The sequence below is a fragment of the Oncorhynchus tshawytscha genome, linkage group LG01 (assembly GCF_018296145.1).
Source record: "Oncorhynchus tshawytscha isolate Ot180627B linkage group LG01, Otsh_v2.0, whole genome shotgun sequence".
NCBI classification, from domain to species: Eukaryota; Metazoa; Chordata; class Actinopteri; order Salmoniformes; family Salmonidae; genus Oncorhynchus; species Oncorhynchus tshawytscha.
The window spans coordinates 73,520,177-73,583,057 of record NC_056429.1 but is presented as its reverse complement, the minus strand read 5'-3'; the positions used below and the strand labels follow the sequence as shown (position 1 = coordinate 73,583,057).

Genomic DNA, 62,881 nt, shown 5'->3' with positions numbered 1-62,881 from the left:
GTCAGATATCTCCCAAAGGAGACGTGGGTGTGGAGTCAGGCGCAGGAGAATGCACGTTTTGAAAAGGGCATTTAATAAACATGTTCAAAGAACAGGAAAAAACAGGACTACAACAGTCAACAACAACCTCAAACCACACAGACACCGTCCGGGAAAAAAAACACCTGTTCAACAGAACCCCAAAAAACGCAACCCAAAACTAAATGACAGGAAACGAAACCCCCCTCATTACCCAAATAGAACACAGGTGAAACACAAGACAGACATAACCAAATGAAAAGGAAAAAGGATCGGTGGCAGCTAGTAGACCGGCGACGACGACCGCCGAGCGCCGCCTGAACAGGGAGAGGAGCCAACTTCGGTGGAACTCGTGACACAGAGCTGGTGTAACAGAGTGAGGTTTGTAGGTCTCCTTGCTTGCACATGCTTTTTCAGTTCTGCCCACACATTTTCCATAGGATTGAGGTCAGGGCTTTGTGATGGCCACTCCAACACCTTGACAGTTGTCTTTAAGCCATTTTGCCACAACTTTGGAAGTATGCTTGGTGTCATTGTCCATTTGGAAGACCCATTTGCGACCAAGCTTTAACTTCCTGACTGATGTCTTGAGATGTTGCTTCAATATAACTACATAATTTTCCTACCTCATGATGCCTACTAATTTCTGAAGTGCACCAGTCTCTCCTGCAGCAAAGCATCCCCACAATTGCAGTTGCAAACCGTAGTCTGGCTTTTTTATGGTGGTTTGGAGCAGTGGCTTCTTCCTTGCTGAGCAGCCTTTCAGGTTATGTCAATATAGGACTTGTTTTCCTGTGGATATAGATAGATTTTTTTTACCTGTGTCCTCCAGCATCTTCACAAGGTCATTTGCTGTTGTTCTGGGATTGATTTGCACTTTTCGCACCAAAGTACGTTAATCTCTAGGAGACAGAACGTGTCTCCTTCCTGAGCGGTATGACGGCTGCGTGGTCCCATGGTGTTAATACATGCATACATGCGTATACATGCATTTGGAAATTGCTCCCAAGGATAAACCAGACTTGTGTATGTTTTCTCAGGTCTTGGCTGATTTCGTTTGATTTTCCCATGATGTCAAGCAAAGAGGCACTGAGTATGTCAGTAGGCCTTGAAAAACATCCAGGTACACCTCCAATTGATTCAAATGATGTCAATTAGCTTATCAGATGCTTCTAAAGCCATGACATCATTTTCTGGAATTCTCCAAGCTGTTTAAAGGCACAGTCATCATAGTTTATGTAAACTTCTAACCCACTGGAATTGTGATACAGTGAATTATAAGTGAAATAATCTGTCTGTAAACAATTGTTGGAAAAATTACTTGTGTCATGCACATAGTAGGTGTCCTAACTGACTTCCCAAAGCTATAGTTTGTTAACAAGAAATTTGTGGAGCGGTTGAAAGACAATTTTTAATGACTCCAACATAACTGTATGTAAACTTCCCGACTTCAACTGTAGTTAACCTGGAGCCAGTGGGTTTGGCGACGAATATGAAGCGAGTGCCGGCCAACGAGAGCATACAGGTCGCAGTAGTGGGTAGTATATGGGGCTTTGGTGATAAAACTGTGATAGACTACATCTGATTTAATGAGCAGAGTGTTGGAGGCTATTTTGTAAATGACATCGACAAAGTCAAGGATCGGTAGGATTGTCAGTTTTACGAGAATATGTTTGGCAGCATGAGTGATGGATGCTTTGTTGCGAAATAGGAATTGGAGATGCTTATTGTAAGTCTGGAAAGAGAGTTTACAGTCTAACCAGGCACCTAGGTATTTGTAGTTGTCCACATATTCGAAGTCAGAACCGTCCAGAGTCGTGATGCTAGATGGGCAGGCGGGTGCAGGCAGCAATCGGTTGAAGAGCATGCATTTAGTTTTACTTGCATTTAAGAGCAGTTGGAGGCCACGAAAGGAGTGTTGTATGGCATTGACGCTCATCTGGAGGTTTGTTAACACAGTTCCAAAGAAGGGCCAGATGAATACAGACTGGTGTCGTCTGCGTAGAGGTGGATCAGAGAATCACCAGCAGCCAGAGTGACATCATTGATGTACACAGAGAAACGAGTCGGCCGGAGAATTGAACCCTGTGGCACCCCCATAGAGACTGCCAGAGGTCCGGACATCAGGCCCTCCGATTTGTCACACTGAACTCTATCGAAGAAGTTGTTGGTGAACCAGGCGAGGCAGTCATTTGAGAAACCAAGGCTGTTGAGTCTGCCGATAAGAATGATGTGATTGACAGAGTCGAAAGCCTTGGCCAGGTTGATGAAGATGGCTGCTCAGTATCAATGGTGGTTATGATATAATTTAGGACCTTGAGCGTGGCTGAGGTGCAACCATGACCAGCTCAGAAACCAGATTGCACAGCGGAGAAGGTACGGTGGGATTTGAAATGGTTGGTCATCTGTTTGTTAACTTGGCTTTCGAAGACTTTAGAAAGGCAGGGCAGGATGGATATAGGTCTGTAACAGTTTAGGTCTAGACTATCACCCCCTTTGAAGAGGGAGATGACTGTGGCAGCTTTCCAATCTTTAGGGATCTCAGACGTTATGAAAGAAACGTTGAACAGGCTAGTAATAGGGGTTGCAACAATTGCAGTGGATGATCTTATTAACATAGGGTCCAGATTGTCTAGCCCAGCTGATTTGCAGGTGTACAGATTTTGCTGCTCTTTCAGAACATCAGCTATCTGGATTTGGGTGAAGGAGAAATGGGGGAGGCTTAGACAAGTTACTGTGGGTGGTACAGAGCTGTTGACCGGGGTAAGGGTAGCCAGGTGGAAAGCATGGCCAGCCGTAGAAAAATGCTTTTTAAAATTCTTGATTATCGTAGATTTATTGGTGGTGACAGTGTTTCCTAGCCTCAGCTGGCAGCTGGGAGGAGGTTCTTGTTCTCCATTGACTTTACAGTGTCCCAGAACTGTACAGTGTCCCAGAACTTTTTGGAGTTTTGCTACAGCAAATTTCTGTTTGAAAAAGCTAGCCTATGCTTTCCTAACTGCCTGTGTATATTGGTTCCTAACTTCCCTGAAAAGTTGCATATCGCGGGGGCTATTTGCTTCTAATGCAGTACGCCACAGGATGTTTTTGTGCTGGTCAAAGGCAGTCAAGTCTGGAGTGAACCAAGGGCTATATGTGTGGTCATCCTGTCTGGGTTGGCGCCCCCCCCTTGGGTTGTGCCATGGCGGAGATCTTTGTGGGCTATACTCGGCCCTGTCTCAGGATGGTAAGTTGGTGGTTGAAGATATCAATCTAGTGGTGTGGGGGCTGTGCTTTGGCAAAGTGGGTGGGGTTATATCCTTCCTGTTTGGCCCTGTCCGGGGGTGTCCTCGGATGGGTCCACAGTGTCTCCTGACCCCTCCTGTCTCAGCCTCCAGTATTTATGCTGCAGTAGTTTATGTGTCGGGGGGCTAGGGTCAGTTTGTTATATCTGGAGTACTTCTCCTGTCCTATTCGGTGTCCTGTGTGAATCTAAGTGTGCGTTCTCTAATTCTCTCCTTCTCTCTCTCCCTAGGACCATGCCCCAGGATTACCTGACATGATGACTCCTTGCTGTCCCCAGTCCACCTGGCCGTGCTGCTGCTCCAGTTTCAACTGTTCTGCCTTCTTATTATTCGAACATGCTGATCATTTATGAACATTTGAACATCTTGGCCATGTTCTGTTATAATCTCCACCCGGCGCAGCCAGAAGAGGACTGGCCACCCCACATAGCCTGGTTCCTCTCTAGGTTTCTTCCTAGGTTTTGGCCTTTCTAGGGAGTTTTTCCTAGCCACCGTGCTTCTACACCTGCATTGCTTGCTGTTTGGGGTTTTAGGCTGGGTTTCTGTACAGCACTTTGAGATATCAGCTGATGTACGAAGGGCTATATAAATACATTTGATTTGATTTGATGATTTATATCTGTTCTTAGTTCTACATTTTTTGAATGGGGCATGCTTATTTAAGATGGTGAGGAAAGCACTTTTAAAGAATTACCAGGCATCCTCTACTGACGGAATGAGGTCAATATCCTTCCAGAATACCAGGGCCAGGTCGATTAGAAAGGCCTGCTCGCTGAAGTGTTTTAGGGAGCATTTGACAGTGATGAGGGGTGGTCGTTTGACAGTGGACCCATTATGGATGCAGGCAATGATGCAGTGATGGCTGAGAACCTGGTTGAAGACAGCAGAGGTGTATTTAGAGAGCAGGTTGGTCAGGATGATATCTATGAGGTTGCCCGTGTTTACGGATTTAGGGTTGTACCTGGTAGGTTCCTTGATATTTTGTGTGAGACTGCGGGCATCTAGCTTAGATTGTAAGACAGCATGGGCATTAAGCATATCCAAGTTTAGGTCACCTAACAGTACAAACTCTGAAGATAGATGGGTGGCAATTAATTCACATATGGTGTCCAGGGCACAGTTGGGGTCTGAGAGGGGTCTATAACAAGCGGCAATGTTGAGAGACATTTCAGGAAAGATGGATTTTTAAATGTAGAAGCTTGAACTGTTTGTGCATGTCATAGCTCTGCAGGCTGTCTCTGCAGTAGATTGAAACCCCTTTTGGCATTTCTATCTTGGTGGAAAATGTTGTATTTGGGGGATGGAAATTTCAGAAGTTTTGGTGCCTTCTTAAGCCAGGATTCAGACATGGCTAGGACATCAGGGTTGGTGGAGTGTGCTGAAGCAGTGAATAAAACAAACTTAGGGAGGAGGCTTCTGATGTTAACATGCATAAAACCAAGGCTTTTATGGTTACAGAAGTCAACAAATGATAGTGCCTAGGGAATAGGTGTGGAAGTGGGTGCTACAGGGCCTGGGTTAACATTTACATCACCAGAGGAACAGAGGAGGAGTTGGATAAGGGTACGGCTAAAGGCTATAAAAATGGTCATCTAGTGAGTTGGGGACAGAGAATCAAAGGAGTCGATTTCTGGGCGTGGTAGAATAGATTCAGGGCATAATGTACAGACAATGGTATTGTAGGATGTGAGTACAGTGGCTGTGTAACGGTTTTCTTGTGGTGAAGCAGAGGAGGACCAAAATGCAGCGTGGTTACTATTCATGGTTCTTTGATAAAGCAACTAACATGACCAAACTAACAAAACAATAAATGTGAGAAAACCTAAACAGCCTATCTGGTGAAAACAAACACAGAGACAGGAACAATCACCCACAAACACACAGTGAAACCCAGGCTACCTAAGTATGATTCTCAATCAGAACAACTAATGACACCTGCCTCTGATTGAGAACCATACTAGGCCGAAAGATAGAAATACCCAAATCATAGAAAAACAAACATAGACTGCCCACCCCAACTCACGCCCTGACCATACTAAATAATGACAAAACAAAGGAAATAAAGGTCAGAACGTGACAGGCGGTAAACCTAGGTATTGAGTAACGATGAGAGAGGTTTAGTCTCTGGAGGCACCATTTAAGCCAGGTGAGGTCTCCGCATGTGTGTGGGGTGGGACAAAAGAGCTAATGCATTTTGAGTGGGACTGAGAGCTCTACTGTGAAATAAAAGAATAAGATCTAGCCAAGACAGCAGTAGACAAGGCATATCAAATCAAATTTTATTGGTCACATACACATGGTTAGCAGATGTTAATGTGAGTGTAGCAGAATGCTTGTGCTTCTAGTTCCGACTATGCGGTAATATCTAACAAGTAATCTAGGAATTTCACAACAACTACCTTATACACATAAGTGTAAATGAATGAACAAGAATATGTACATATAGATATATGGATGAGCGATGGCCGAACGGCAGAGGCAAGATGCAGTAGATGGTATAGTGTACAGTGTATACATATGAGATGAATAATGTAGGGTATGTAAACATTATATAATGTGGCATTGTTTAAAGTGACTAGTGATACATGTATTACATTAAACGTTTAATTATTAAAGTGGCTAGAGATTTGAATCAGTATGTTGGCAGCAGCCACTCAATGTTAGGGACGGCTATTTAACAGTCTGATGGCCTTGAGAAGGAAGCTGTTTTTCACTCTCTCTGTCCCAGGTTTGATGCACCTGTACTGACCTTGCCTTCTGGATGATGGCGGGGTGAACAGGCAGTGGCTCGGGTGGTTGTTGTCCTTGATGATCTTTATGGCCTTCCTGTGACATCGGGTGGTGTAGGTGTCTTGGAGGGCAGGTAGTTTGCCCCCGGTGATGCGTTGTGCAGACCTCACAGCCCTCTGGAGAGCCTTGTGGTTGTGGGCGGAGCAGTTGCCGTACCAGGCAGTGATACAGCCCAACAGGATGCTCTCGATTGTGCATCTGTAAAAGTTTGTGAGTGTTTGTGGTGACAAGCCAAATTTCTTCAGCCTCCTGAAGTTGAAGAGGCGCTGTTGTGCCTTCTTCACCACGCTGTCTGTGTGGGTGGACCATTTCAGTTCGTCTGTGATGTGTACGCAGAGAAACTTAATCTTTCCACCTTCTCCACTACTGTCCCGTCGATGTGGATAGGGGGGTGCTCCCTCTGCTGTTTCCTGAAGTCCATGATCCTCTCCTTTGTTTTGTTGTTGTGTGAGAGATTGCTTTCCTGACACCACACTCAGAGGGCCCTCACATCCTCCCTGTAGGCCACCTCTTCGTTGTTGGTAATCAAGCCTACCATTGTAGTGTCGTCTGCAAACTTGATGATTGAGTTAGAGGCGTGCATGGCCATGCAGTCATGGGTGAACCGGGAGTACAGGAGAGGGCTGAGAATGCACCCTTATGGGGCCCCAGTGTTGAGGATCAGTGGGGTGGAGATGTTGTTTCCTACCCTCACCACAGAAAGTCAGGACCCAGATGCACAGGGCGGGGTCGAGGCCCAGTCTCGAGCTTAATGACGAGTTTGGAGGGTACTATGATGTTAAATGCTGAGCTGTAGTCAATGAACAGCATTCTTACAAAGGTATTCCTCTTGTCCAGATGGGTTAGGTTAGTGTGCAGTGTGATTGCGTTGTCTGTGGACCTATTGGGGCGGTAAGCAAATGGGAATGGGTCTAGGGTGTCAGGTAGGGTGGAGGTGATATGATCCTTGACTAGTCTCTCAAAGCACTTCATGATAACGGAAGGGAGTGCTACGGGGCAATAGTTATTTAGCTCAGTTACCTTAGCTTTCTTGGGAATAGGAACAATGCTGGACATCTTGAAGCATGTGGAAACAGCAGACTGGGATAGGGATTGATTGAAAATGAAAATGTAAACACACCAGCCAGCTGGTCTGCGCATGCTCTGAGGATGCGGCTAGGGATGCCGTCTGGGCCGGCAGCCTTGCGAGGGTTAACACGTTTGAATGTTTTACTCAGGTTTGCTGTGGTGAAGGAGAGTCCACAGGTTTTGGTAGCGGGCCGTGTCGGTGGCACTGTGTCCTCAAAGCAAGCGAAGAAGTTATTTAGTTTGTCTGGGAGCAAGACATCGGGGTCCGCGACTGGGCTGGTTTTCTTTTTGTAGTCCATGATTGACTGTAGACCCTGCCACATTCCTCTCGTGTCTGAGCCGTTGAATTGAGACTCTACTTTGTCTCTATACTGACGCTTAGCTTGGAATAGCTACACTGTTTGTATTTGGTCATGTTTCCGGTTGCGTTGCCCTGATTAAAAGCAGTGGTTCGCGCATTCAGTTTTGCGCGAATGCTGCCATCAATCCATGGTTTCTGGTTGGGGAAGGTTTTAATAGTCGCTGTTGGTACAGCATCACGATGCACTTGCTAATAAACTCGCTCACCGAATCAGCGTATACATCAATGTTGTTGTTCGACGCTATCCGGAACATATCCCAGTCCATGTGATCGAAGCAATCTTGAATCGTGGAATCAGATTGGTGAGACCTGCGTTGAATAGACCTGAGCATTTCCTGTTTTAGTTTCTTTCTATAGGCTGGGAGCAACAAAATAGAGTCGTGGTCAGATTTACTAAAAGGAGGGCGAGAGGTGGCTTTCTATGCGTCACGGAAGTTAGAGTAACAATGAGACAGAAAATTCCGAGCCCGGGTCGCGCATTCGATATGCTGATAAAATTTAGGGAGCCTTGTTTTCAGATTAGCCTTGTTAAAATCCCCAGCTACAATAAATGCAGCCTCAGGATATGTGGTTTCCACTTTACATGAGTCCAGAGTCCAGAGTCCAATGAAGTTTTTCAGGGCCGTTGAAGTGTCTTCTTGGGGGGGTGTACACGACTGTGATTATAATCGAAGAGAATTCTCTTGGTATATAATGCAGTCAGCATTTGATTGTAAGGAATTCTAGGTCAGGTGAACAAAAGAACTTGAGTTCCTGTACTCCTGTATGATTACATACACCCCCACCCTTCTTCTTTCAGGAGAGATGTTTTTTTCTGTCGGCGCGATGCGTGAAGAAACCAGGTGGCTGTACCGACTCTGATAACGTATTCCGAGTGAGCCATGTTTCCGTGAAACAGAGAATGTTACAATCTCTGATGTCTCTCTGAAAGACAACCCTTGCTCGGATTTTGTCTACCTTGTTGTCAAGAGACTGGATGTTTGCTAGTAGTATACTCGGGAGCAGTGGTCGATGTGCCCGTCTATGGAGCCTGACCAGAAGACCGCTCCGTCTGCCCCTTCTGTGGTGCCATTGTTTTGGGTCACCTGCTAGGATCCGATCCATTGTCCTGGGTGGTGGACCAAACAGAGGATTCGCTTCAGGAAAGTCGTATTCCTGGTCGTAATGTTGGTAAGTTGACGTTGCTCTTATATCCAATAGTTCCTCCTGTATGTAATGAGGCTTAAGATTTCCTGGGGTAACAGTGTAAGAAATAATACATAATATAACAAAACACTGCATAGTTTCCTTAAAACGCGAAGCGAGGCGGCCATCTCTGTAGGCACCGGAAGTATGTATGACATTACATACTTCCGGCACCGACAGAGATATTGACATTAGAGAGGGGTATAAAGCAATCACAGGTGTTGATCAGAAGAGCTAAGACATCAACGGGTAAATGGCGATGAATGGGCAGAGCAGGTCAGTTACATACATACAGGACCAGAGTTCGAGGCTGGGGCCGACGGGTAAACAAAATGAGGTGCTGTGTTATTGAAACAGTCCAGGGGGGCATCAGCTGTGTATCAGAGTGATCGTAGGGTCAAAAGAGCAGCAATAGTCAGGGTGAGTCAGGGTGCCGTTCGGTAGTCACTACTATGCTAGGCGAGCAGGGGATACAGTGTTCAGAAAAGCTAGCAGGCCGGGGATTGTAGATGGTTCTTCGACGACATTGTAACAGAATATCCTGTTGAGACCACATCGGGCGATCACTTTGGCAGTCCAGTCTTGATGGATCGGCGGGGCTCCGTGTCGACAATAAAGGGTCCAGGCCAATTGGCAAAGGAGGTATTGTAGCCCTAGAATTAGCTGGTATATGGGCCTAGCTCGAGGCTAGCTCCAGACAAGCTGGTGCTTGCTTTGGGACAGAGGCGTTAGCTAACAGTAGCCGCTCGTTTGTAATTTGCTAGCTGTGATGATCTGATGTAATGATCCAGAGTGGCAGGAATCCAGTGATATGGTATAGAGAAGCAGTCCGATATGCTCTGGGTTGATATCGCACTGCGCAGACTGAGTGTTGTCCGAGCTAAGGCTGGCTGGTGACTGAGAAAAAGGTGAAGACCGCTAGCCGTGGCTAACAAAGACTAGTAGCTAGTTAGCTGGCTAGCTAGCTAGCTCCTGATGGAAGTTCCAGTGATAAGGAATACAATTGCAGATCCGTACCACATTGGGTGAGGCGTGTTGCAGGAAAGTATATTTAGTTCGTAAATAGAAAGTGCAATTAAGATATATACGAAAAAGACCGGCTATTTACACTGGATAAGACAAAGACAAAATACACATGTGCTACTGCTACGCCATCTTGGAGGAACCATGATGCTTCCTCCACCGTACTTTACAGTTGGGTTGAGGTTTTGATGTTGGTGTGCTGTGCCTTTTTTTCTCCACACATAGTGTTGTGTGTTCCTTACTAACAACTCCACTGTAGGTTCATCTGTCCACAGAATATTTTTCCCGTAGCACTGTGGAACATCCAGGCAAACTTCAGATGTGCAGCAATGTTTTTTTTGGACAGCAGTGGCTTCTTCCGTTGTATCCTCCCATGAACACCATTCTTGTTTAGTGTTTTACATTTTGTAGACTCGTCAACAGAGATGTTAGCATGTTCCAGAGATTTCTGTAAGTCTTTAGCTGACACTAGGATTCTTCTTAACCTCATTGAGCATTCTGCACTGAGCTCTATAATCACCTTTGCAGGACGGCCACTATTGAGAGTAGCAACAGTGCTGAACTTTCTCCATTTATAGACAATTTGTGGACTGATGAACATCAACGCTTTTATAGATACTTTTGTAACCCTTTCCAGCTTTACGCAAGTCAACAATTCTTAATCTTAGGTCTTCTGAGATCTTTTTTGTCCGAGGCATGGATCACATCAGGCAGTGATTATTGTGAATAGCAAACTATTTTTTTATAGGGCAGGACAGCTCTAACCAACATCTCCAATCTTGTCTCATTGATTGGACTCCAGGTTAGCTGACTCCTGACTCCTAAGTGATTAGCCTAGGGGTTTCCATACTTTTTCCAACCTACACTGTGAATGTTTAAATGCGGAATTAAATATAAACAATAAAAATACAATCATTTGTGTGTTATTAGTTTAAGCACACTGTGCTTGTCTATTGCTGTGACTTAGAAGATCAGATACAATTTTATGACCAATTTATGCAGAAATACAGGTAATTCACACGTACTTTTTCTTGCCACGGTATATACAGTGGGGAGAACAAGTATTTGATACACTGCCGATTTTGCAGATTTCTCTACAAAGCATGTAGAGGTCTGTAATTTGTATCATAGGTACACTTCAACTGTGAGAGACAGAATCTAAAACAAAAATCCAGAAAATCACGTTGTATGATTTTTAAGTAATTAATTTGCATTTTATTGCATGACATAAGTATTTGATCACCTACCAACCAGTAAGAATTCCGGCTCTCACAGACCTGTTAGTTTTTTTTTAAGAAGACCTCCTATTCTCCACTCATTACATGTATTAACTGCACCTGTTTGAACTCGTTACGTGTATAAAATACTAATGAATTTATCCTCTGCAGCAGAGGTAACTCTGGGTCTTCCTTTCCTGTGGCGGTCCTCATGAGAGCCAGTTCCATCATAGCGCTTGATGGTTTTTGTGACTGCATTTGTAGAAACTTTCAAAGTTCTTGACATTTTCCAGATTGACAGACCTTCATATCTTAAAATAATGATGGACTGTCATTCCTCTTTACTTATTTGATCTGTTCTTGCCATAATATGGACTTGGTCTTTTACCAAATGGGGCTATCTTCTGTATACCAACCCTAGCTTGTCACAACACTGATTGGCTCAAATGCATGTTAAGAAGGAAAGAAATGACACAAATTCACTTTTAATAAGGCACACCTGTTAATTGAAATGCATTCCAGGTGACTACCTCATGAAGTTGGTTGAGAGAATGCCAAGAGTGTGCAAAGCTGTCATCAAGGCAAAGGGTGGCTACTTTAAAGAGTCTCAAGTATAAAATACATTTTCTTTGTTTAACACTTTTTTGGTTACTGCATGATTCCATATGTGTTATTTCATAGTTTTTGTCTTCTCTATTATTCTACAATGTAGAAAATAGTAAAAATAAAGAAAAACCCTGGAATGAGTAGGCGTGTCCAAACTTTTGACTGGTACTGTATTTATACACATATATATATATATATATATATACACACACACACACATAAATACTTACATACACACATATATATACATATATATACATGTATATATTAAAGCTTATTTGGGGGAAGTAGATAATGGGCTTTGTTGCCAAAATCCCAAACTATCCTTTTAATGTAAACAACATGTCAATTCAAACTTTCCAACACAGAAATATGAAATACTGGGGTAACATATTTCACATGAAAGACTAATCTGTCTCTGTCCTTAGAGCATCACATGATTCTCTTCTCTTTAAGCAGGCAAGTCAGTTAAGAACAAATTTTTATTTTCAATGACGGCCTAGGAACAGTGGGTTAACTGCCTGTTAAGGGGCAGAACGACAGATTTGTACCTTGTCAGCTCGGGGATTTGAACTTGCAACCTTCTGGTTACTAGTCCAACGCTCTAACCACTAGGCTACCCTGCCGCCCCTCTGCTAGTTGCCATTACACAACCTCGGTCAGATGTTTTACAGAATGAGTAATTGAGGAGGGCAGTGTTGTGTAAACGCTACCAAACAGATAGCTGTGTAGCGTGTGTATGTATGTGTGTGTGTTAAATGCTACCAACAGGACGTTGCTATATCAGGAATAGCTCCTAAATGTCAAGTTCCAAGTATTCTAAAGAAGTTACGTAAACCACAGGGTTGATATTTTCTTGTTGAGCCCAACCGTAAATCAGCGTTTTAAAATAGGCCCAGCCTCCTTGTCTCTCTCTCCCTTAGTGTAAGGGCGGAAGTCAGAGATGGGAGTGTTGGCGGGATGGTATAGCCCCAGTGAGGTATGTGTGATACAAGTGAGGTGGATTTGTGAGGTAACTTGCCCTCACTTCACTTTGGGACTACCTGAGTGAGTCCTTAATTAACTTCCTGATAAATCAGGAACCATCTGACCTCAGATACAGGGTTTTGATGGACTTGTTTATTTTATCGAATGTAGTAGTCCTATATCACTGTACCTAAAACTATTCATGTCTTTCCTAAAGGAGACATCTCCATGGGATTGTCTTTTAGTCAATCATCATTGTAGTGATGTGTTTTTATACGTTAGGGATTCTTCTATTCTTCCCCCATGAATTATATGTTTTCTACTACTAATTTGTAAATTCACTTTCTTCCTTATACTGCATACAGTATCTATGTATGGCTTATGTAATATACATTAAAGTCCATTCTGGGTTCAGTTCAGTGCTCAGTAGATTAGGGTCATGTTCATTAGGGCATGCAACAGAAAATGTTTTGAATCATTTTGCAATGGAAACTATAATGTTGTGCTTCTTATTGGACAAATCCAATAAGAAGACCGACAGTCCCTGGCTGTTTCAGTAAATTTCCTCAAGGTGTCCATGTTCATTTTTCTGCTTGTTGTTGGGAAGCTGTACATTTATTTGACCAACTCATTTGGGGTGGGGGGTGGGGTTAGGTAGCGACAGAATTAGCCACCTGGAATATTCCGCCCCCGGGTGCTTTGTTGATAAAGGATATTTCAGTATAAATGCAAACCTCAAGGTCTCTATTTTGAGAAGGACAGGGTATATTCATAGACTTAATATTCCCATGTTACGTGAGAGGTGTGGTGCAGGGGGACAGAACCATCCATGATTACCATAAATTCACAGATAAACTCAGATGCCATGGCTCTGTATATTTCTAACTTATTATGAAAACAGCTATGTTATCATACACGGTAAATCTATTTTTATGCAGTTTTGTTTGTGTATATGACCAAGATGAAAGCTGGCAGTGGTTAGTATATGCGTGGAGGATGGATGGATGGTGTGTGGGTCACAGATGAAAGCTCATATTGGTTAGTAAGTGTGGTTGAGGATAGATACAGTAGGGAGAATGTGTAACTACTACCCAGGGGGAGAAGGATTGATGTAGATTACTGTACTATTGGATGCATGTAAAAAAAATCAACTACATGCTCTAATTATAATAACATTTAAACTAAGGGGCAAGAACTGGATCATGCCGACTACGGTAGAGTGTGTGTGTGTGTGTGTGTGTGTGTGTGTCTGTGACTGTGTGAATCCAGAATCAGCAATCTAGTTGTTTGTGTGCTAGCCAGGCAGGCTGGGACAGGGTGTGTGTGACTGGGTGCTAGAATGGCAGTGTAGGCTCAGCCCTAATTTATGTGCGCTATGTCACCTCCAGCCACATGGAAAATGGATGGCAAATGGATCAAGGACAATGCCCAAAGAGCAGTCGCACTTCCCCTCTGAGTGGCCAAAATGTATCTTTCTCTTTCTACAGCAGGGCTACCCAACCCTCTTCCTGGAGATCTACTGTCCTGTAGGTTTTTAGTCCAACCCTAATTTAGCAGTTCTGATACAGCTAGTTAAGGTCTTGTTGAGCAGCTAATTAGTAGAATCTGGTGTGTTAAATTAGGGTTGGACTGAAAAACCACAGGACAGTAGATCTCCAGGAAGAGGGTTGGGCAGCCCTGCTCTGTAGTATGTTATAAATTAAATGGTCTGTTGTTCTCTCTCGCTGATCCTGTATCCTGTCCATTGGAGAACTGTTTCCTAGTAATTTCCTAGTAAGTCTAGCAAAAATAGAACATTTCATGTTCTGTAATGTACATTAACCTTTGAATCTAAATGCCTTGAACTATGCTTTGTTAATGGCAGTATTGCCTTGTAACATCAGATTCATGCCTTGTATGTGAGTCCACTCATTTTGCAAAGTTATTAAATAATACTTGCTTTGATATTCGCTTCTCATGACCATTCCTTGATCTTAGTCAGCTAAAGACAGAATACTTGATTGCACATGGTTTTACTATAGAATCACGTAAATTCAAATCACGCATATCAAATAAAATTTTATTTGTCACATGCGCCGAATACAACCGGATACAATCTTACAGTGAAATGCTTACTTACGAGCCCCTAACCGACAGTGCAGTTTTAAAAATCTGGATAAGAATAAGAGATAAAAGTAACAAGTAATGAAAGAGAAGAGTTAAAAAATAACAATATACAGGGGGGTGCCTGTACAGTCAATGTGCGTGGACACCGGGTAGTTGAGGTAGTATGTACATGTACATACTTATTTTCCACCATAATTTGCAAATAAATTCATTAAAAATCATACAATGTGATTTTCTGGATTTTTTTTCTCATTTTGTCTGTCATAGTTGAAGTGTACCTATGATAATTACAGGCCTCTCTCATCTTTTTAAGTGGGAGAACTTCCACAATTGGTGGCTGACTAAATACTTTATGCCCTACTGTAGGTAGGGTTAATTAAAGTGAATATGCATAGATAACAATAGAGAGTGGCAGTGGTGTGGAAAGAGGAGGGGGGGCAATGTGAAAAGTCTGGGTAGCCATTTGACTAGATGTTCAGGAGTCTTATGGCTTGGGGGTAGAAGCTGTTTAGAAGAATCCTGGACCTAGGCTTGGCGCTCCGGTACCACTTGCCGTGTGGTAGCAGAGAGAACAGTCTATGACTAGGGTGGCTGGAGTCTCTGACACCGCCTGGTACTCCCTGCCTGGCTGGTAAACTAACAGAGGAAGAACAGGCCCCTATTAGAGAGGTTTATCAGAGAAAAAGCTGCTTCCTGTGCTTTCAGTGTTCCTCAAGGTTCCGTTTTAGGACCAGTATTGTTTTCACTATATATTTTACCTCTGGTGACATCATTCGGAAACATAACATGTTTACTTTCACTGCTATGAGGACGATACACAGCTGTACATTTTGATAAAACATGGCCAAGCCCCAAAATTGCCCTCCCTGGAAGCCTGTGTTTCAGACATAAAGAAGTGGATGGCTGCAAATGTTTTACTTTTAAACTCGGAAAATACAGAGATGCAAGTTCTAGGTACCAACAAACAAAGAGATCTTCTGTTGAATCTGACAATTAATCTTAATGGTTGTACAGTCATCTTAAATAAAACTGTGAAGGACCTCGGTGTTACTCTGGACCCTGATCTATCTTTTGACGAACATATCAAGAATATTTCAAGGACTTTCTGTCCAAAAATGATGCAGAAAAATGTATCCATGCTTTTGTCACTTCTACATTAGACTATTGAATGCTCTACTTTCCGGCTACCCAGATAAAGAACTAAATAAACTTTTGTCAGTGCTAAACACGGCTTCTAGAATCTTGACTAGAACCAAAAAATCATATTACTCCAGTTAGCCTCTCTACACTGGCTTCCTGTTAAAGCTAGGGCTGATAAAGGTTTTACTGCGAACCTACAAAGCATTACATGGCCTTGCTCCTACCCCTCTCTCTGATTTGGTCCTGCCGTACATACCTACACGTATGTTTTATGGAATGGTCTGCCTACCTATGTGAGAGACGCAGACTCAGTTTCAACCTTTTAAGTCTTTATTGAAGACTCATCTCTTCAGTAGGTCCTATGATTGAGTGTAGTCTGGCCCAGGAGTGTGAAGGTGAACGGAAAGGCACTGGAGCGACGAACCACCCTTGCTGTCTCTGCCTGTCTGGTTCCCCTCTCTCCACTGGGATTCTCTGCCTCTAACCCCATTACGGGTGCTGAGTCACTTGGTTACTGGTGCTCTTCCATGCCGTCCCTAGGAGGGGTGCATCACTTGAGTGTGTTGAGTCACTGACCTGATCTTCCTGTCCGGGTTGCCCCCCTCAGGTTCGTGCCGTGTGGGAGGTCTTCTTGGGCTATACTCGGCTTTGTCTCAGGGTAGTAGGTTGGTGGTTGAAGATATCCCCCTAGGGGTGTGGGGGCTGTGCCTTGGCAAAGTGGTTGTGGTTATATATATATCTACCCATTTGGCCCCGTATGGGGGTATCATCAGACAGGGCCACAGTGTCTCCCACCCCCTCCTGTCTCAAGCCTTCAGTATCTATGCTGCAATAATTTGTGTCGGGGGTCTGTCAGTTGGTTATATCTGGAGTATTTCTCATTTCTTATCCGGTGTCCTGTGTGAATTTAAGTGTGTGTATTTTATCTCACTCTTTTCTCTCACTCTCTGAGCCCTAGGACCATGCCTCGTTGTCCCCAGTCCACCTGGTCATGCGGCTGCTCCAGTTTCAACTGTTTCTGCCTGTGGCTATTGACCCTGACCGGTTCACTGTAAGTGCTACCTCGTCCTGGTCCTGCTGTTTTGGACTCTCTCTACCGCACCTGCTGTCTAACTCTGAATGATTGGCTATGAAAAGCCAACTGACATTTACTCCTGAGGTGGTGACCTGTTGCACCCTCTAAAACCACTGTGATTATCTGACCCTGCTGGTCATCTTGGCCATGTTCTGTTATAATCTCCATCCGGCACAGCCAGAAGAGGACTGGGCACCCCTTAGAGCCTGGTTCCTTTTAAGGTTCTGGCCTTTAAGGAGTTTTTCCTAGCCACCGTGCTTCTCCATTGCTTGCTGTTTGGGGTGTTAGGCTGGGTTTCTGTACAGCACTTTGTGACAGCGGCTGATGTAAAAAGGGCTTTATAAATACATTTGATTGAGATCCTACATGATGGATGGACACAAGAGAGAGAAATGAGGTACAGGCAGGAATGCTGGTGTGTGAAGACAAAGAACTGACTGTTTGAGAATAGTGCGTGCATGCGTGTTCGCACATGCATGTATTTGCACCGAACATCTGACCTACCGATTTGCAAGGAAGCGGAGGACAGTGTGTGTGTGTAAGAATGAGAAAAAGAGACATACACACACTAACAGTATAGCTAGTTGCTGTGGCGGAGCACTCACTCTCTCCCCACTTCTCGAATGATGCAGCCTGGCCCTGCTCTGCCCTCAGCCACACTCTGCAAAGGCAAATTAAATAAAATGTGTCACATTTCATAAACAAAATGTGTAGACTAACAGTGAAATTCTTACTTACGGGTCCTTTTCAAACAATGCAGAGTTTAAGAGAAAAAAAAGAAATAGTGACAAGATCAATAAATACTTGGGTGGCTGGAGGCAGATTTTTTTGGGGGGCCTTACTCTGACGCCGCCTGGTATAGAGGTTCTGGATGGCAGGGAGCTCGACGTGGTGTCCTGGGCCCTACTCACCACCCTCTGTAGGGACTTGCAGTCGGGTGCCTTGCAGTTGCCATAAAAAGTGGTGATGCATCCAGTCAATGTGTTCTCAATGGTGCAGCTGTTGATCTGAGGGCCCATGCCAAATATTTTCAGCCTCCTGTTGCAGAGCATACATAGATGCTCTACACAGGCAGGGGATAAATACATACTGTCTATCCAAATGACACCACCTCCTAACCCACACCTCCTTCCCAGAGCGTTCGTAAGAGTTTTGTAACACACACTGTATGGAGGGTCAGACGGGTGCTTTAAACATCTAGGGTATACAGTTGAATTTTCCCACGCATCCAATAGTACAGTAGTCTACGTCTATCATTCTCCCCTTGGTTAGAGTGGTTCTCCCTACTTCATCGATCATCCTCCAAAACAAGATTTTATCTGTGACACACACCATCCATCGATCCTCCATGCAAATACTAACCACCGTCAGCTTCCATCTCGCTCACATACAAGTAAGTGAGAGACACACGTCAGCGTCATTGCGTGTGATGATCAAGCTCTGCAGTTACTGCTAGTGCTAGTTAAAGGAGCAAACTAAAATCTCAATATCTATTTGGAAAATAGCATTTACACTCCAGCTACAAATGCCACTCTTTCTATTTGGATTGAGTTTAGTTTTAATAGATGCCATTATGCCCCCTGGTGTTAAGCAAGCTAAACTACACACCACTCAAATGTAAAAAGGGCTTTATAAATACATCACCAGATGTCACAAAGTGCTATACAGAAACCCAGCCTAAAACCCCAAATAGTAAGCAATGTAGATGAAGCACGATGGCCAGGTAAAACTCCCTAGAAAGGCAGGAACCTAGAGGAACCAGGATCACTGTGCCCGTATACTTCTGACCCGCTATCAGTCATCTGTGTGTGTTTTACCATGAGCTGCAGATATCGTCGACAGCCTCCATCTCGATTGAGCTTCAGAAGCTGTTCCAATTGTTACTCTACATCACTGTACCTCTATACACACACACACACACACACACACACACACACACACATAGACCCCCCTCAAAGGTCTGCCTAACCATATTTGATAAAAATGGATAAATAACCACTAAAATGCAGAATATGTAATAGAATAGGAGAGTTGTTCCATGAAAACAGTGAATAGAATAGGGTGTGTGTGTGATGACACCACTGGTTTACATACGGCAGGACGAAAACAGAAAAATAAAGACAGAGGCTGAAATTATTCAAATAAATGTATGACTTACAAAGGACTCTTTGGCAGTGCAGAATAGTTTAACATAATATTTGGTAGATTTAGCATAAACAGAGATTACAGTGCCTGAGTTAAACAGTTTGGTGCGTATACCGATTTTGTGGGGTATATCATTAAAAAAAAAAGAGGCTCGAGAAATGGACTCCTTTACTAAAACCACACCAAATAAATATAAAAGTGGGCACCACACAGAAATAATTAATTGTTCATTTCTATCAAAATTATTAAACATGCATTGGCCAAAATGAGTGAATACTGTGTACTTGGTCATGAAACAAACAAAAAAAACACACTTCTGCGAGTCGTTTAAAAAGGTAATATTCTCGTGGTTTCTCATGTGACTTTTTCCCCAATATGAAGTTCTGTTTGCTTTGACCAATCTCTACGAGGCTGGAAACAAGGCAACCACAGAAAAGCAGAACCTCCCCTTCTGAATAATAATGTAAATAAAGCATCGGTTTAAAAAAAAAACTTGTTTTCACTTTGTCATTATGCTGTATTGTGTGTAGATTGATTGATTGAGGGAAAAGAAACAATTTTAGAATAAGGCTGTAACATCACAAAATATCAAAAAAGTCAAGGGGTCTGAATACCCTCCGAATACAGTGTAAATTCAGTGATTCTGTTCCTTCATTAGGACAGAGGGTGCATGTTCTAGAGAATAGATGGTAGATGGAAACCGCAAGAAAAATCTGTTTGGTTCATTCAAGAAACAAGAGGCTTATTTCCCAGATGTTTTAAAAACTAGCTTACTAAATAACTACAATTACTCAAACCTTGACAAACACAGACAAGCAGGTGTCAATTCTCAGTGTCAAAAATCACACAACAGATTCAGTGTGCATTTAAGTGGTTGGCCATCGGGTACAGTAGTAAAATGAAAAATAGAAACACATTAATACAATGAAGAACAAGTTACCTTTATGGAATTTGGTGGTACTGCTGTCTTCCCCAACCTCTCTTTAGATCTTCATTATGGGGTTTGTGCACATTGCAATGGACCACATAGCTAAGACCAATAGCACAGATCCATAGCCCAGTGTAGATCAAGCACTGGGTCATGTTCATTAGGGCATGCCAAGGAAAATGTTTGGAAATGGAACATTTATTTTTGGAGAAATCCAGGTAGTCCTTCCCTGTGTCTATTTTCTCACATTTGGTGCCTAATGAACATTATACTATTATAAGGTTACTAAGCACCAAGTCAGAGTGGAAGGGAGGCACCATCCTTTTAGGGAGGAACTGAAACGTCAGGGTGAATCTGCTGCATGGCTTCTGGGTCTCCTTTGGTGTGGAGGGCCTATTCCATCCTGACGGTATTGGCACGGTAAGAGAGATGTGGTTGGGAAATGAGAGAAGGAGGACAAGGACAGCACAGGCCACAAAACCCAGACAGTAGTGGCTGTAGATTAGCATAGCATAGCCGAGCCAGGGCTGAAGGGACCGAGACTGCAGATTGCCCTTACTAGAGAAACAGCACCCATTTTCACTTTCCCAGGATCAAGACTCATCAGATAAATGATCAAACAGAGAGGTCATAGAAAAGTGTTCAGTTGGTTACCTTCACCAAAGCAGAGAAAGGAGAGCTCCTCCTAGAGAATCTTGACAATGTATGACACCTTTCTTCCTCTAAGCCTTGAACTAGACTCATTTAGAGAGGCCATGGCTGGTTAGGCTAACGAATGCTAGCTGTAAGGCTAACTGATGCTAACTGTAAAGGCTGATAAGGTTTTAAGGCTCAAAGCTTTTGAGGTTGGTTCCCATGAGCCTAAACACCGAGCTGTGGTCAGGGGGAACGGCTGTTAATTGGTCCATTATTAGTCAAAATACGCTCTTATTAATGATGGTGTCCACTCATTAATTATGGTGTCCACCATTTTATTAGTCTTAACATTGTCCTCCATAACAACAGTTCTCCTGCGGTCCTTGGGGGGAGAACATGGCCCAATTTAATAGTCCTTCGGCTCAGTCAGTGTTCGTAATGGGGTTCCAGTTTCTATAAAAGCCCAGAGGTGGGGAGGAAACTGTGCTCAGGGCTGCCAGGGCTTCCTGTCTTTGCCCCTCTGTTCAGAAATGTGTTTGTAGCGACACTTGTCCCCAAAATGGCAGCCAGTGGTCCTCCAGAAGTAACACTCATCTCCATTCACTGGGCCACGACGTCTGGGACTGGAAAAGGGGCAAAAAGGTTGAAATGTTATGTAGAGGTGATTTTGGGATGAAATTATACCCATTTTCAAGTAGGCTCATCCTCAACTGATTTCCTTTTGGTTTATAGAGTTTAAAAAAAAAAAAGATAACTATTCCACCTTTACAAAGTTTTTAGCTTATTCTTGATTTACCTACGGTGTTGAAATAGGCAAAAACTTGGAATTATCCTTTAAAGTTGCAGTGAAACAGCCACATCTGTTTGCAGTATTACAACAATGAAAGGGAAAGGGGGATACCTAGTCCGTTGTACAACAATGCATTCAACTGAAAATCTGTCTCCCACATTTTATTTTTATTACGTTGCTGGATGCTCATCTCCTTTTCAAAAACAAAACAATAAATGCGCCTGGGGGCAACCAGTGGCACCGTTTTACCTTTTGCATATCTCAGCCTTATAAAAGGGTGTGGTTCCTTACCAAGTAGCAGCAGCTGCCTGTTGCGATGCGGGGGGGCTACTCTTGAGGGGGATTGGCAGAACCCTCTGGGTGTTACGGTCTGGGTAGCGAACCACCAACCTTGTGTTCTCTATACTGTAGCCCTGTGAGGGAATACACATACACCCATAAAATACAAATACATTAAGATCAATAGAAAATACTTCATTGTGCATTTTTGTAAGAATCCGAAAGATAAAATGTCAAGAAAAAGTTAACAAGAACTACAATATACAAAGAGAGAAGAGAGGCCACAGCATCTTATTTCACAGAAGGCCACTCACGTTGAGTTTCTCCATGGCCCGCGATGCCATGTTGGCGTTCTTGAAGTTGACAAATGCACAGAACCGCTCGTGGATAACTCGTATGCTGTCTATCTCCCCATAGGTTTGAAAGAGGTCCAACAGGTGTTTCTCAGCAATCTCAGTGGTCACGTTCCCCACCCAGAGAGACGCACACAAGGACCTGAAGGAAAGAAAGTGAGACCGAATAGGGAAAAGACATCACTTACGTGCACACAGTAGTCATGTTACACACACAGAAATCCAAAAGGTATGCATACAAACATACCACACACACCAATCCATCCATATATGGAAGCAAGAAGACTTATGTGAACCCTTCGGAATTACCTGGATTTCTGCATAAATTGGTCAAATTTGATCTGATCTTCATATAAGTCACAACAATAGACAAACCGTGTGCTTAAACTAACAACACACAAATGGTATTTTTCTTGTATATATTGAATACATTATTTCAACATTCACAGTGTAGGTTGGAAAAAGTATCAACCTCTAGGCTAATGACTACACCAAAAGCTAATTGGAGTCAGGAGTCAGCTAAACTGGAGTCCAAACAATGAGATGAGATTGGAGATGTTGGTTAGAGCTGCCTTGCCCCATAAACAAAAAAAACTCACAAAATTTGAGTTTGCTATTCACAGGAAGCATTGCCTGATGTGAACTGTGACTCAAACAAAGATCTTAGAATTGTTGACTTGCAGAGCTGGAAAGGGTTACAAAAGTATCTCTAAAGGCCTCGATGTTCATCAGTTGACGGTAAGACAAATTGTCTATAAAAATTGAGAAAGTTCAGCACTGTTGCTACTCTCCCTAGGAGTGGTCGTCCTGCAAAGATGACTGCAAGAGCACTGCGCAGAATGCTCAATGAGGATAAGAAGAAACCTAGTGTCAGAAATCTTGGGAAACATGCTAACATCTCTGTTGACGAGTCTACGATACCCAAAACACTTAAGAATGGTGTTCATGGGAGGACACGACGGAAGAAGCACCTGCTGTCCAAATAAAATTTAAAAAAACATTGCTGCACGTCTGAAGTTTGAAAAAGTGCGATTGAGATGCTGTGGTATGACCGAGGGCAGTTCACATACTTTTCCCACCCTGAACTGTGAATGTTTACACGGTGTGCTCAATAAAGACATGAACATGTATAATTGTTTGTGTTTTATTAGTTTAAGAAGATTGTCTATTGTTGTGACCTAGATGAAGATCAGATCAAATTTTATGACCAATTTATGCAGAACTCAAGGTATTTTCAAAGGGTTCACATACTTTCTTGCCACTGTAAGCGCACACACACGTTTGGACACACTAACTCATTCAAGGATTTTTATTTGTACTATTTTCAACATTGTAGAATAATAGTGAAGGCATCAAAAATATGAAACATATGGAATCATGTAGTAACCAAAAAAGTTTAACGAATCAAAATACATTTTATATTATTCAAAGTAGCCATCCTTTCCCTTGATGACAGCTTTTCACACTCCTGGCATTCTCTCAACCAGCTGCATAAGAAATGCTTTTCCAACAGTCTTGAAGGAGCTCCCACATATGCGGAGCACTTATTGGCTGCCTTTTCTTCACTCTGCGGTCCAACTCATCCCAAACCATCTCAATTGGGTTGAAGTTGGGTGATTGTGGAGGACAGGTCATCTGATGCAGCACTCCATCACATTCCTGCCTGGTCAAATATCCCTTACACAGCCTGGAGGTGTGTTGGGTCATTGTCCTGTTGAAAAACAAATGGATAGTCCTACTAAACGCAAACCAGATGGGATGGCATATCGCTGCAGAATGCTGTGGTAGCCATGCTTGTTATGTGTGCCTTGAATTCTAAATAAATGACACTGACAGTGTCACCAGCAAAGCACCCCGCCCGACACCACCACCTTCATGCTTAACAGTGGGAATCACATATGCGGCGATCATCCGTTCACCCAATCTTTGCATCTTGCGATAGAAATTAAATTTACCTGAATTGTTTGATATTAATAGTTAGCAATTAATGCTTAATAAACAGAAGGATATTTCTGTCCTGTTAGTGTCTCTGTTTTTATGATCTCCACTAGTTCCCTGCAGCTAATCTGGGCGTATGGTCACCAGAGATGGCTTGAGCTGACAAATAAGCTAAAGACTGAATTATAATGAGAAGATGTGGTGGGTTTATCCGAGGTAGCCAGGAGGAGTTTAGAACAATTCCTCATAGTCTCTAAATCACCCTTGCATCTGGTAAACTAAGCCAGGGTGGGGTTAAGACAACAACCCACGTGTAGATAATGACAGGATGAAGCTACTATGTGGTAGAGCAGGGTCACGAGGTATTATATGGTAAAGTGCAACCGCCGATACAAGAGAACATATTTGGGAGATTCGAGAACAATGCAACTCAGGAAAACCCTAGGAGTTTTAATCTCGCGAGACTTTGTTTTATTTTCAAATATATTTATTGAATTGACGAAAGGGAGGAAGAGATGAGTAATTAAAGTGGCCTCCCTGAGAAGTGTTTGTTTTGACCATAATAACAAAATTGTTTTTACCTGGTAACATAGCGTTAGACAGAAAAACAGACGTAGTGTACAGTTGAGATTGTAGAGGGCTTTCTGAATTTAATGGGAAAAAAAATGTAGACTAGTGAAGGTAGCAAAGGAAAGTAGGTAAATTGGAAAGTAAGAATTTCAAATTTGAATTGTTTGGATTGATTAAGAATTGGCTGATGTATTTTCTACATTTAGCGCATTACAGGTTCATCTTAAAATAGACATTTAATGAGTGTGAAGTAAAAAGGGAATATCCAGCAGATATTGTATTCTAAAAATTATAATCTGTTTAATCTAGATTGAAATTAGTATTGAATATCCAGGCTGCATCACATCCAGCCGTGATTGGGAGGGAGTACAATGGATTTATTATCATCATGTTTTGTTTCTATTTAAAACCTTTGGGTTGCTGATTATGATATTAGTATAGTGAAATACAGCAGTTTTATAAAAAGGTATCTGGAGGAAAAGAGGAGTTCATTAAATAAGGCCTGACCATTTTTGTTTGTTTTTACCATAGTTTCAAGAACCCACCAACCCACACATTTGTTGGTGTTTTTTAAAATGCTGTTTGATTTATTGTGAGTGTTCTATTTCATTTGGTTTTAGTAGGGTTTACACGTGTTAGTGCCGAGGTAGCTTAAAAGGGGCACAAGTTTTTATTTTCAGAGTTTTACTTGAACACGCAAATTATTTTGATAAAAGAATATACTGGAGAACCTTAGTGTAAACCTGGGATAGGAAATGTATGAAATGTTTTTAGATAATTGGTCTAATTAGAGAAAGTAACACTTATTTGAAGAGTTTGAATAAACTCCGACCTCTGTCCTTTCTAGTGTGGTTTAATCGCCCTCCCTGGAATACCGAGAGATATTCCATGATGATTTAAAGTGTCATTGATAATACTGATAATTACAGAGAAGTTATATAACTAATAGAACCACGAGAAGGATAGACCTGTCTCTAGTCTATTTTTACTATGAAGTCATGGGTAGAAATGTTTTTTGGAGAGTTATTTAGAGTAGTAATTTGTAGTATTGTTTTTAACACAGTCACTATGTGAATCGTGTCAAAGTGGGGGAATTACCAGTCTTTTGAGGGTTTTGGATTGAAGTTTACACACAGAGTGATATATAGAAATGTATTGAGTGATGTATGAAGGTGTTTGTCCTGTTTGGTTTGATAAATCTCACCAGATTGGGATAATTTCCTGGTCGGGATAATCTGGGAAACTAAGACAGGGTGGGGTTAAGACAACAACCCACGTGCAGATAACGACAGGAGTGGCTTATGATGCTCCTTGGTCTGCATGAGGGGGGGGTTTGAACCAACCATGACTGAGCATTGTTAACGTCAACTATATATTGTACTCTGCATTTGTGTAAAGGTTAGGTTACTTGGTCCAACACTCAAAAGTGGGGTGGGTCGACCAGCCTCATTATTGCAATAATTCATCGATATTAAATGAAGATGATTGTTTGAAGAAATGACCAAATATCACTCAGTACTAAATTGTCACGATAGTCTAACAAAGACACGGCAGTTGGAACCAAAAATCTCAAATTTGGACTCAGACCAAAAGGACAGATTGCCACCAGTCTACTGTCCATTGCTTGTGTTTCTTGGCCAAAGCAAGTCTCTTCTTATTGGTGTCCTTTAGTAGTAGTTTGCAGCAATTCAACCATGAAGGCCTGATTAAACACAGTCTCCTCTAAACAGTTGATGTTGAGATGTGTCTGTTACTTGAACTCTGAAGCATTTATTTCGGTTGCAATTTGAGGTAGAGTTAACTCGAATGAACTTATCCTCTGCAGCAGAGGTAACTCGGTCTTCCTTTCTTGTGGCGGTCCTCATAAGAGCCAGTTTCATCATAGCGCTTGGTGGTTTTTGAGACTGCACTTGAAGAAACATTCAAAGTTCTTTACATTTTCCGAATTTACTTAGCTTCACGTCTTAAAGGAATGCTGGACTGTCATTTCTCTTTGCTTATTTGAGCAGTTCTTGCCATATTATGGATTTGGTCTTTTACCAAATAGGGCTATCTTCTGTATATTACCCTACCTTGTCACAACACAACTGATTGGCTCAAACGCAATAAAGGGGAAAATAAATTCCACAAATTAAGTTAAGGCACACCTGTTAATTGAAATGCACTCCAGGTGACTACCTGATGAAGCTGGTTGAGAGAATGCCAAGAGTGTGCAAAGCTGTCAAAGCAAAGGGTGACTACATTGAAGAATCTCAAACATAAAATACACACTGCTCAAAAAAATAAAGGGAACACTAAAATAACACATCCTAGATCTGAATTAATGAAATATTCTTATTAAAACCTTTTTTCTTTACATAGTTGAATGTGCTGACAACAAAATCACACAAATTATCAATGGAAATCAAATTTATCAACCCATGGACGTCTGGATTTGGAGTCACACTCAAAATTAAAGTGGAAAACCACACTACAGGCTGATCCAACTTTGATGTAATGTCCTTAAAACAAGTCAAAATGAGGCTCAGTAGTGTGTGTGGCCTCCACGTGCCTGTATGACCTCCCTACAACGCCTGGGCATGCTCCTGATGAGGTGGCGGATGGTCTCCTGAGGGATCTCCTCTCAGACCTGGACTAAAGCATCCGCCAACTCCTGGACAGTCTGTGGTGCAACGTGGCGTTGAGGGATGTTGCGAGACATGATGTCCCAGATGTGCTCAATTGGATTCAGGTCTGGGGAACGGGTGGCCCAGTCCATAGCATCAATGCCTTCCTCTTGCAGGAACTGCTAACACACTCCAGCCACATGAGGTCTAGCATTGTCTTGCATTAGGAGGAACCCAGGGCCAACCGCACCAGCATATGGTCTCACAAGGGGTCTGAGGATCTCATCTCGGTACCTAATGGCAGTCAGGCTACCTCTGGCGAGCACATGGAGGGCTGTGCGGCCCCCCAAAGAAATGCCACCCCACACCATGACTGACCCACCGCCAAACCGGTCTTGCTGGAGGACCTTGCAGGCAGCAGAACGTTCTCCACGGCATCTCCAGACTGTCACGTCTGTCACATGTGCTCAGTGTGAACCTGCTTTCATCTGTGAAGAGCACAGGGCGCCAGTGGCGAATTTGCCAATCTTGGTGTTCTCTGGCAAATGCCAAACGTCCTGCACGGTGTTGGAGTGTAAGCACAGTGTTGGATAATATATTATATTATATATATATATATATATATAATATATTATATTATATTATATTATATATATATATATATATATATATATATATATATATATATATATATATATATAATATAATATAATATAATATAATATAATATAAATATATATATATATATATATATATAATATATAAATAAATATTATATTATATTATATATATATATACAAATAAATATAATATTATATATATATAATATTATAAATATATAAATATATAAATATAATATAATATAAATATATAATATAATATATCCGTTCAAAAGTATGGGGTTACTTAGAAATGTCCTTGTTTTTGAAAGAAAGCACTTTTTTTGTCCATTAAAATAACATCAAATTGATCAGAAATACAGTGTAGACAGAAATACAGACATGACTATTATAGCTGGAAACGGCAGATTTTTAAAATGGAATATCTACATAGGCGTAGAGGCCCATTATCAGCAACCATCACTCCTGTGTTCCAATGGCATGTTGTGTTAGCTAATCCCAGTATTTCATTTTAAAAAGGCTAACTGATTAAAAAACCCTTTTGCAATTATGTTAGCACAGCTAAAAACTGTTCTGATTAAAGTAGTAATAACTAGTCTAAAGGCAGCCAGTTTTGAGTATCAGCATTTGTGGGTTTGGTTACAGGCTCAAAATGGCCAGAAACAAAGACCTTTCTTCTGAAACTTTTCAGTCTATTCTTGTTCTGAGAAATTAAGGCTATTCCATGCAGGAAATTGCCAAGAAACTGAAGATCTTGTACAATGCTGTGTACTACTCCCTTCACAGAACAGCGCAAACTGGTTCTAACCAGAATAGAAAAAGGAGTGGGAGGCCCTGGTGCACAACTGAGCAAAAGGACAAGTACATTAGTGTCAAGTTTGAGAAACAGATGTCTCACAAGTTCTCAACTGGCAGCTTCATTAAATAGTACCCGCAAAACACCAGTCTCAACGTCAACAGTGAAGAGGCGACTCCGGGATGCTGGCCTTCTAGGCAGAGTTGCAAAGAAAAAGACATATCTCAGACTGGTCTATAAAAAGAAAAGATTAAGATATTCTTTTGCCTACAGACTCTGGATAGATTGGAAAAAAGTGTTATGGACAGACGAATCAAAGTTTGAGGTGTTCGGATCACAAAGAACATTCGTGAGACGCAGAAAAAATTAAAAGATGCTAGATGAGTGCTTGATGCCATCTGTCAAACATGGTGGAGGCAACGTGATGGTCTGGGGCTGCTTCGGTTGTGGTAAAGTGGGAGATTTGTACAGGTTAAAAAGGATCTTGAAGGAGGAAGGCTATCACTCCAATTTTCAACACCATGCCAAACCCGGTGTACAGCGCTTAAATTGGAGCCAATTTCCTCCTACAACAGGACAATGACCCAAAGCACAGCTCCAACCTACACAATAATTATTTAGGGAAGTAGCAGTCAGCTGGTATTCTGTCTCTAATGGAGTGGCCAGCACAGTCACCAGATCTCAACCCTATTGAGGTAGTGGTGGAAGCAGCTTGACCATAAGAAGTGCCCATCAAGCCAATCCAACTTCAGATTACTTCAACAAATTGACAACTAGAAAGCCAAAGGTCTGCAAGGCTGTGAATCGTCAAAGAATCCTCCATTTGCAGCAAAGCAGAGTTAGGACAATTTTATTTCAATTAAAAATCGAACTTTGTCAACATCTTGACTATATTTCCTATTAATTTTGCAACTTATATGTTATCATGGAAAACAAGGTATTTTCTAAGTGACTCAAATTTTGAACGATAGTGTACATGTTATTATATTTTAAAATCAGGGGCCATGACCCCTTTAGGGTAAACATGATTGGCTAATATCCACCTACCCTGGCAGGCTCAATGAGGAGTCCTGGCTCACCACTGAGGAGGGAAGACAAATGAATTATTACATTTAAAAAAAAAACATTTATGTGCAACCTTCACATTCCAGAGCAATAACTTAGAAAATGTGTTGATTTCTTTCCCAGTCATTGAAATTAGACAAATTCCTGACATTGCATATACTGGCACAGCCTAGATGGTGGGTGGGTGGTGTTTGTGCCTGGATAAGACAAAGCAGCTAGCAAGGTACTGCTCCATGTCAGGTGACATATGCAGTGTAGCTCTGTAGAACATTCTATCTATTTCCATAAGTGTCCAGATAGCCATGTACTTTGAAATGTTTGAATCCTTCTCAAATGTAAAGTAATTTGTGGATTCAAATAAAGTATTTAAAATGTGTGTGTGAGAGCGTCGTAACTAGGGCTTTTGCAGTGACCGTATTACTGCCACACCGGCAGTCATGATCGCAGTAAAATTCCACATGACCGTTGAGTCATGGTAATCTCCTCTTATGCACTCTGGACATGCGTTGGTAATACCCAATTCGCTAACAACCATCAGGTCACTAATGGAAAGCTCTGTATCTGTGGGGAGGCTTCCTTAATCGACGTCCATGTCGTCGGCGCCCGGCGACCAGATCTTATAAGGGGTGTTAAAGGGCAGAACGGCAGATTTTTCCACTTTGCCAGCTCTGGGATTCAAACCAGCGACCTTTCGGTTACTGGCTCTTAACTGCTAGGCTACCTGCCGCCCCAGGCTACTGGCCTGGTACTCAGGGCTCTATTGTCCCTTTAACCGCTCTGACATCAATGCAAATGGAATCGAAAATGACAAACTCATCAAAACAGTATGTGCTTTTAAAACTCACCTCACTGTGATTGATCAATTTGAAGACAGAAGTTCAACAACTGTTTGAAACTGAGTGTAAAATATGGTCATTGTGGATGTTGTTTCAAAGCCTAACAACAAAATGAACAGTGCTTTCTAAGGTGATGATTCATTCAAAACACCCATACGCATATTAGAGCTTATGCATACACCTATTAGCCGAAGCCAACCACCAAAACATTTAAAAAAATAACTATTGTGTTATACAACACAGCCTACCGCATTTCACACAAGTCAGAAAAAAAAGACACGATTTAAGATGTCTTTGGTACATAATTGGTCTTGCCTATACTTGAAAAATTAAACAAATTCTAGTAATTGCCTTTGAGCGTGGACCGTATTTTTATGCATACTGGATGGACCTTATGCTACGCTCCAAACGTTTTATCCATGAGTCTGGGCCTAGGCGATGCTTGTATTTTCAGAATTAATAGGCTGAAATTCCTTTTAGCTACAGAATCTCACCACTGTGTTTCCATCTCCTTCTCCTTTCTCTTTTGTTGTAAAAACATGTTACTATCGATGGTCCAGAACAGGTTTCCCAAATGAACTGGGTAGCTGCAGGAAAAAGGTTGGAGAGCCCATGGCATACAGGGTTTGGATGGAGTATTACCTGTCGCGCAGCGAGAGGCTGCATGCTCCTCCAACGGTGTTTAAGGCGTGGAGTGAAATAACCCACATGATTGAAAAACTAACCAGCTATTCGAGTGCATATGGATGACGTCATTATTCCCCTGCCCATTTGATAATGGGCCATTCTAAATTTAAAAAACAAATTTTAAATATTAGTAAAGACCAGAATAAATTGAGAATAGCAAAAATAAGATAATTTTATGAGAGACCATCGTGTGCAGGCTGAGACAAGGAACAGAGCAAGCTTTTTTTTTTCTCTCAAACCATCAATAGCCTATAGTCGCATCATGCAGCCCATATAAGTTTTGATTTCTAAGACAGTCTAAAGTTTGTATCATTTACAACTATAGTTGACAAATCTAACATATAGGACATGTTTCAAATTATAGGCTATTTTTTGCATTCCAATGCAAGTGCCTTTCTATTTATTCAGCTAAGTTCAATTATATTATTTTAACTATAAAATCCTATATCATAATCTTCTTTAGACCTACCTAAAATAAATATTTGTGATGTGTATATTAAATTGATTTAAATGTAGATGTAGGAGGCCTGGAAATGCTAACCGTGTTTATCCTAATTAACGACAATTACCGTGAGACCAGCAGTCTTTTGCATGACAATAACCGGCTGACAAAATGTCATGACCGCCACAGCCCCAGTCCTCACCCCTAGAAGCCTCAGGTGAAGCCAGTACAGCCTGTACACTGGTGAATCTCTCCAGCAGCAACACACTCTGCATCTCCTCAAAACCCAGCTCCTAGAAAGAGCGAGAAAAGGAGGGACAGCGAGTGAGCGAGAGAGAGAGTTAGGAGGCAAGACAACGGATCCATCCCTTCAGTCTAGTGGCTTCCTCTCCTTGTCTGCTTTGAGAGAGATTGGAGAGTTAAATGCAAACTTATGAATGCAACACAATGCTGTGTTTTCAGATGAGTGCAGATGTAGGAGACCACTTTAGACTATTGAGATGCACCCTAAAACTCATAAGTGCATGAACAGTAACACCCCTAGATGTTACACAAATTTGTTGCAGCCCTGAACTCACCTGATCACCTATTCAAATGGCTTGATTATTAGTTAACAAGTTGTATCAAATGTGATGTAGTTAAAATACATGGAACGGCTGGGGGTCCCAGGGGAGAGTTGACCTGACCTAAACTCCAGTCTTCCTGTCCTTAGCTGCTTGTCATGAAGGAAAGGAAATTAGCCAATTTAGTAGATCTGGAACATAACCATACGCTGCCATTTCACATACGTACTGTGTGACCATGGACAGCACATCAGCACGTGTGTACGCAGGCTTGAATTGTGTGTGTATTAATATTTGATGTAGTACTCTGAAGTTGAAGAGGCTGTGTGTGCGCACGTGCGAGCGGCTGAATCCAAAATCATTCCCTTCGCCATATGCACAAGTGTCCAAAACTGAGGGAGTGAAAATTATCAAGGGTGTAGGGGCTAATTAGACCCTCCGGCAGCCACTTTGGCCAGGCCAGCAAGGCTGCAGGCTCCAGAGCGAAGTGCTATCCTGACACACAATTTGATACAAAAGATTGGAGGTGTGGAGAATGGAGGTGTGCCTAATTATATGTACCATGCATTTGTTTATGTCTGATTTCCAGAGTTGACACATAACAGATTAAATGCCTCTAAAATTAAATGTTTAACGACGCTGTGCAGTAATAAAATGGATGTTTCTGTGTTTCACATATTTCCACACGATGAGGTTGGGACAATATGTGAAATTGTGAAAATGATGATGTCCATTGAGTGTAAGAGCTGTTTGAAAAGACAGCATGAGATTTCAGTGTGTAGTGGTGGGATAGAGGTTTGCCCTGCCTGGTGCAATCATCAGCAGGTGAATCAGTTAATAGAACGTTCCAAACACCTCTGCTAATAACAGCTAGTTTTCAGTTTCCTCCTCCCCACTCAGACCACTCCCAGATAGTTTTAGCGAAATTCTTGCTTGAGAAATTGCTCTTTGCTAAGAAGCTTTTTTTTTACCATTTTGATAGAAAACAATCACAGTACTTAATTGATAAAAGTCCAATGCAGGCGTTTTTAACTGTTACTGAGGTTAACATCTTGTAAAACAGGGGTGATTTGTTCATTCGAATTTCATGCTTGTTTTATTATTTAAAAGTGGAACATGAATTGTATCATTCAGGCCACGAGTGAGTCCCGAAGTTGATGGGTTAACTGATCCCCTCACCACTCTCTGGAAGACACCCTCTGAGTTTCGTCAGCAACACTCCAAGAGTGTTGGTAGGGGCAAGGTGGTGGCTTGGGAACAAGAGTGTGTGAGTGAGCGAGCGTGTGTGTACCATAAGCTGTAAGACTTTGCAGTTGAAGAGATCGATGACGGCCTCCTCACAGTCTTCATCCAGCTTCAGCACCTGTTCCATGGCTTTCTCCGCCTCACTGTACCTCTACACACACACCCACACATGCACACGTTCAGAGGTAAAGACAGAAAAGGCCGGCATAAAAAGGATAGAACTGATGAAAAACCAGTAAATGCAGAATATGCGTCCTATAGAATAGATTACAATACATGACAATAGAATAGGACAGGTCAGAACATGAAAGTGATGTAGTCTGTGGCCCACCTTCATGCCAATGAGTGCGCTGCCCTTGCGGAAGTGTCCTTTAGGCCAGGCAGCTGCCAGCTGGATGGACCTCTCAGCATCAGACAGGGCCTGGGGGTACTGCTCCAAACAGCTATAACAGTACGATCGGTTCCCAAAGAACCTGGAGATATAGACAGACATGCATAGAGATAGAGGAAAAATTGTTATTTATCAATGTCATATACACTTCTGCCAATGTATTGATGTCGGATATATAATAAGCGTATTGGCGTTAGAGGTCAGGTTGCAAAGGGAGAATATATTACTTGAAACTTTCAAAGTTTACCAGTAAACTACCAGAATTTGGGTAAGTTTACATGTTATCAGTTGACATCTAGTGGCCTTTTTGGGTAGTTCAGATTCTCTGGCTGTCTGTGACCTTATCACATAAAACATACAATATAATAAAATAAGATGAGTGAACACCATTGGTGTTTAATATGAGGGTTTCAGCATGAAATAACCTCAATTGTATTTCAAACTTATTGGTTTTACTATGTCTTTGTTGTTAATGTTTTGGCGCATAAAGTTGTAGCAGTTGTGAAAAATTCAATAGTTTGAAGCGTTGCAGAGTTAATTGAAAACGCCACTGTTTAGACACTTTTTCCACGAATTAGACTATTATCACTTGAACCATATGGTCTATCCACTAAACTCACACCACACACACACACAGACACACAGGGCAAAAAAGTATTTAGTCAGCCACCAATTGTGCAAGTTCTCCCACTTAAAAAGATGAAGCCTGTAATTTTCATCATAGGTACACTTCAACTATGACAGACAAAATGAGAAAAAAAAAAATCCAGAATTTTTAATGAATTTATTTGCAAATTATTGTGGAAAATAAGTATTTTGTCAATAACAAGTTTCTCAATACTTTGTTATATACCCTTTGTTGGCAATGACAGAGGTCAAGCGTTTTCTGTAAGTCTTCACAAGGTTTTCACACACGGTAGCTGGTATTTTGGCCCATTCCTCCATGCAGATCTCCTCTAGAGCAGTGATGTTTTGGGGCTGTTGCTGGGCAACACGGACTTCTAACTCCCTCCAAAGATTTTCTATGGAGTTGAGATCTGGAGACGGGCTAGGCCACTCCAGGACCTTGAAATGCTTATTACAAAGCCACTCCTTCGTTGCCCGGGTGGTGTGTTTGGGATCATTGTCATGCTGAAAGACCCATCCACGTTTCATCTTCAATGCCCTTGCTTATGGGAGGTTTTCACTCAAAATCTCACGATACATGGCCCCATTCATTCTTTCCTTTACACAGATCAGTCATCCCGGTCCATTTGCAGAAAAACAGCCCCAAAGCATGTTGTTTTCACCCCCATGCTTCACAGTAGGTATGGTGTTCTTTGGATGCAACTCTGAATTATTTGTCCTCCAAACACGACGAGTTGAGTTACCAAAAAGTTATATTTTGGTTTCATCTGACCATATGACATTCTCCCAATCTTCTGCTGGATCATCCAAATGCTCTATAGCAAACTTCAGACGGGCCTGGACATGTACTGGCTTAAGCAGGGGGACACGTCTGGCACTGCAGGATTTGAGTCCCTGGTGGCGTAGTGTTACTGATGGTAGGCTTTGTTACTTTGGTCCCAGCTCTCTGCAGGTCATTCACTAGGTCTCCCCGTGTGGTTCTGGGATTTTTGCTCACCGTTCTTGTGATCATTTTGACCCCACGGGGTGAGATCTTGCGTGGAGCCCCAGATCGAGGGAGATTATCAGTGGTCTTGTATGTCTTCCATTTCCTAATAATTGTTCCCACAGTTGATTTCTTCAAACCAAGCTGCTTACCTATTGCAGATTCAGTCTTCCCAGCCTGGTGCAGGTCTACAATTTTGTTTCTGGTGTCCTTTGACAGCTCTTTGGTCTTGGCCATAGTGGAGTTTGGAGTGTGACTGTTTGAGGTTGTAGACAGGTGTCTTTTATCCTGATACCTGTATTAATGGCACCTGTTTGAACTTGTTAACGAGTAGAGGACAGAGGAGCCTCTTAAAGAAGTTACAGGTCTGTGAGAGCCAGAAATCTTGCTTGTTTGTAGGTGACCAAATACTTATTTTACACCATAATTTGCAAATAAATTCATTAAAAATCCTACAATGTGATTTTCTGGATTTTTCCCCCTCCTTTTGTCTATCATAGTTGAAGTGTACCTATGATGAAAATTACAGGCCTCTCATCTTTTTAAGTGGGAGAACTTGCACAATTGGTGGCTGATGATACTTTTTTGCCCCACTGTATCTTTCTTTAAATGCACTATGCATTGTGGGTTGAATGCTGTAACAGTATAAAACAATTAATAAAAGTCCCATGATGGTAGTGGCTACCCATGACTGCTTATCACTTATTAACCATGATTATTTCACATTACTTTAATAAAATATTTCAGTTGTGTATATCAAATGTTTTTTTGACTATTATTTAAAGTCATCAACTCAACTCTATTGAGCTGCTGTCTATGCGGTCTGCCAAAATGACTATTTTAGTAGTTCTTAAAATAAGGCATACTTTTATGACTGCTGAATACCAATAGCTTGAAGCAAGTACTCTCCAATCACGTATTGTACACAGCAGCCATAAAAGAAACTGGCAAGTAGCCGCACAATGGATTATGGTCATTGAAGTTAGTTTATTGCGGAAAACGTGATAATTATGAAGCTACAACACCATACTATGTCGCACAGCTTGGCCACGATCGGATTTCTCTCTAGAGAAACTACAGCGCAATGTGCACATTGAGCTAACAGAAAAATAAAATAAAATAAATTCAGTGATGTCAGTGAATTAGTTGCTTAAAATTTTTTTTTTTAAATGTACGGCATTTCAGTTAAATCGCTCAGCACTAACAGTGAGTGATATAATGTACAACATGTAATGGTGTGATATTACCTGTAATCCTTTGGGTTGTATCTGATGGCTTCTGTAAACATACTGACTGCCTGAGAATACTGGCCCTCCTGGACCAGCTTGATCCCTTTTTCTACAGGACAAACACAGTCAGAGACTCAAGTATGCAAACAAAATCTGAGCATGTTTGCACAGCAAGTTGTGTGTGCGAGTGTAACCTGGATGGACATATAGACGCTCACCTGTCAACAAGGCACTTCTCTTAGTCACAGCATCCGTTTCATTCACCTAGACCAAAACCAGAGAAATCATTTATAAATCGATCAAATTGTTGATCACTTCCGACTCAGCGACACGAGTGACCGTGCTCTAGCCTGCACACTTAGGCAGCCGTGTGTGTGTGCGCGCGTGAGAGAGACTATAAAACTCAAACATTCCAAAGAAGTGTTTATCATGCCTTCCATGTTCAGAATTCACCTCTCCTTAGGGAGAACATTGAATCTGCACAGCCAACAACTAGCCATCAACACTAGTGGATGCCGATGATAAATGTAACACTGTCTTTTGCTTACTTAAGAAAATATTTTTGTATAAGAATATTAATAATCTTACATTACATGCTGTAACAACGTTTCTAGGACATACCAGTCGTTTAAAGTAAACCGAGTGGCTGAAGTGAAATTGTACAAGTCACCCATAGTCAGGGTGAAATCTAACAGGCTGCAGGGCAGTGTTAATTTCGTCAACAATAAGATAAAAATTAAGATTAGAAATGACTAAAACGTAACGAGAAGAGAATTCTACGTGAGACTAATGGACATTCAATTTGGCATGAGGCTCCTTTCCATGATTAGCATGCATGGCTTTGCAGACTAACTCAGTCCTCTTATTGGCAGATAATGTATTTCAGTTGCTCGGGCTGATTGAGCAGACCCGTGTCTCACTCACACACACACACACACACACCTCCAAGGCCGTCACTTCAATCACTCTTCTCTCTTTTGAACTGATGTGCAGCAATGACACTTAAAATTGTAACTTACGACAATTAGAAATAATAATTGTGTTTGATAATCTTTGCTTTCATATAGGCCATTTTTTCTCTGATCACATCATAAGCTCTATTTTGCTGTGTGCTTTTATTCATATTTGTTGCCACTCACGCAGTCCAAATGAGAGTTGTGGTTGCTTTTAATATTGGAAAAGCTAATGCTATTATTAGGCGTACATGAATACTTCTGGCATTGTTGGAAAGCTCAGATTATCCTCGTCTCATGCAAATTTTTATGGGAATAAATTCAGAGCTGTACATTTTTTTACCTGTAGCCAAGGCTTATAGCCATATTGTTAATTATGGCTGGCATTGGTTACAATCTGCAATAGCAATATTTCTGGGGGGATAGTAGGCCGAGTTGGACAAGGTTATCTGAATGTACACGGTGGAAGCTAGAGGTAAATATGAAGAATTTAATGGGAGGGGGGTGCATCGGCTATTGTGACTAAAACTAGTCAACAATTTATGATAATGACTCAAATGTGACTAAGAGAAAAAGGTATTTGAGGATTACAACAAAGACTAAAATGATCTACAATAGCTGCGGCAGGGTTAAATGTAAAAGCATAAAAACGTTTTATTTTTATTTATAATATGTCCATTTTTTTACACTCCAAAAACAAACATTCATATAAACAACTTAAACATCTCATCTGCCCAGACCCGCATGCTCGCAACCCAATCCCTAGTGCCTGCATTATTGTTTGCAACTTGGCAATAAATTGCAACAATTTATTTCTTAGTCACCCATGCCATTTCAAATCAAAAATGTATTAGTCACATGCGCTGAATAAAACAGGTTTCACCTTAGTGAAATTCTTACTTACGAGCCCCTAACACTGCAATAAATAAAAATATGCATAAGAATAAGAGATAAAAGTAACAATAAAGAGCAGCAGTAAAAAATTAAAATATATACAGGGGGGTGCCGGTACAGAGTGAATGTAAGGGGGCACCGGGTAGTTGAGGTAGTATGCACATGTAGACAGATTTAATTAAAGTGACTATGCATAGATGACAAGAGTGGCAGTGGTGTGGGGAGGGGCACTGCAAATAGTCTGGGTAGCCATTTGATTAGATGTTCAGGGGTCTTATGGCTTGGGGGTAGAAGCTGTTTAGAAGCCTCCTGGACCTAGACTTGGTGCTCAGGTACCGCTTGCCATGCGGTAGCAGAGAGAACAGTCTATGACTAGGGAGTCTGACAATTTTTAGGGCCTTCCTCTGACACCGCCTGGTATAGAGGTCCCGGATGGCAGGAAGCTTTGCCCCAGAGATGTACGGGGCTGTACGCACTACCCTCTGTAATGCCTTATGGTCACAGGCCGAGCAGATGCCATAACAGGCAGTGATGCAACCAGTCAGGATGCTCTCGATGGTGCAGCTGTAGAACCTTGTGAGGATCTGAGGACCCACACCAAATCTTTTCAGTCTCCTGAGGGGGAATAGGTTTTGTTGTGCCCTCTTCACAGCTGTCTTGATGTGCTCGGACCATGATAGTTTGTTGGTGATGTGGACACCAAGGAACTTGAAGCTCTAAACCTGCTCCACTGCAGCCCCGTAGATGAGAATGGGGGGAGTGCTCGGTCCTCTTTTTCCTGTAGTCCACAATCATCTCCTTAGACTTGATCACGTTGAGGGAGATGTTGTCTTGGCACCACACAGACAGGTCTCTGACCTCTTGTTGTTGTCGGTGATCTGGCCTACCACTTGTGTCATCGGCAAACTTAATAATGGTGTTGGGCACTATGGTGTTGAATGCCGAGCTGTAGTCAATGAATAGCATTCCCACATAGGTGTTCCTTTTGTCCAGGTGGGAAAGGGAAGTGTGGAGTGCAATAGAGATTGCATAATCTGTGGATCTGTTATGCAAATTGGAGTGGGTCTAGGGTTTCTGGGATAATGGTGATGTGAGCCATGACCAGCCCTTCAAAGCACTTCATGGCTACAGACGTGAGTGCTACTGATCGGTAGTCATTTAGGCAGGTTACCTTAGTGTTCTTGTGCACAGGCATTATGGTGGTCTGCTTAAAACATGCTGGCATTACAGACTCGGACAGGGAGAGGTTGAAAATGTCAGTGAAGACACTTGCCAGTCGGTCAGCGCATGCTCGCAGTACACGTCCTGGTAATCTTTGTACTACGAGAATGTTTTGTTTAAAACCTCTTATGGCTGCGATCCCCGTACAGGGATCAACATCAGGGGACATTTCAGAGTGACAACTAAAAATACAATGTCGTAACATTAAACATGCTTTAAAATGCAAGTGTCTTACATCCTTCAAAAGATTAGAATATTGGTAATCAAACTACGTTTTCAGATTTAAAATAGCCATTACAGAGAACAAATAAAATGCTTTTGTTTGAGAAGAGCGATCAACAACAAAAAACATTTTCTGCCATGACAGTATTGACACATTCACATCTGAAGGTAAAATTATGAAAATTATAGCCTAAAACGTAACATTTTGTAAACCGTTTGAGTCGTGAATTCCAACTCTCAACTTTTTATGGAGCATTCGACGTAATTACACACACTAAACAATCGTTTATCTAGTCAGTTGGTTTCAGTGCAAACCTCTGGATGTTTGCAACACAGCCAAACTTGATTGTTTTTTTTGCGGGGAGTATTGACCGAAGTGAACTGATTTGAAGACAACGAGCAATGACTTCATTGTGCACCAATAATATCAGCGAAGCTTCGTTGATTGACTGTATTTCTGCCCAATGATCTTCTTGAAATCTAGCTGGGTAGATAGCCCATGAGCTGAGGTAAACGCCAGTATGTGATGGATATGGGTTGGACCACCATCCCTTACTTGTAAACGCACACGTAACGAACTTCATTCCTTGCCTTGACCATCAGAGTTGTTGCAGTCACGCTTGTTACGCACAGCAGTGTTTTGGAAAGTAGTATTTTGGAAAGTGTTTTTTCAACGATTTCATTGAAGACATCATGGCGAATGAATCACGAAAAGCGAAGTCCAAATCTAAGTATACAGATTTGCACCAGATTATAGAAGAGATTGATCGGGAAAGTGAGACAGATTTTTTGTTTGAGGAATCTTTGAGTGTTATGATTCAAACACTGAGGAGCTGTTTCTGCAAGGACAGGACGTACTTCTGGACGGGTAGGTGCTAATGCCATTTTATGAAATATATATTTTTTTTTAAACATTTGTGCAAAAATATATATTTATTGCAATTTGTGATGAAATGTGTAAAGTACACATTGGCTAGTGTGTGTGTGTGTATTGTTTGTTTGTGTGCGTATATACCTATATATATTCCATGTCAGATATATATATTTTCCATTTTCAAATGGAATGGAGTAGAACAGCAATCACACACACATGGCCACTGCGCCTGCTACTCCTCCCCATTTCCATATGAAAATAGCCATTGGGTGCTGTTGGGGGAAGGGCAGGCCCACAACAATGGCCGGAGTTGAATGGAACAGCACTTCACCTTAGTGACTGTTCCCTCTGCTCTATACAATACATGTTTATTTTATGTGATGATAAAAGGCTCATACAATACAAATATATTTTTTTATGTTGTTTTCTTTCACAGTGATAGTGACTCTGACTGGGAGCCCCTGGTGCCAAGCTGCCCGCTCTACCTCTGCCCCCTCTACTCCTGCCTCCAGTGGTGTTCATATGCCACAGTTCATTACTGCAGGCATGACTGTGCCTCAGGGCCAAAAGGGCACAGCATAGAGGCGTCGTTGTCTTCTGTGTCGCATGAAGTCCCCCATCACCTGCACCACTTGTTCAGTTTGCCTCTGCTTTACATCAGAAAGAGACAGCTATGGGACATGGCACAGGCAGCAAAATATTGTGGAGGACTTCCAAACATTGTTATTTTTCCAATATTAATTTAAAAAAATATATTTTAAAAAAGTGTGTTAGAATTGCTTTTTATATGTTGTATATAGTTATTTGCACTGTTGTATATAGTTATAGATCATTTCACCAATTCGGCCACTTGGGCAACTTGTGTGGGACACCTGGGTGTCTTCATGCTAAATGTCATGTAGCTCACCCATTCCTGAAGTTATCAGTCTGAAACTTTGCACACCTACAGTTGCTCTCGTGTTATCCATCAAAATTATCTCCAGCATCCTATTCTAGTACATGTAAAAGATAATGCTACAACAATAAAAAACAGAAAACGTATGCTCTTTCTTTCTTTTCTTCCACCAGATCTGTGTTATATTCTCCTACGTTCAATTAACATTTCCACAAACTTCAGAATGTTTCCAGTCAAATGATACCAAGAATATGCATATCCTTGGCTCTGGGGCTGAGCTACAGACAGTTAGATTGGGGTATGTCTTCAGACGGAAATTGAGAACAAGGGATGCAGCCATAACAGGAGATCTGCCTCACATAGGCTGCGGAGAGCGTGATCAAAGTCATCCGGAAGAGCTGGTGCTCTCATGCATGTTTAAGTGTTATTTGCCTCGAAGCGAGCATAGAAGTAGTTTAGCTTGTCTGGTAGGCTCGTGTCACTGGGCAGCTCTCGGCTGTGCTTATAATTGTAGTCTGGAATGGTTTGCAAGCCCTGCCACATCCGACGAGCGTCGGAGCCGGTGTAGTACGATTCGTTCTTAGCCCTGTATTGCCACTTCCTGTTTGATGGTTCAACAGGAAGGCATAGCGGAATTCTTATACGCTTCCGGGTTAGAGTCCCGCTCCTTTAAAGTGGCAGCTATAGCCTTTAGCTCAGTGCGGATGTTTGCCTGTAATCCATGGCTTCTGGTTGGGGTATGTACGTATGGTCACTGTGGGGACGATCGCTGCACTAATTGATGAAGCCAATGACAAAAATACATAGTCCGCTGCCCCTCTTACCAGACGCAGCTGTTCGAAACTGCCGGTACAGTGTATAACCAGCCAGCTGTATGTTCAGCCACGACTCCATGCGACTCCATGAAGCATAAGATAGAGTTTTATATGTCCCGTTAGTAGTTTAATCTTCCATGTAGGTCATAGATTTTATTCTCCAGACTGCACATTTGCTAGCAGAATGGAAGGAAGTAGGGGTTTATTCGATCTCCTACAAATTCGCTGAAGGCAGCCCGCCCTCTGGCCCCCTTTTCTCCGCCTCCTCTCCACGCAAATCACAGGGATCTGGGCCTGTTCCCGAGAAAGCAGTATATCATTCGTGTCGGGCTCGTTAAAGAAAAAAAAAGGATTCTGCCTGTCCATGGTGAGTAATCGCAGTCCTGATGTCTAGAAGTTATTTTCGGTCATAAGAGACGGTAGCGGCAACATTACGTACAAAATAAGTAAACTAAGTTACAACTAAGTTACAAACAATGCAAATAAACACGTAAAACGTCAGCCTTCTTCTCCGGCGCCATTGCACTATCAACACATCTACCACAGAAAGTAACTAGCCAGTCATCCTTAGCCAACAACACTCCTACCATAGCAACTTAAAGCTACCAAAGTAGCTAGCAATCCTTGGCCCCAACACCTCAGACTGACAGCTATTGACAAACCATCCACCACAGCAAATCTCTAGTTAGCTAGCTATAGTGGCTATCACCACTCTTACGATAGCAACTAGTCAGCAATGTAGATATCTCAGAACTCAGGGTCCACTTACCTCTCTGGTTCTGCCCTCATTCTCCTTATTCTCTTTAGACTTGGCGCCAGGTTTGGTCATGCCTTTTGGCCGGATGTGGCTAGCAGCGTTAGCAAAGAATGCACTGCTCACATCCCACTCCAGTTCCTAGAGCAGAGAGGGAGAAAGAGAGAGAATGGTTTATGAATCCATGTGTTTGATACCATTCCATTCAAGCCATTACTATGATCCCATCCTCCCCAATTAAGGTGCCACAACACAAATAGATCTAGGACCAGGCACCTACGCCATTGCTTTGCCCAAATGAACGAGTCAATCTGTCCCTACCTCTTCAGATGTTCGTGCAGCGGTATTCTGGGGACCTTTAGTCCCAGAGGGAGCTGGCGATGGGGAAGAGGGTTCCTTAGAGCAGGCGATGGCTGTTTTATCTTCTTTCTCTACCTCCTCTTCTACCTCCACCTCAGACTCACTCTCATCTTTATCCTCTTCCTCCTCAGATCTACCATCATCCTCCACATCCTGGAAAACAGAGAGAGCATATCATAAATTAGCTGAAATGCAAACTGTCTATTCCTTTTTATACAGAATTTTTTTCTGATCATTGTAAATGAGGCTGTTAAGCATCACATAATTTAGATTAATTCAGAATACATGTAATATTGGTTTGTCGTTAACCTGGTCAGTGCCCTCAGGCTTCTTCACCTGCTCCAGCTTCTTGCGTTCCCGTCGACGCTGAGAGGAACATAGTAACAGCATCAGGATACACAGATTGGGTGCTAAATATGTGGTTCACTATGGACAGAGCAGGTCCCTCATGCTTTTTAACCGAACACTATGGCTCAGGAAGATTTGGTGTGTGTATATAGGAGTAAGTGTGTGCGTATGTACAGTATGTATGAATTAATGTGCGAGTGTATTGCTCACCTTCCTCTTGGCTCTGCGTCGCGCCGCTCTGTGTTTGGCCTTCTCTTCCTCGCTCAGACAGTCCTCTCCACTGATGTCCTGTTCCTAACACACACATTCATTATTAAGTGCATCGATAATGTTGTACCCACAGTGATCGTCAGTACATTTCCCAACCAGAAGCAATGGATTAAAGGCAACATCCTAATGGTTATAAGAAATCCCGCTACGCCTTCCGACGAACCAACAAACAGGCCAAGCATCAATACAGGAAGAAAAAATTTAATCCTAATACGCCAGCTCTGACACTCATCGGATGTGGCAGGGCTTGAAATCTTTTACGGATTACAGAGGGAAAACCAGCCGCAAGCTACCAGACGAACTAAATACCTCCTGTTTGCTTCCAAGCTAGAAGCACTGAACCATGCAGTAGAGCACCAGCTATTCCGGATGACGGAACACATACTCCGTAGCTGATGGGAGTAAGACCTTTAAACAGGTTAACATTTACAAGGACGCAAGGCCAGACGAATTACCAGGATGCATACTCTGAGCATGAGTTGACCAGCTGGGAAGGGTCTTCACTGACATTCATTATCTACTTGACTAAATCTAATACCTGCATGTTTCAAGCAGACCACCATAGTCAGTGTGCCCAAGAACGCCAAAGTAACCCATCTAAATTAATTTCAACCCGTAGCACTCACATCTGTAGCCATGAAATGACTCACATCAAAACCATCATACCAGACACCTTGAACTCACTCCAACTCGCATACCGCCACAACAGATCCAAAAATTACACAATCTCTATTGTGGAATCTGGAAAAAAAAGGACCTATTCCCCCTCAGGAGACTGAAAAAATTTGGCGTGGGTCCTCAGATCCTCAAAAGGTTCTACAGCTGCACCATCGAGAGCATGGTTGCATCACTGCTTGGTATGGCAACTGCTCAGCCTCCAACCGCAAGGCACTACAGAGGGTAGTGCGTACGGCCCAGTACACCACTGGGGCAAAGCTTCCTGCCATCCAGGACCACTATACCAGGCGGTGTCAGAGGAAGGAACAAAAAAATTGTCAGACTCCAGCCACCCTAGTCATAGACTCTCTACAAGTCTACAGCCAGAGCATCCTGTCGGGATGTATCACCGTCTGGTATGGCAACTGCACCACCATCAACCCCAAGGCTTTCCAGAGGGTAGTGCGGTCTGCACAATGCATCACCGGGGGCAAACTACCTGCCCTCCAGGACACCTACAGCACCCAATGTCACAAGAAGGCCAAAAAGATCATCAAGTACAACAACCACCCGAGCCACTGCCTGTTTACCCCGCTATCATCCAGAAGGTAAGGTCAGTACAGGTACATCAAAGCTGGGACCGAGACACTGAAAAACAGCTTCTATCTCAAGGCCATCAGACTGTTAAACAGCCATCACTAACAGAGACTGCTGTCAACATAGACTCAAATCTCTGGCTACTTTAATAAATGGACTTAAAAAGGTATCACTAGTCACCTTAAATAACGCCACATTAATAATGTTTACATATCCTACATTACTCATCTCATATGTATATACTGCTCTATACCATCTACTGCATCTTGCCTATACCGCACGGCCTCCGCTCATCCATATATTTACATGTACATATTCTTTACCCGGCCCTTTACATTTGTGTGTATAAGGTGGTAGTTGTGAATTTGTTAGATATTACTGCATTGTCGGAACTAGAAGCACAAGCTTTTAGCTACATTCACATCTGCTAACCATGTGTATGTGACCAATCAAATTTCATTTGAGGTCCAAAAGGCTTCTCACCCCCCCAAGACTGCTGAACAGCTAATCAAATGGCCAACCAGACTATTTGCATTCCCCCCCCCCCTTTACGCTGCTGCTATCCTCTGTTAATTATATATGCAGTCACTTTAACGCTACCGACATGTACATATTACCTCGACTAACCGGTGCCCCCACACATTGACTCTGTACCATGACCCGGTATAGCCTCGCTTTGTTATTTTACTGCTGCGCTTTAATTATTTGTTACTTTTATTTCTTATTTTTTACTTAAAACATATTTTTCTTAACTGTGTGTTGTTGGTAAGGGCTTGTAAGTAAGCATTTTACTGTAAGGTCTACACCTGTTGTATTCAGTGCATGTGACGAATACAATTTGATTTTACAGTTGACCGGGGCAACACTAGCAGGGAAGAAATTTGACGAACAGACTTGTTGGAAAGGTGGCATCCTATGACGTTGCCACGTTGAAAGTCACGGAGCTCTTCAGCAAGCCCAGTCTTCTGCCCATGTCTACGGAGATTGCATAGTGGTGTGCTCGATTTTATATACCGGTCAGCAACAGTTGTAGCTGAAATAGCAGAATCCACTAATTTGAAGGGTTGTCCACATTCTTTTAGCCAAACTTCAAGACCACAATGCACCGAACACTGTCAAACATACAGCCCCTTGTCCTTCAGTGTAACATGTCCTGACATCATTACAGTGTGACATCATTACCTTACCTGTGTGATGTCAGTGGGCTCAGAGGTCACTGCTCCACATTCCATCTCCTCCTGGTGCTGAGCACTGGAGGTTTCTGGGTAAAAAGCACAACATACATTAAGTAGTACATCATGGTTCTATTTGTACATTACATGCTCAAAGATAACCCATTCTCTACACCAGAGATCGATTAGGTTAGAAACCAGGCTAACTTCTGAACTGTGAAAGGTCAGTCTGCTAAAGGTTTGTACGAGGTCATGGCTTCACTGAGGTCTGATTCATGTCAGTCAGTCACACATAGAAGTCTTATGACTGAACACTTCCTTATGCAGAAGGAGAACCATTGTTGTTTTTACTGTTGAAGCGTGCCTTAAGCAAACCAGAGTCAATCTTTTCTATTTTTACATTTCAAACAAGCTCTGAATTCTGATGAGAACAATAGACGACCAAAACGAGGGCATTCAAAAGAAGTGAAATGGCAGTCAAGAGGTGGACATATGACTGGTTTAGAAACATGTCCTTGATAAGATAACCTTACACAGGGATAAACTTTCCAGGGCTTGCAGTTAGCCTGGCTGTGACACCATGCCCCATGTTGATCTCAGTGGACTAATGAGCCGTTTGTGAAAACTACTGATATGGACTTTTTCAGGGCCGATGACGATTTTTGGGGGTCAAGTAGGCCGATGGTCGATACTTTAGGCAGATATTCAATGTTAAATTAGAAAATGTTGATGACAAAAGAGACAGAATTTTTATTTATTTATTTCAAATCAAACAAATTTGTTTTTAACCAACCTAATGGTAATAATTTTATTTGAACGATAAATCTCTTGATAAACTGGGTAAATTAAGATGGCATACTAACAACACAGGTGAATGGATATTCAGTAGGAGAGTGTGCACGCATTGGGTTATTGAGCTTCTTTTGGCTAATCTGGTGCTACAGATGACAATCGGTTTACCTTTCATTTGGGACATATTAACATCATTTAGGGACTGCTGTTAGTTTGAAAATATAAAATCTATTCAATGCAAATGGTTCAACGTAACATCACAATGTGATCACGGATGCTTATGAAACAAGTAACAATGTTTTAAGCTGTCAGGACATCTCTAAACATTTTTTTTTTAAACTCAGCTGATGGGACAATTTTTTTTTTTTTTTTAAACGACTCAATTGTCTAGTTCAGCTATTTGTCAAGAAATGGGCGGGTTGTAACTTTATTCTACTGCTATGATTAGATAGAGCAAGGCTGTTATACTGCTCCCTTTCACATATCTCTTCATCAATCATATCACTTGCTGGCTGCAGTTTACTGCTACTATGATAACTAGCTCAATGGTGATGACATTTGCTACCAAGCCATAAATGTGCACAATATCTAATATTTGTCTGAATGACTCAAATCTGCATATAGTTTGAGAAGTGAGAAGGCACAGGCACTGATCTAAAGCTTTCTTGGTCCATAAACATGCAGGCAGATTCTTAGGTAGCTAAACCTATTGCCAACCTTTATTTTAGGCATTTTAAACACACTTAATTCTTTCCTATTATGACAATCTAATCCGACTATAAACTGTCAATTTAGAGATACGATTGTGGCTTGTTAGAGGAGCACACCAGTAAATATGTTACACCAAAAATATTTTGAAACTCTGGTTACACAAGTCAGATGGCTCGTTGCCAAAAATGGTGCATTTTCAAAATGATAACCAGTTAATGCTAGCTATATTTGCAATTATCTCCCATCTGATAACTTAGCACCATGTTATCCTAGCCAGCTAGATAGCATACAGTAGTAGCTAATAAAGCTAGCTAGTTAATACCACAGATGAAAAAGTTAATCATCGTAATCTTTGCTAACAGGGCACATAGCCATCTGCTTATTGCATGCATGTCGAGAACGTCGACACAAGCCTCATTAGTGACTTAAACTCAAACTCAAACTTGCAACAGAAGTTTGATTTGGGTCACTGTCATTTCATCCGTTTCTCTACACTGCACCTTTCTGTTGGAGAATGAGCTAGCTTGCTGCTGCTAATTTTCCCAACTAAACATTCCTCTGCATTGTGCAGTCCTCTTGGTTCAGGCGGTCAGTAGCAGCTGCCATAGCAGCAGTTTTGCTATGTAGAGTGACTATCAGCAAAGTCAACCGATAGCAGATAGACTAGAAAAAGGGCCAATGTCGGCCCACTATATCAGCTCGGCCGACCATTGCTCGTTCTCTAGTGAAAACAGCATATCTGAGGAGCTTTCAGAGACACGCCTCTGCTCCCACTAGTCAGCATAGCAGAGAAGGGGAAAAAAGGATATGTTCAGCAGGCAAATGTTGTGAAATGTGTTATATAGAATTGCAATGAATAGAGCTGACAATCCCTTATTCTAAAAGGTCAAAGAAGCATGTTTGTGGGCCTCACGAATGGCGCAGTGAAGAACACCCTCTGTGTTCTGTTACAGGTAACTCTTTTGTAACTGGTCAAAAAATGTTTTCAAAAAGTTTACTACTAAGGGTTGGTAACAGGCTGATCGGTTGGCTATTTGAACCAGTAAAGGGGCCTTTATTATTCTTAAGTAGCGGAATTAGTTTTGCTTCCCTCCAGGCCTGAGGGTACACTTTCTAGTAGGCTTAAACTGAAAATGGCAAATATCATCTGCTATTATCCTCAGTAATTTTCCATTCAAGTTGTTAGACCCTGTGGCTTGTCATTGTTGAGACTATTTTTTCACCTCTTCCACAGTCCCTTTACGGAATTCAAAATTACAATGCTAGTCTTTCATTATTTGGACAAATATACCTGGATGTGTAGTGTCAGCATTTGTTACTGGCATGTCATGCCAAAAAAATAATTAAAATAGTTGGTAATATCAGTCGGTTTTGTGATGAATGAGCCATCTGATTCAATGAAATCAGTTTAGTCACATGATTTCTCAATTTGCAATATGTTCAGTGTGTTCAGTATGTCAAATCGGAGGGTCTGTTGTCCGCACCTCTGACAGTCTCTATGGGGGTGCCACAGGGTTCAATTCTTGGACCAACTCTTCTCTGTACACATCAATGATGTCGCTCTTGCTGCTGGTGAGTCTCTGATCCACCTCTACGCAGATGACACCATTCTGTATACTTCTGGCCCTTCTTTGGACACTTAACAACCCTCCAGGCAGGTTTCAATTCCATACAACTTTCCTTCCGTGGCCTCCAATTGCTCTTAAATACAAGTAAAACTAAATGCATGCTCTTCAACCGATCGCTGCCTGCACCTGCCCGCCTGTTCAACATCACTACTCTGGACGGCTCTGACTTAGAATACGTGGACAACTACAAATACCTAGGTGTCTGGTTAGACTGTAAACTCTCCTTCCAGACCCACATCAAACATCTCCAATCCAAAGTTAAATCTAGAATTGCCTTCCTATTTCACTCAAACATACCCTTGTAAAACTGACCATCCTACCAATCCTCGACTTCGGCGATGTCATTTACAAAATAGCCTCCAATACCCTACTCAACAAATTGGATGAAGTCTATCACAGTGCCATCCGTTTTGTCACCAAAGCCCCATATACCACCCACCATTGCGACCTGTACGCTCTCGTTGACTGGCCCTCGCTTCATACTCGTCGCCAAACCCACTGGCTCCATGTCATCTACAAAACCCTGCTAGGTAAAGTCCCCCCTTATCTCAACTCGCTGGTCACCATAGCATCACCCACCTGTAGCACGCGCTCCAGCAGGTCTCTCTCTCTGGTCACCCCCAAAACCAATTATTTCTTTGGCTGCCTCTCCTTCCAGTTCTCTGCTGCCAATGACTGGAACGAACTACAAAAATCTCTGAAACTGGAAACACTTCTCCTTCACTAGCTGTCAGAGCAGCTCACAGATTACTACACCTGTACATAGCCCACCTATAATTTAGCCCAAACAACTACCTCTCTCCCTACTGTATTTATTTTGCACTTTCTTCCACTGCAAATCTGCCATTCCAGTGTTGTACTTGCTATATATTGTATTTACTTTGCCACCATCGCCTTTTTTGCCTTTACCTCCCTTATCTCACATCATATATAGACTTGTTTCTACTGTATTATTGACTATGTTTGTTTTACTCCATGTGTAACTCTGTCGTTGTGTGTCGAACTGCTTTGCTTTATCTTGGCCAGGTCGCAATTGTAAATGACAACTTGTTCAAAACTTGCCTACCTGGTTAAATAAAGGTGAAATAAAAAAAATAAAAAAATAAAATAATTCCTGTGCCGTTTGTAACTACCCGGGTAGGTTGACTGATAACCTGAACCAGGTTGCAGGCACTGGTTACAGTTTGAAGCTTTTTCTTGGGTGGGGAGCTTGATTAAAGCCAGGCAATATTTAAAAATCACCCAGAGAATACACCTCTCTGTTGAGATCATACATTTTCAAGCAAGTCACACATTAAATCCTGATACTGACAGTTATCACTTGGTGGTCTATAGCAGCTTCTCACAAGAATGGGATTTAGGTGATGCAGGTGAACCTGTAGTCATATTACTTCAACAGTATTTAACATGATATCCTCTCTAAGCTTTACAGGAGTGGTTCTGAATATAACAGCAACACCTCCATTGGCATTTCTGTAAATGTTATAAGCTTGTATTGCTACCACTGTATCAAAGGCAATATCTGAGTGAGTTTCAGACAGTCAGAATATGAATGCCATCTGTTACTAGCAAATTATTGATTTAATGAACCTTGTTACTTAATCTACATATGTTAACATGGGCTATTTTGAGCACTTTTCTTCTGGGACGCTTACTTGTTTCCATTGATTTACTGGGAAGATTAGCAGAAGTAGATATGCTGATGTTATTTATTTGCTGAAGCATTATGACAACTCAGCGTCACTATGGTAGGGATTAAGTCAGCTGGGCTTGGGTCATTTATAAGTCATTGTCTCTATTTTAACTTATAATGCTGTGAAAGGATGCAGGAAACCAAATGATTTGAGTGGATCACATCCTTATAAAATGTGTTTTGTTTCCAAAAGGCATCGACATTGTCAATATAAAGATACACCCACTGCAATAATCAAGTAGCCAGTTGTGAAGAGAAAGAATCCTGCTAAAGCGTTCAATGCCACGATTCAGAGAAGGCACAGGGCCAGATAGGATGGATCTTTTAATTGACATCTTCCCTTTTTAACTAACTGGGCAACAACAGACAGTGAAGCTCTTGACACAGAACTGAAACATTCACAGTAAGTTTAGCAGTGAAATGTTTTTTTTTTTTTAACACACAACCGTTTAAAAGTTTGGGGTCACTTAGAAACTCTTGTTTTTGAAAGAAAAGCAAATGTTTTTGTCCATTAAAATAACATCAAATTGTTCAGAAACACAGTGTAGACATTGTTAATGTTGCAAATGACTATTGTAGTTGGAAACGGCACATTTTTCATAGAATATCAACATAGGCGTAGAGGCCCATTATCAGCAACCATCACTCCTGTGTTCCAATGGCACGTTGTGTTAGCTAATCCAAGTTGATCATTTTAAAAAGGCTAATTGATCATTAGAAATCTCTTTTGCAATTATGTAACTCTTGAAGCTAGGGGGCACTATTTTTATGTTTGGAAAAATAACATTCCCAGAGCTTATAATATGGCAACTTGGTATGAACTTGACTCTTATTCATTAAAGAAGTGATACATCCTAGACGTCGAGTTGTCATCAGCAGCAGCTGTAAATGTGGGCTAGGAAAGGAGGGACAATCTCTTAAGACAGGGTACTACCACGTATCCGTTCTACCACAAGACATATTCTTCAAAAGGACAAAGGAGATCTCTGCTGGGCAACCCAGCCTTCCATCTACGACCAAACTATCGAAGCGCAGATCAGAGTAAATATTTCTTGCATTTTCCTTCTCCAAATGGGTGGTTATTTAGAATGCATAACAGTCTATTTACGATAGCATTGCTTCATGAGGTCCAATAGAGACCCAATCCCTTTGTTCCTCAGTCTTCCCACGCTTTCATTCAAACCCAACCCCCTTTCTTTGTGTAACCAGCCGTCATATCGGTTTCGTCCACTAGGGACGTTTTCTTCTATGACAATTAGTAATCAATGTATGATCCATCTTGTGTATATGTCATTCTGTGTGATTATTTAGGTATTTAGTAAATAAATAATTAAACCAAATGTTGTATTGCTGATTCAACTTGTTAGCCAGTGTTGGTGAAGATAAAACGGACTGAATAAGGTGACGATTAATAATTGACTGCTATTGGTATAAAAGATTACCAGGTCTTTAAGAGTTTATTCGGAAGACAACAGCTCCATAAACATTATTCCGTGTTGCCCTGACTTCCTAGTTAATTACATTTACATAATTAGTTTATTAAATCAGGTAATATTAGAGAATGTATTTTATGAAATAGCATATCATGTAATTTAATCCATAGTAAAGACTTTTCTCTGTCCTGTTAAATTGTTGACGGAGCGTGCACCTGAGCACACATAGAAGTACCTGGTCTGCTTCATGCAAAATGTAGAAAAGTGCCCACACTGCAAGTTTTTACAAATCTTACCTAGATACCACTTACCATTAGAATGCATTGACGTCTTACCAAGAAAAATTATTTTAGTGCACTGGCAGAACATTTTGCTTACTTTAACATAAAACAGGCTTGAAACAAGTCAGGAGTATCTTAAAACAATAGAAATTATCTTGATTTAGCTTACCCAGAAAATGCATAAACTCAAAACAAGTCAACTTAATTAGTTCAATACAAAAAAAGGTCTGAAGTGCATTTGGGGGTGTCTGTGGATAGATTTAAGATGAGAACAGAGGGGGGTCAACTCACCACCACTAATAAGCTGGACTTGCCATTAAGTTCTCTTCACCTCACACAGTAAGTCAATGAAGTCTGTTTTTCTTAACATCCATTCAAATAATAGTTCACTGATTCTCTCTATAGGCCTATTCGTCCATTCAGAAAGTTTCCTAAAGTAGCCTGTCTGGAATCCATTTCTTAATAAGAATCACAGGACCCTGTCTTTCAAAGATAATTAGTAAAAATCCAAATAATTTCAGATCTTCTTTGTAAAGGGTTTAAACACTGTTTCCCATGCTTGTTCAATGAACCATAAACAATTAATGAACATGCACCTGTGGAACGGTCGTTAAGACACTAACAGCTTACAGACGGTAGGCAATTAAGGTCACAGTTATGAAAACTTAGGATGGCAAAATTCATGGCATAATACAGCTAATATTGTACAGTCTGGTTGGGCCCCTTGCAGACATTTAAAGGGATAGTTCTATGAAAAATGTACAACTTTATCGTCTTCTTACCTTGAAAGAAGCCGTCCGACAACCGGCCCGCTCAACCCCGTCCCTCACTTCCCTCAACTAACCACTGTCTGCATCCCCTCTGACTTCAAAACGTCCAGAGTCACTCCCCTCCTCAAGAAACCAACATTCGACCACTCCGACGTCCAAATATAAGCCAGTATCATTTCACAAAAAACTTGAGCGTGCTGTCTGACCAACTCTCTCGCTATCACTCAGAACAATTTTCTTGACCCTAACCAGTCAAGCATCAAGAGGGGTCACTCAACCAAGACTGCTCTCCTCTGTGTCAGAGGCTCTCCTCACTACCAAAGCTGACCCTCTGTTCTCGTCATCCTAAATCTATCCACTGCCTTCAACACAGTGAAACATCAGATCCTCCTCTCCACCCGCTCAGGGACTGGGCATCTCAGGCTCTGCACACTCTTGGATTGCATCCTAACCTGCAGTGCGCTCCTACCAGGTGACGTGGAAAAAAATCTGTCACTGCACCGCACTCACTACGGTTGTCCCCCAGGGCTCGGTTCTAGGCCCTTACCAAATCACTCAGCTCCATCATACACTCAAAATGGTCTCTCCTATCATTGCTATGCAAATGACAACTACTTTTCTCTTTCCCACCCTTCTGACACCTACACTACCGTTTAAAATTTTGGGGTCACTTAGAAAAGTACTTGTTTTCCATGAAAGGCTCTGCACGAGTTGCAAAATTAATAGGAAATAGTCAAGACATTGACAAGGTTATAAATAATGATTTTTAATTGAAAGTGTCCTTCAAACTTTGCTTTCATCAATGAATCCTCCATTTGCAGCAATCACAGCCTTGCAGACCTTTGGCACTCTAGTTGTCAATTTGTTGAGGTAATCTGAAGCGATTTCACCCCATGCTTCCTGAAGCACCTCCCACAAGTTGGATTGGCTTGATGGGCACTTCTTACGTACCATACGGTCAAGCTGCTCCCACAACAGCTCAATAGGGTTGAGATCTGGTGACTGTACTGGCCACTCTATTATAGACAGAATACCAGCTGACTGCTACTTCCCTAAATAGTTATTGCATAGTTTGGAGCTGTACTTTGGGTCATTGTCCTGTTGGAGGAAATAGGCTCCTATTAATGGCATTGCAAAATGGAGTGATGGATCTTGAAGGAGGAAGGCCCTTTAACCTTGTACAAATCTCCCACTTTACCACCACCTAAGCACCCCCAGACCATCACATTGCCTCTACCATGCTTGACAGATGGCATCAAGCACTCCAACATATTTTCATTTTTTCTGCATCTCAATGTTCTTCTTTGTGGTCCGAACACCGCAAACTTAGATTAGTCTGTCCATAAAACTTTTTTCCAATCTTTCTCTGCCCAGTGTGTGTTCTCTCGCCAATCTTTAAAAATAAAAAAACATTTGATTGACCAGTCTTAGCAACTCTGCCTAGAAGGCCAGCATCTCGGAGTCACCTCTTCACTGTTGAGGTTGAGACTGGTGTTTTGCAGGTACTATTTAATGAAGCTGCCAGTTGAGAACTTGTGAGGCATCAGTTTCTCAAACTAGACACTAATGTAGTTGTCCTCTTGCTCAGTTGAACACCAGGGCCTTCCACTCTTTCTATTCTGGTTAGACAGAGTTTGCGATGTTCTGTGAAGGGATTAGTACACAGCGTTGTACCAGCTCTTCAGTTTATTGGCAATTTCTCGCATGGAATAGCCTTCATTTCTCAGAAAAAGAATAGACTGACGAGTTTCAGAAGAAAGTTTTTTTTCTGGCCATTTTGAGCCTGTAATCGAATCCACAATTGCTGATGTTCCAGATACTCAACTAGTCTAAAGAAGGACAGTTTTATTTCGTCTTAAATCAGAACAGTTTTCAGCTGTGCTAATATAATTGCATTAAGGGTTTTCTAATGATCAATTAGCCTTTTCAAATTATAAACTTGGATTAGCTAACAATGTGCCATTGGAACACAGGAGTGATGGTTTCTGATAATGGGCCTCTGTACACCTATGTAGATATTCCATTTTTTTAATTTTTATGATTTGTTATAAAAGCAGCTCCCAGCTCAATAGTAATTTACAACATTAACAATGTCTACACTGTATCTGATCAATTTGATGTTAATTTAATTGACACTTTTTTTTTCAAAAACAAGAATTCATAAGTGACCCAAACTTTTGAACAGTAGTGTAGGTGGTGACACGCATCTGTGTGCCTGGCAGATATTTTAGCTTGGATGTCGGTCCACCACCTCAAGTCCAACAAGACGGAACTGCTCTTCCTCCCGGGTAAGGCCTGCAAGCACCAAGACCTCTCCACGGTGCCCCCTTCCCAAAGAACCTTGTTGTGACCCTGGACAACACACTATCGTTCTCTGAAAACATCAAAGCAGTGACTCACTCCTGCAGGTTCATGCTCTACAACATCCATAGAGTATGACCCTGCCTCACACAGGAAGCAATGCAGGTCCAAATCCAGGCACTTGTCATCTCCCGTCTGGACTACTGCAACTCGATGTTGACTGGGCTCCCCGCTTGTACCATCAACCCCATGCAACTGATACAGAACACTGCTGCCCGCCTGGTATTCAACCTTCCCAAGTTCTCCAATGTCACTCTGCTCCTTCTGCACACTGCACTGGCTTCCAGTCAAAGCTTGCATCAACTTCCAAGACCATGGTACATGGAGCAGTAAGAGGAACATCCCCTTCCAACATTTAGGCTATCCTCAAACCCTACACCCCAACCCGAGTACTAAATTCTGCCACCTCTGGTTTCTTGGTCCTCCCAGCACTACGGGAGGCAGGTCTCAGTCATCCCAAGTCAAAGCTCTTCTCTGTCCTGGCACCCCTATGGGGAACCAGTTTCCCCTGAAGGTAGGACAGCAGAGTTCCTACCCATCTTCCGAAAACATCTAAAACCCTACCTCTTTAAAAAAAAAAGCATTTTAGATAATCCCACAGCACCCCTTTTGTAAACTAACACGTGCATTTGCTTTCACCACCACTGACTTTGTTGATAGCTACTATATTTAGGAAAATGTTCCTTACTATGATTGAGATGTGGTTGTCCCACCTAGCCATCTTAAGATGAATGCACTAAATAAGTCGCTTTGGATAAGAGTGACAGCTAAATGGCAACACTTTAAAATAAACAAATGTTAAACTGGAAAACTGACTCGGTCATCTCCCCCTCCCCCCTTCTAACTTATACCTCAAGTCTGTAGCTGCCAGCATTAGTACCCATTTCTGTCATCCTTCAATATCTGTTTGGATAAATCAGGATGTTCATTATCAAATAAAAGTGATTTGAATCACTAGAAAGAAGAAAGATGCATCTATTCCCACCGGTGAAATCATAGGACACATTTATCACCACAACATTAAACTTCAGGAGTCTATGGAGTCAGAGTAATAGAAGAGATTAACCACAATGCCTTTCATTATCAAACTACGGAAGGACTTGAAAGAGCAATAAACCACTAGAAATTGGATTTAAATATTCAATTCAATAAAACATTTGACAAACTACATAATTCCTGCAACATACTGAACGGCAAATGAGAGTGAATTATTGATGTATACTCTTAGGGAAAAGTGCTAAGTAGAACATATTGTCTACTTCTGTTTGTCCCTATAGGTGAACCACATTTGGTGCTAGGTAAAAACTGTGCTCTACCAAGAAAGAGAAATGTACAACAACAATCAATCAATGTGTGTAAGGAGAAACAGATGGGCATGCTCACTTCGATTGTCCTCTAAGATTGCGCAGTACACCAGAGGAACAGACTGACCCTAGCCCACCGGCACATAGGCTATTGCGTAATAGATACTGGGGATTGGGCAACACTGTGGCGCCGTTAAAAATGACTTCCGAAAAAGGGGCAATCAGGCAGGTTAAACACCACACCACTTTACCAAAGCACAGCCCCCATACCACTCAAGGGAAATCAGCAGATCACTAACTTACTACCATGAGACAAGATCGAGTATAGCCCAGGAAATTCTCCCCCACGCACTAGCCTTAAGGTGCGCAAAACTAGACAGGAAGATTATGTCAGTGACTCAACCCACATAAGGAAGTATAGTATAGTGAACAAAGCCTGGCATGCAGTGATGCGCCCTTATAGGGGAGACATGAGTGTGTGAGCAGGCCAGTGACTCGGTCACCGTAATAGGGGCAGAGAATCCCAGGAGAGAGTGGAGAGCTGGCCAGGCAGACCGCAAGGGTGGTTCCTCTTGCCAGTGCCTTGACGTTCACCTTAGCGCCCCTGAGCAACTCAATCATAGGACCTACTTAAGAGAAGAGTCTTCAGTAAATACTCAAAGGTTGAGGTGCGAGTTTGCTTCTCTCACATGGATCAGCAGACCATTCCATAAAAGAGGCAGCCTACAGGAGAAAGTCCAGCCTCCAGCTGTTTCCTTTGAAATTAGGGACAATAAGAAGGCCTGCTTTTTGTGAGCGTAGTGTACGTGTAGGTACATTATGTAGGGCAAGACTAAAATCAGAGATAAGGAGGAATAAGTTAATTTAACAGTAAAACCTTGAAAATCATCTCTAGCAGGAAGACAGTGTATAGAGGATAGCAGAGGAGAAATATATATATGTTGGGTTCTTGCAAGGAATGGGAGACTGGGTGGAGGGTAACATACAGTGCCTTCGGAAAGTATTCAGACCCCTTGACTTTTACCAAATTACAGCCTTATTCTAAAATGGATTACTTTTTATCCTCAGCAATCTACACAATACCCAATAATGTCAGTGAAAACAGCTTTAAAGCATTTTGTTTTTTAAATGTATTAAAACAGAAATACCCTATTTACATAAGTATTCAGACCCTTTGCTTTGAGACTTGAAATTGAGCTCAGTTACATCCTGTTTCCATTGATCATCCTTGAGATGTTTCTACAACTTTATTTGAGTCCACCTTTGATAAATTCAACTGCTTGGAAATGCACACACCTGTCTATATAAGGTCCCACTGTTGACAGTGCATTTCAGACCAAAAACCAAGCCATGATGTCGAGGGAATTCTCCATAGAGCTCCGAGACAGGATTGTGTGAGGAAGGGGACCAAAAAAAAAAAATCTGCAGCATTGAAGGTCCCCAAGAACACAGTGGCCTCCATCATTCTTATATGGAAGAGGTTTGAAACTACCAAGACTCTTCCTAGAGCTGGCCACCTGGCCAAACTGAGCCAGGGAGGTGACCAAGAACCCAATGGTCACTCTGACAGAGTTCCTCCAGAGTTCCTATGTGGTGATGGGAGAACCTTCCAGAAAGACAACCATCTCTGCAGCGCTCCACCAATCAGGCCTTTATGGTAGAGCGGTAAGACGTAAGCCACTCCTCATTAAAAGACACATGAGAGCCTGCATGGAGTTGGCCAAAAGGCACCTAAAACTCCCAGAACATGAAAATCAAGATTCTCTGGTCTGATGAAACCAAGATTGAACTCCTTGGCCTGAATGCCAGGTGTCACTTCTGGAAGAAACCTGGCACCCTCCCTACGGTGAAGCATGGGTGGCAGCATCATGCTGTGGGGATGTTCTTCAGCAGCAGGGACTGGGAGACTAGTTAGGATTGAGGGAAAGAAACAGAGCAACATATAGAGAGCTCGTTGATGAAAACCTGCTTCTCAGACTGGGGCGAAGGTTCACCTTCCAACAGGTCAACGACCCTAAGCACACAGCAAAGACAACACAGAAGTGTCTGCGGGACAAGTCTCTGGATGTCCTTGAGTGTGGCCCAACCAGGGCCCGGACTTCAACCCGATCTAACATCTCTGGAAATACCTGAAAATAGCTGTGCTACGACGCTCCCCATACAAACTGACAGAGCTTAAGAGGATCTGCAGAGAAGAATATGAGAAACACCCCAAATACAAGTGTACAACCCAAGACTCAAGGCTGTAATCGCAGCCAAAGGTATTTCAACGAGGTACTCAGTAAATGGTCTGAATACTTATGTAAATGTGATATTTCAGTTTGTCATTATGGGGTACTGTGAGTAGATTGATTAAATTGAGGTAAAAATATATATTTTAGAATAAGGCTGTAACCTAACAAACTGTGGAAAAAGTAAAGGGGTCTGAATACTTTCCTAAGGCACTGTTTTGTGAGTCTGGATTTAAATATGCAAATGGAGTGATGAATGGTCCAGGAGTTTCAGAGGAGTGAAGCAGAGCTCAAGGCACTGCAGGTCCCCATTGGCCATGAGTCTGGTGTTGGGGGTGATAAGCCAGAGTCAGATGAGTAGAGTGAGTGACAGGGGAGTTAGGTGTGAAGCAGGTCAGAGGTAAGAAAGAGCCAGGAAATGGAGAGATTTGTAGGTGAGCATAGGAGTTGGAGTGGATGTGATATTTTCCCAGGTTTTGGTGTGGTTGTAGCGAAGTTTCAATTGGTGTAAAATTAAGGATTCAAGGATAGAGAAGCCAACAACGAGTGTGAATGCTATTAAACCTTTGAGACAATGTGCACAATAGTGAAAGGTAGCATAAAGTCCAATGGTCAACAGTCTTACTTTATACCATAACATTAGATAAGGACCCAGAGGAGGGAGAACACCATATTTTGCCCTTCCCCTGCCAACCCATCAGAATGCCTGCAAAAAGATTGAGCCTTAACGGCAACACCAAAACAATGTACCTTTCAGGGTGAGCACTGAACAGAATTCTGAACACATTGAAGAGGGTTGACAGAGAGGCTATAGAGAGGAGTGTTGCAGTAGTCCAGGTAAGAGGTGACAATCTGACAAACTGTTCAACACAACACTTGAGAATGCACAAAACCTGGCGGTTCAACTTTGCAGAGCACAAAGTCTTATTGGTGTGTGGAACTGAGGGAGTCAGAGTTGGGTGCTTTATGGGAAATCCATGGCTGTGCGATGTGTGCCCTTATCCTGTAAACAATACAAAGTTGTTTTAAGGTGCCTATGTCATGTAATCAAGTAGCTATTGAATTTTAAGTGCTGTATTTATAATATATATTTTTTTATGTAGGAATCATTTTATGAGGAAACTAAAGGGTGTGCAACATGCCTTTCTATATAACAAATAATGGACAGTTGACATTAGGTTGCTAAGTCACATGCTTGAAGAGCTATTGAAATGTTGCATTTTCAAATATTGATATATGCACTTAAATGGGAAAACCAACGGGTATGCAATGTGTCCCTACCCTGTGAACATTCCAAAGTTCGTTTGTGTTGTCTAGGTCACATGGTCAAAGAGCTATTGAATTTTAAGTGATTTTGTATAAATACAACATTTCAGAATATTTGAGAAAACTAAAAAGTTGTGCAATTTGCCTCTATGTAAGGAATACGGGAATGTTTAAAATTAGGTTGCAAAGTCACATGGTGAAACAGCTATTGAAAATGTAATATTGTGATAATGCACTTTATTGACGGTCCCTAACTAGTTGCATTGACAGTGCTCGAGGCTGCCTACAACGTTGCTGTGTGAGATTATTTAACTCGGGTCAAAATCGGGAAAATAAGTCCTGTGCAATGTTGTACACCTGTATTCCTTCATAAAGAGCCAGCCCGGAGGTATGTAGCTCAGACCGTTCGCCAGCTATTGAAGTTTGAAGGTCCGAATATCGAATCAAACCAACATTTGCCACTGTGAGAGTTGCCCCTTCGCTCGGTCGACCACCACATTAGACCAATGTAGCAAAAAAAGGCTAGGTGGACAGGCATGTGTAAGCCCTATTATTTTAATGCATTTCAACTTCTAATCAACAACAAGCAGCAAAAGAGCCGAACTTTGTTACAAAGTAGCTATTCTACCCGTGTTGGCACGTTACAAACAATCCCTGACATTTTTTATATCCTAGTTCCAAGGCGAAATATTATTTTTAATTGAACCTTTATTAAACTACGCAAATCGGTTAACAACAAATTCTTACTTTACAATAACGTCCTACCCCGGCCAAACCCTCCCCTAACCCGAACGACGCGGGCCAATTGTACGCCGCCCTATGTGACTCCCGATCACGGCCGGTTGTGATACAAGCCGGGTTCGAACCAGGGTGTGAAGTGTTTGCCGACTATGGAGGAAAGTTCGAAGAGTTGGGAAAAAGTGGAGATTTCTTACCGCTCCCAAGCCCCAGCAGCCTGCAAATGTCCCGTGTGAACCGCATGACTGCGACCACCATCCAGCATTATCGTCTCAAATACCCGTTAATAAAACCAAACACATTGTTACAAAGTAAACACGATTAGAACATGGGAACAATCGCTGTCTGCGGGAATCTGGGAGGTTTTGTCAGGGCTTCCTTCTTCTACAAATATGAATTGGCGGATCGCAACCAAATGTACGGTGCCTACACCGCCACCTACTGTACTGGAGTGTGAGGCCAGTATTTCTCTTATCTTGCCCTGTGTTTCTGCCTACTGTTCTGGAATTCATTACACTTTGTGACAAAAAGAGGACAGAATTGTTTTTAAATAAAAGCCCTACCAACTAAATGCGTCAGCCTGCTGGCACCTAGCTGAACTCGGGCTAACATTAGCTGAACCGAAGGAGTATGCTCCCATACTCCCTTAAAAGACCTTTGCTTAAAAAAAGAGATGCTATAGCTAGTATACACTTCCTCAAAATTGACAGAATTAATCTAACACAAGAAATCGGTCATTCATTTTGACGTGTTTGCTTAAAGGAGCTTAGTCACACAATTTTACATCTAACTAAGACGTTTGGTGCAGTATTTTTCAATCAGAAAAATTAGCATGAAAACTTTGTCTCGTTGAATGACAACAAAGACTTTATTGAAGAATTCCTAGTGTTGACCAATCACTTGCCTCAATAAAAAATGTTGTCTGCCTGAACAGCCGAAAAAAAACATCACCGAAGTCCAAAACTAAAAAAAAGTCAGAAAATGTCATAATATAAGCACAAACTCTACCGAACTGTTTCAGCTGGGAAACATGCAGACGCCTTAACTCTACACCCATTAAAACCTCACCAC

General features: G+C 42.0%; 1 protein-coding gene across 3 annotated transcripts; it reads right to left on the bottom strand.

The window, feature by feature from the left end:
- Positions 1-18,972: 18,972 nt before the first annotated feature.
- Positions 18,973-62,198, bottom strand: zgc:123010 (uncharacterized protein LOC641500 homolog). 3 transcript variants are annotated; one of them, XM_024429855.2, is made up of 15 exons: positions 62,008-62,198; positions 46,618-46,691; positions 44,117-44,200; positions 43,868-43,924; positions 43,520-43,711; positions 43,214-43,339; positions 36,789-36,834; positions 36,589-36,679; positions 33,670-33,811; positions 33,385-33,489; positions 31,658-31,823; positions 29,548-29,581; positions 21,932-22,112; positions 21,630-21,751; positions 18,973-21,171 (listed from the first exon to the last, which is right to left on the bottom strand). In XM_024429855.2, exons 1-15 carry the CDS (start codon positions 62,066-62,068, stop codon positions 21,036-21,038), a joined length of 1,617 nt encoding a protein of 538 aa, XP_024285623.1. In that variant the 5' UTR covers positions 62,069-62,198; the 3' UTR covers positions 18,973-21,035. The 3 variants fall into 3 exon arrangements, with proteins under 3 accessions (XP_024285623.1, XP_024285631.1, XP_024285639.1); XM_024429863.2 differs by having other exon boundaries at positions 44,117-44,194; XM_024429871.2 differs by having other exon boundaries at positions 31,733-31,823; positions 62,008-62,195.
- Between the last annotated feature and the right edge of the window lie 683 nt (positions 62,199-62,881).

Bases quoted from the DNA above. Each gene is read 5' to 3' on its own strand.
- zgc:123010 (XM_024429855.2), bottom strand. From the start codon at position 62,068: ATGGTGGTCGCAGTCATGCGGTTCACACGGGACATTTGCAGGCTGCTG. The intron at 33,490-33,669 runs GTGGGCCACAGA...GTGTGTGTGTAG, and splicing joins GCGCACTCATTGGCATGAAG to AGGTACAGTGAGGCGGAGAA. The intron at 31,824-33,384 runs GTACACACACGC...CGCTCTTTCTAG, and splicing joins GCAAAGTCTTACAGCTTATG to GAGCTGGGTTTTGAGGAGAT.